General features: G+C 51.1%; 2 protein-coding genes and 1 long non-coding RNA gene across 3 annotated transcripts; all 3 read left to right on the top strand.

Moving 5' to 3' along the window:
• The first annotated feature begins 11744 nt into the window (after positions 1 to 11744).
• MUL1 (mitochondrial E3 ubiquitin protein ligase 1) lies at positions 11745 to 17735 on the top strand. The gene is made up of 4 exons (XM_090268718.1): positions 11745 to 11997; positions 13680 to 13767; positions 14144 to 14264; positions 15805 to 17735. Exons 1-4 carry the CDS (start codon positions 11878 to 11880, stop codon positions 16532 to 16534), a joined length of 1059 nt encoding a protein of 352 aa, XP_090124844.1. The 5' UTR covers positions 11745 to 11877; the 3' UTR covers positions 16535 to 17735.
• Positions 17736 to 25043: 7308 nt separating this feature from the next.
• Positions 25044 to 28022, top strand: LOC150014297 (uncharacterized). The gene is made up of 3 exons (XR_016509919.1): positions 25044 to 25098; positions 25822 to 26022; positions 27574 to 28022. It is a non-coding gene; the product is annotated as an uncharacterized LOC150014297 (long non-coding RNA).
• Positions 28023 to 28273: 251 nt separating this feature from the next.
• CAMK2N1 (calcium/calmodulin dependent protein kinase II inhibitor 1) lies at positions 28274 to 32235 on the top strand. The gene is made up of 2 exons (XM_090268717.1): positions 28274 to 29438; positions 30901 to 32235. Exons 1-2 carry the CDS (start codon positions 29273 to 29275, stop codon positions 30969 to 30971), a joined length of 237 nt encoding a protein of 78 aa, XP_090124843.1. The 5' UTR covers positions 28274 to 29272; the 3' UTR covers positions 30972 to 32235.
• The last annotated feature ends 37817 nt before the right edge of the window (positions 32236 to 70052 follow it).

Genomic DNA, 70052 nt, shown 5'->3' with positions numbered 1-70052 from the left:
GGCAGTTGGCTGAGGCCTTAGTTTCTCTTCACGGAACCGCTCGAGGGTCCTGGGGGCATGGCGGCTGGTTTGCCCCTGAGTGAACAAGCCAAGTCTCAGAGTGTTTCCCTGCCGCATTGTATTGGTCACGCAGGGCCAGCCCTGATCCGGTGTGTGTGGGAGGGTGTGCGTGCCGGTTGGTGGGGTCATTGGGAGGCTGGTTACAAGGATGGATCAGAAGAGGCTAAATGGTGGCCCTTCCATGCAGTGTTTCCTTGCAGCATTCTCAATGGAGGGCTGGCTCCGGTTGTCCCACCCCCCTTAAACTGCTGCGCCCACAGTGGGGCAGATGTCCTTGTTGCTCCCTTTCACTGCTCACAGTCAAAATCCCCTTTCCCCTCTAAATCTGCCATGTCCTGTGCCACCCACTCCTCTCTACTGCGGTCATCTTCCAGCCTCTGGGGCCCTCTTTCGAAAGACCCTAACTCCTGGCTCTGCTGTCCTGCTCCTGCTTCATTCCTGCTGATTTCAATATACACAAAAATGACCCTTCAACATTCTGATCTCCTTCTTTGTCCTCTGAGGACCCTGACCTTCCCCCCAGCTCAGCACGCATTCCCACTCTCATACCCTCGACCTCCTGTAACCGAGAACTGTGGCCCCTTTGTAATGTCAGCTTAAAGCATCCCTCAGGATAAGAATTCACCTTCTGGTGTCCCATCTCCAGCAACTCTCTGACCCCCCCGGGCCTGCAGTTCACGGGTCTGACTGCCTTTTCAGCCTTCCCAACTCAGGACTTCCTCGCATATCCCTGTTAGTTTCTTATTGCGGCCGTGACACATGGCCACAAACGTACCGGCCTAAAACAACACGCACTTATTCTCTTACAGTTCTGGGGGTCAGAGTCTGAAATGGGTCTCACCGGGCTGACAGCAAGCTGTAAGAAGGACCAAGGTCCCCTCTTGAGGCTCTAGGGGGAGTCTGTGTCCTTGCCTTTCCAGCTCCGAGAGGCCACCCCATGTTCCTTGGTTTATTGACTCTTTTCCATCTTCAAGTCAGTGATGTTAGGCTGAGTCTTTCTCATGCTGCCTCTTCTCTGCTTCTGTCTTCTTTTCTCTTCCTTTGCCACTTATAGGGACCCCTGGGATGACGTTGACCTACCTGGACATTACAGGATAATCCTCCCATTTCATGGTTAACTGATTCTATCTGCAACCCTAATTCGAATTCCTTTTTGCCATGTAATCTAATGTATGCAGAGATTCCAGAGATGAGGATGCAGATGTCTTTGGGGGGAACATTATTTGCTCCTTAATTTATTTTACTAACCTGCGCAAAATCCCAGATCTCATTTCATCCAGCTAGTTGTCCCCCCACTCTGTGTCTGCACTGTGCACTCAGCCTGGCTGCAGAAACACAGAAGCCACAGGTCACGCTCCATTCACAGCTGCTTATCTCCCGGAAACCCTTACACTGCCAGGCAAGTCCCTATAGCTCCCTCCGCAGTCCTTCAGTGTCCTCTCTCCTAGGTGATGATCTCACACCTCCTCCTCTCCCTGCAGACCACCACGCCTCCTTCCTGTTCTTATTCTCAGCTGAAGCTCTTGCTTCCTACTTCCCCAGGAAAACCGGGGCAACGGGAGGGACTTTCCCCAGCCTCAGCAGCGCAGCCACCGCTCACCTGCATCAGCGCTCATTCATACACATGGCCTCCCTGTTGCCGCGGAGGATGGACAGCCTCAGTCAGCCCCCCTACCGGAGCCGAAGCCCATCCCTGGTCGCTTCCTCAGGGTCTCACTCCAGAGAGCTCCTGCACTTTCTTCTGTGTTATCAGTTTCCCCTCCCCTCTCTTTTGGATCATCAGCATATAAACATGCTCTAATTTCTTCCATCATACAAGACCCAAACAAACAAAAACAAAATGCTCTTGCCCTGGCTGGTGTGGCTCAGTGGACTGAGTGCCGGCCTGCAAACCGAGAGGTCGATGGTTAGGTTCCTGGTCAGGCCACATGCCTGGGTTGTGAGCCAGGTCCCCAGCTGGGGGGCATGTGAGAATCAACTGATTGATGTATCTCTTGCACATGATGTTTCTCTCTGTCTCCTTCTCCCTCCATTCCCCTCTCTCTAAAAATAAATAAAAATATATAAAGAAAACCCAAAACCTCTTGATCTTACATCCTTGCTTTAGCCAATGCTTATTTCTTTGTTTTTCTTTATAGGAAACCTTGAAAAAGTGTTCTCTGCTTCTTGGGTCCAATTCTTTCTCTCTCACTCTCTTGGATCCACTCATATCAGCCCTTGGTATCCATGGTGCTTCTCAAGGTCACTGATGACTGACCTCCAAGCTGCTGCCTCCTTTGGTGGATTCACGGCACTCATCTTCCTGAGCTCCCACCAGCATTTGGTACAGCTGACCACCCCTTTCTTCTGAACACCCTTCCTTTACATCCTCACTTGGTGTCCTTCTCCCTCAATGACCACTCATCGCAGGCTTCTTTGCTGAGTGCTCCTTATCTCCTTGACCTTGAGCTGCTGGTGTGCCCCACACTCCCTTGGTGATCTCATCTAGGTTCTTAGCTTGAAATACCATCTTATAAGCTAACAACCTCCCAGTGCTATCTGCAGATGATCTTTCCTCCAAACTCTAGACTCTTCCCTACCCTGCACTTGGAGGTCAAATAAGCTTCTCAGAATGAACATCACCAAACCAGGGATGGCCTCCTGTTACTCAGGCCAAGAACTTCAGTGTTCATCCTGACTCCTCTGTTTTCCTCACGCCCTTAACCAGTCTGAAGCCATTCACGTCACTTCACCTATAAGTACATCCAGGATCTGACCCCTGCTCACCAAGTTCATGGCTCCCACCCTGGCCCAACCGCTTTCACCTGAGTCACTGCTCTCCCCACCTGTGCCCTGGGGCCTACTCAGTCTCTTCTCATCACCGGGCTCCTTTTAGAAGGTGAGTCCAATCATGTCTCTCCCCTGCTCAAAACCTTTCAGTGGCTCCGGTCTGTTCAGGCTGCTATAACAACGTTCCATAGATTGGGTGCTGAGAAATAACAGAAATTTATTTCTTACAGGTCTGGAGGCTGGGAAGTCCAAGATCAAGGTGCAGGCAGATTCAGGGTCTGGTAAGAACCTGTTTCCTTGTACATAAATGGTCATCTTCTTGCTGTGTCCTCGCATGCTGGAAGGAGCGAGGGAGCTCTCTGGGGTGTCTTTTATAAGGGCAATAATCCCATTCATGAGGGCTCACTCTCATGACCTCACCACACCCAAAGCCCCCACTCCTAGGGCCATCATATTGGGGATTAAGCTTGAACACATGACTTTTGTGGGGACACACACATTCAGTCTGTAGCATCCGCCATGGCCGACTGGGCCGCCAGTGAGCTGCTGCTCGGCCTGGGTGACCTCATCCCCCACAGTCTCCTCCCTGGTGTGATCACTCCACATCGGTGTTGCTCTAACAGGGCCAGGCCCACTCCCACCTCCGAGTGCTCGCACCGGCTCTTCCCTCAGCCGGGATGTTCTTCAGACACCACCAGGTCCCCCATCCCTTTCTTCACCTCTTGTTGAAAGATAGGCCACCCTCTCAGAGCAGCTGGCTGACCACCCCACTTAAAACTGCGACCTCCTCACCCTTGTACCAGCACCCTCTGCCCTCCTTGTCTGCTGTATTTTTCTCTGTTGACACTTGTCACCATCTGTATTGATTTCCCATCGTCACTGTAACAAATGACCCCAAACAGTGGCTTAAAACAACACAAGTTTATTAGCTTACAATTCCGGAGGTCAGAAGTCTCAACTAGGTCCACAGGGCTGCGTTCTTTCTAAAGGCTCTGGGGGAGCACCTGTTTCCTTGCCGCCCCCACCTTCTGGAGGCTGTCTGAATTCCTGGGCTCGTGGCCCCTTCCTCCGTCTTTAATGCCAACAGTGTAGCATCTTCTCTCTCTGATCTCTTGCCTCGCTCTTATAACTGCCTTTGTGATTATTACCTTGGACCTGCCTGGGTGGCCCAGGATAAGGCCCTCATCTCATCCTTAACTTAATCTCATCTTCAAAATTCCTTTTGCCATGTAAGGTGACATAATTCACAGGGATTTGGAAGTGAACTTCTACCTACCATACCTTCTGATAAACCATATTTTCCTTATTTATTTAATTATCATCTGTCTTCTTGAGGGCAGGATTTAGACTCCTCCAGGAGGATTTTTATTGGTATCCCCAGTGGCTTTAACTATCATGGCTAGTAGTAGATGCTCAATAAATACAGTGGGGGTTAGGGGTGCCAACCCCCTGTGGAGTTTTAAACCCCTGTGTAACTGACACTGGCCCTCCACACGTGTGGATTTCCAACTGCAGATGGAAAATACCGTTTTTGATTGATTGACTCCTCAGATGCGAAACCTGGGGATATGCAAAGCCAACTGAATATTGAAAAAAATCCGTGGTAAGTGGACCTGCGTGGCTCAAACTCATGCTGTTCAAGCGTCAATCGTACATTTTTGAGTGAACGGGCTGTGGCTGTTATGTGGGCCATGACCGGTGTTTGTTTTTGAGATCTGTCCACCAGCTAGTGACTGCTGTTTGAAAACACCCATGTGGCAGGCAGGGTCGACATTCGCCTGGGGTGGCTTTGAGAAGGGCATTCGGCAGCCCTCCACCCCAGGCAGGCGGATGGGAGCTGAACTCCCCTTCCATCCGCCATTTTTTGGATAGGCTGCTTCAGTGCAATTCAATTTAATTCTTTGATGTTTTTTACTGAGTCTGGAGGTGGAAGGCTTGGTCCTGCCCCCCGCCACTCCAGGAGATCTCTAGAAAGAGCCTCATCTCCCTCAGATCTGAGCCTGAGATTCATCTTCAGTCTGGCAACAAACAGTATTTTGTTACCATGGCAACTGAACTTCTGAAAAAACGAATGTCAAGGAACAGGAGGATCCTAGTGCTCATGGCAACCGCCATTGCTGCATATTTTGGGAGAAAATGTGTCTTGTCTCCTTCCTGCGTGTGAGTTGGGGAGGGTGGAGGTGAGATTAGCAGCAGCAGGTTTCCTCCCAGATTCAATGAGACACTCAGGTTTTTGACCCTAACAGAGTCAGAGGTTGGTCCCCTCCCCCCACGCAAAAGCAGCTCTTTTCTGCAAGGTCACGCAACCAGTGCCTCCTCACAACACTCGGAAGGAGGCATGTCTTCTGCCCCTCTCTTCTTTGATGCTGCTCTAATCCCTAGAGACTTGCGTGGGTTCTCCCAGGGCCATGGCCGTACATGGGAACACACACACACACACACACACACACACACACACACACACACACACACACACACACACACACACACACACACACACACACACACACACACACACACACACACACACACACACACACACACACACACACACACACACCCCCTGTGGGCTGAGCCTCTGACAGGTGTAGGCAACGCAGTCACTGCTCATTGATTCGTTCATGTGCTCCCTCAGTAAATAATTCACTAAGAGCCTTCTGTGGGGCCAGAGCCTGCGCTCTGGGGCCTCAGAGGCAAATAGGACACGATTCAGGATGTGATCCTGGGCTCTTCAACCAGACTCTTACAGGGGAGAGATGTAAACACATAAATTACACTGCAGCTTGAAAGAAAGAGACGTGCAAGAAGGCACAGGAAGGAAGGGAGTGATTAAGTCTGGCAGAGATGTAGGTGGGGGGGCGGGTAGTGGAAATCAAACAACCCAGCCTTGTTTTAGGTTCTTTTACAGAAAAGAGTGGCCAAACTATATTCATTCGAGGAAGATTTAAGAAAAGGTCTCTAACAAGTTTCTCAAAGGAATGTTGACGGCTCCATGGCCTCAACTGAAGATGCGCGTGTCTCCCATTAGAGAGTTTCTGAAATCAGGAGGTGCTTAGGATCAATGCATATATTTAATGAAGCATTTATTTTCCCACTTACAATGAAATGTATGGTGTGTCTTACAATCAAGAAACACGAGGCTCTTCTTTTTGTATTCCCAATCCTCATTAGTAACTAAGCCTCAGAGAATCCTCTTGGCTTTACACTCCTGCTCACGCTTCCTCTGTGAAGGAGTTCAGCCTTTCCCATTAGAGGCATTTTGAGGGGCTTCTCTGCATGGGGTGGCAGCTCAGTGTTTAAGAGCGTGGGTTCTGGAGACAGACTTTCTGGGTTCACACCACGTCCAGGCTCCATTGCTTCCTAGCCTTGTGGTCCTCTCTGAGCCTCAGCATCCTCATCTGTAAAATCATAATGTTACATACCTTTAGGGCTGGTTGTCCTTCAGTTCATTCACTCAGCAAATCTTTATGGAGCATCTACTATGTATCAGACACTATTCAAGGTCTGGCTATGTGGAAGTAGATGAAACAGAAGATCTCTGCCCTCCTGAGCTTACATTCTATGGCAGACCAGTGATAAACATGCAGATTGTTAAAACAAAGAGGAGAAGCAGGTAGGGACAGCTAGCACAGGAAAGTCAGGATTGTAGTTGAGATTAGCTTCCGTTGGGAATAACAGAAAAGCCAAACCAACTGCAGCTTAAAAACGACCAAAGTTAACTTCTCTATTATATATGCAGGAAGTGCAGTGTGGCTTCATAGCCCCTGGGGATCCAAGCCCTGTTTATCTTGTTGCTCTGCCATCCTCAACACCTGGCTTTGACCTCATGACCCACGATCACTGCTGGGGCTCCAGCTATCTTGACTGAATTCCAACCAACTGGAAAAAAGGAGGAAGTACAGGAAGATGTGCCCCTTTCCCTTTTAGAACATTCCTTAGAAGTTTGATATGACACTTCCTTTCCTCTCTTTTGTCCAGAACTTAGTTATGTGTTTGTATCCCTACAAGGAGAGCTTGGAAGCTAAACATGAGAAGTTTTATTACCAGGAAAGAATGGATGGAGCAAATATTGGAGTATAATTAGCTATCTCTGCTACAGGTTATCACAAGGATTAGATTAGATAAGACATATAAAGGATTTGGCATAGAATGAGGACTCAGTGAATATTAACTGCATTTTGACACAGTGTTTTCTTAATCTTTGTGTTCTTGGGAGCTCTTAGTACATGGTAAGCATTGAGCATATAGGGAAATGGGGGCCCAAGGGTCTTCAGTGACTGACCAGTGGCCACATAACTGAAAGGTAGCAGATCCTGTCTGGTGGGCATCGAGTGGGTCTGCCTGGAAAAAAGCAGGGTGTGTCAGGGATGACTGAGGAGTCCTTGAGATTCTGGGGACCACGCCGTACATGATTTGCATCTCTAGATCCAGCCAACCCCGAACTTTTCAGTTATTTGAACCAACATGTTCTATCTACATTGCTTAAGTGCGTGACAATTGGGGTTCTGCACTTGTCACTGAAAGAGCCCTCATTAATGCAGTTCAGTTTTTATGTGTATATCTATTAGGATCTCTTGGTGGTACTTACCAATGGCCAATTCACTGGGATTACACAATACGTTTTATCATCTCATTAACAAAAAGTTCACGAAAGGAGTGTCTTGCCCTGGCGAGATAGCTCTGTTGATTAAAGTGTCGTTCCAATACACCAAGGCTGCAGGTTCGATCCCCAATCAGGGCACATACAAGAATCAACCAATGAATCCACAAATAAGTGGAACAAGAGATTAATACTTCTCTTCCTCTCTTTTTTCTCTCTTCCTTCCTCTCTCTCTAACATCAATTAAAAAAAAAAAAAAAGAATGGAGCATCTTTAGGCACAATTAGATCAAAGCTCTGGCTCTACTTCTCTATGGCTTTGCCCTTTTCCACGTATTGATCTTGGTGGCAGCAATATGGTTTCAACAGTTGCGTCACCTCCAGATACATTGGTCAGAGCAGAAAAGGGACAATTTTTTCAGTTTGTGCTTCTGAAGAGGAGACTTCCCTGAAGTTCCTTAGCATACCTTTCCTTCTAGCGCATTGGCCAGAACTGGGTCACGTACTCATTCTTAAGCCAATCCCTGGTGAGGGCTTAGGCCAAGGTCCACCTCCCTGCAGCACCGGGTCCCACAGAGGATCCTACATTTATCCCTTCCTCTCCAGTATCTACTGTCTGTTTTCTCTTCAAGTTCCTTTCCATTCACATGCCTTACACATAGACAGCTTCTTCCCATCTAGAGGGAAAAATGACCTTGCACCCTTTCTAGCCATCATAATGTTTCTTCCTTCCATCAGAATTAGGCAGGCTCATGGTTCGCAGAACTCAGAGGAAGTTACTGAGAAGTGCAGAAGGGCTCCATATCCAGCTCCTTCCACAGGATCGACAAAGGCTTAGGACCTAGAACCAGGGCTGAGGCAATGAAGTGCTGGGAATACAAGATATTGACATAGACTCCTTGTGAGGCAGTGAGTTCTCCACCAAGGGAATTGTTCAGGCAAAGGCTGATGTCCCTCTCTGAGCCAATGTAGAAGGGCTTCTCCTGTTGGGAGTCAGTTTGGAACGGGGTTGTTGATTCATTCATTTATTTATTCAACAACTATTTATTGAACACCTATTATATACCAGGTACTCGGCTAAAAACTGAGAATGCAGCAGTTAACAAGACATAAAATTCCTGGGCTCATCTGGCTTAGACTTTAGCAGGGGAGATGGACCCTAAGTGAATCGTCGTCGGCAGCCGTCCGTCTCGAGAGACGATGGTGTAGCTTCTTAAGAGTCTATCTGCACCGCCAAGAATGGCTGTGCAGTCCGACTCGGGAGTGACACGGTATCTGTCTCCTCCCGTGTTGAATCGACATCTTACGATGACGCTGGAGTGTCCTCTCCAGTGAAGCTGAAGCTACAGAGCCTGGGCAGGGTGATATGGAGGGTCTGCTGTTGCCCATGCAGCAGACCCCCCCCCTCTTCACAGCTGAAGGGTCCAAGGGAAAGACGGAGTCAATACAGCTTGGCTTCAGGTGCACCGCAGGAGTTGCCGGTGTTGACTACAACGTCAAACCACCTTAGGGACTCCGGCTCCGGATTTTCTGTCGGGGTTTACTCCCTTAGCCTTTCCCCTGAAGAGGTATGCCGCAAGGCAGCGGAGGTGTTTTGGAGTCAGAGTTTTCCTTCTCTGATGTGCCCTGACTGGAAGATCGAACCAGCGACACTTAGCTCGCAGGCCGACGCTCAAGTGAATAATTATACACATAAGTATATAATTACAGATGTGGTAAGATGACCCCCAAAGGTGCTTCAAATCAAAGATTTATGATTCTGTATGTAAAATGCTTGGCTTAGTGCATGGCACATAGTAGGTGATCAGTAAATGTTACTACTATTGTTATTCCCTAGCCATAGAAGCCTATGGCAATGCTGTTTTCCTCCTCTGAACTTCTGCTCTGTATTACTCATTTGCCATTCAGCCATAGTTGGTTATTCAGCTGTTGTTTATCTTGTGACTACAATAAACAATTTTCAAAAACTACAATATTACCTACCAAATGATGCTGAACAGATTTAATTGGTTAAAAAACAATTGTTCAATTGTTCAAATTCATCCACTTCCTTGCCTGTGTTTTGCAAACCAAGAACACAAATGATAAAAGGAGAAGCATTCCTAACATGCCTATAGCAATTTCCCACACATCAGCTTATCTGGGTCAACAGCAGGCAGAGCAGAAACAGGGATATTACCCCCTTTTCCGGCTGAGAAAAGGAAGGCTCAGAACAGTGAAGTGGTTTGCCCAGTATCTGGGGAGAAGCTGTTTTAATCTCCTATTTTCAAGTCGCTGACTTGAACCCTAGCTAGAATACAGATGGGAAACTGAGGATCAAGAAGGTGCTGGCACTTGCCAGAGGTCCCGTGGCTAGTAAATGGCAGAGCTGATTAGGACTTAGGGCACCTAAATCACCCAGGGTGCAAAGTGCCTGCCACTGACCTACAGGTGCTGTTAATAACTAAAGGGGTGTATTGAGGGTGTTAGGGTTGGGGGTAGGGGTGGGAGTCAGGACCCCGCATGTCACAGGAGGTTGGGGGGATGCTGGAGGTGGCAGTCACAGGGCCTGCTGGTAAATAGCAAGCCTGAGGATTAACTGGGCCCCTAAGTACAGCCCAGCGTGGGTTCACAGTACGCTTCAGTGCTCGCCTTAAATCTCCAGACCCTCGCCATTCCTTCACTTCCCTTACTTAGGCCCCACGCCAGCCTACTCCTACCACCCACTTTTTTTTTCTTTTTCCATTTCCTTCTGTGTCCTGTGCTCCTGGCGCCTCCTTGTGTCTAATAGTATGCACTGCAGCCTTGACTGCACCTGTTCCTGGGAAAATCCCTGAGATCATAGAATGTGGAGATGGAAGGACTCTTGTAGATAATTTTACAAATAATTCCCACTATTCCTAGTGGAATTCTGGCTTCCAGAGAAGTTTCCTAAATGGAAACTCGTTGAGTAAATCTTTGAATAGGAGTGACGCGTGTGCTTCAGGGTAGGAAATGAACTCAATCGACCACTAAGTTGTTTTTAGGGCCAGCAACTTGAACGAAATAAAAGTAGGTATAGTTTGGTGCTTAAGCATATAACTCTGGAGGAAGATGAAATTGGACTAATGCTGCGACTTCACCTCACTGAGTTTCCTCGCTGTAAAATGGGGATAAAACTAGTAACCTAACTACTTTGCAGTAGATGTCATGGTGATGGCATGGAGCTCTGAATGGAAAGCTAGTGCCTGGCACACAATGTGCAGACATTAACTCAAAATGGATTATAGACTTACACGTAAGACCCGAAACGATAAAACTTTTGGGAGAAAACATAGGAGAAAATCTTTGTGATCTTAGGTTAGGCAGACTTCTTTCATGCAACGCCAAAAGCATGATCTATCAAAAAAATCGATCAGTTGGATTTCATAAAAATCAAGACCTTCTGCTCTTCAAAAGACAATTTAAAAGAATGGGAGGTCAAGCCACAGTATTGAAGAAAATATTTACAATCATGTATTTGGCAAAGGACTTGTATCTGAAGCATACGAAGAACTCTCAATAATTTAGAAAACCAAATAAAAAATGGGAACAGATTTGAGCAGATACTTCACTCATGAAGATATGTGGTGGCAAATAAGCACATAAAAAGATGTTCAATATCATTAAAGAAATGCTAATTAAAATCACAATGAGATACCATTACGCACTTATTAGAAAAGTCTTCGTAATCTGCTTTACAGCCGTGCTGTGAGGATTAGATGGTATGATGTCTGTGAAGCTCTTTGTCATAATATCTGACACATAATAGACTTTCAATAAATGTAGCTGTAATTAGCAGTTAATAAACAATATGTTGTTATATGCAGTGATGGCAGAATAAGGGGCTACTTTGGAGATATAATCTGCCTTCTTGGAGTAAGCGATCTGGAGTCCAGTAAATTCCTCTTTAGTATTCACTGGTAGTGTGAGCACATCTCCTAAACTCTTTGGTTTGGCTTCTCATCTGTAAAGTGGAAGAATAAAATCCAAGTCTCAAGGTTTGCTCTGAAGCTTAAATGCATAAATGCTTATTACACATTCTCTTCTTTCCATCCAATCGAATGGTGGAGACATCGAACAATTCATCAAACAACCCAAAAACCCGAGGAAATCAACGGGGCCGAGATTAGGGAGACCCGGGCAAGTCAATTACGGCCGGTGCGTCGTCTGTGTAAGGCGACAAGACCAAGGAGCGAAAAGAAACCGCGCGGCTCTAGCAAAACACCCCCTGCCCCGGGCTCGAATGACCCCGCCCCTGGCAACGGCGCCTTCCGCTCTTTCCCCGCCCCCACTTCCTGTTTGTCGCGCGTCTTCCACCGGAAGTGGGTTTCCGGGAAAGGCCCTGTTGGAGCTGCTGTGTCGGGTGGAGGGAGGTCGAGGGGAGCGTCGGGCTGGGGTCGCTGGGCCTGACTTCGGGGCGCTCTCTGGCACGCTGGGCTCGGCTCAGCCATGGAGAGCGGAGGGCGGCCCTCGCTGGGCCAGTTCATCCTGCTGGGCAGCAGCTCTGTCGTCACCGCCGTCCTGTACTCCGTGTACCGGCAGAAGGCCCGGGACGCCCAAGAGCTCAAGGTCAGTGCTGGAGCTCGCCTGGCCTGCGCCGGGCCGTCTCTGCCCCCGGTAACGGTGAGCCCCCAGTCTGCCGGGGGCCGCTCCACCGTCCGGAACTCTCTCAAAGCGGAAACAGGCTAAGGGTGGGGGGTCACCCGCTGGAGGAACTGGGATCTGAATTCGGGCCTCTTATGCCAAGTCCCTCTACTGATTCCGAATGAATTTTGACTTCAGTATTTGATTCGAGAAGTAGTTATTGAACACCTGCTAAACCGCAGGCCCTGGGGACGTTGCGTGGGTACAACAGCCAAGGTCCCTGCCCGTATGGAGGTTCTGTTCTACAGCCTTCCAGACAGTGAGGAAATAAATCCGGGGGTATGCCAGATGCGGACAAATACTACAGAGTCAGCAGGGAGGAGAGGAAATGTACTGCTGGAGAAAGAGAGGCTTGCTATTTTAAATACAGTGACATTTGAACAGAGCCCAGGAGGAGGTGAGGGAGACCCTTCAGATGGCCTGGGGAAGAGCAGGGCCTGTTAGGTTGTATATCTAAATGGTTACGTACTCATCAGATACATACTGAGTACTTCCTGTGTGTCAGGCACTGTTCTCAGCCCTAGGGGGACAGCTGTGACCAAGACAGACAAGGTCCTGACTTGTCTAGTGTTTAAAGGCCCAGTGGAGGGAGACAAATAATGAAAGAAGTAAATAAACTGCGTTAGTTGTTACTTTAAAAAATTATCTTAACAGTGTAGGTGGTTTATTGACCTTGTCATTTACTATGTGGCAGTAGCCTCATCTTAGATTGACCTTACTATGTACCCAGTTATCTCATCTCTTTGGGTGTTACCCTATCTGGCATTCTTAAGATTTGTTGGTGGGAATACCCTAATAGTGGGAATTGTTCATTCATTCCTGAATCCGTAGCATCCAGCACTGTGCCTGGCACATAGATGCTCAGGAAATGTTCACTCATTTTATTACTTTTCCCATGTTTTTTTGATACAGCAGTAGCAGGCTTGCTTGGTTCCTAAGCCCAGCAGATTGGAAACTCTGAACTGGAAGGGGTGGAAGAACGAGGGATTGTTAGAGGAGGCCAGCAGCAGACATCACTGTGCTCACCTGATTATGAGAGGGAAGAAAGGAAAACTGAAACTAGACAGTGTTTGCCAGCAGTTAACAGAGCCTGGCCCTATAAAGCAAAGGCGCTCCTTTATGATAGTGTGTAATGCAGAGCGTGACCTGATAAAGGCACGGTGATGATAATACCTACTGTCGCTCCAGCCCCTGCCGTGTACTAGGGACTCATTGAGGTGCTTTACCTATAAGCCCTTGGGATGCATGGTTCTGCATTGTCAAGAAGAGATTGAATTCTGTTCAGCTTATGGTATGCAAATTGATTCTTAATTTTTATTGAAAAAAATTAAGATGAAAATGAGCGTATGTTTCCATTAACTAAAGAAAGAGTGTTTGTGGCATCCCCGTTCTGTAGACGGCAAAGGGAGGCACCGCCTCGTGCCTGTTCAGGTGTTAAAACTTCGGGATGCAGCTCTGGAGTCTGAGTCTCCTGTAATCTCTTTTCCTGCCTGATTTCCTCATTCTTTTCACATGAACAAAGTGAAGAGTCTTTTCATTTTTGCACTTTGAGTTTGATTGAACATGTCAGTATTCAACAGTCAGTTTAATATGTTGTTTGCATTTAGGGAGCCAAAAGAATCCACTTGGGTGAAGACTTGAAGACTGTCCTTTCAGAAGCGCCAGGAAAATGTGTGCCTTATGCTGTCATTGAAGGTATGTTTTAATTATTGGTAAAATGAAAGGTCACTTCCTCTTCTAGAAGGGTGTTCTTGGCTGATATTCAGGGACTTTCCTATCCTTGGGGCAGTGGTCCAGGAACATGGGGTCAGAGAAACCTGGATCATTGTAGTGTGACCTTGGGGAAATTACCCAGCCTTTCTGAACCTCTGTTGCCCCGTCTCTAAAATAATGTCTACCTTACAGGGTTGTGGTAGTGCTTGGAAGAGCACCCACAAAATGTAACTTAGGGTGATTACATTTTCATCATTTTGATTAATGCAACTAATTCAAACTAAAAACCAAATTTAAACTACCTTAAAAGGAAGGGCAGAACAAGTCTTCAGAAATGAAATAATTTGTTTCCGTTTAGGAGCTGTTCGGGCTGTTAAAGAGACACTGAACAGCCAGTTCGTGGAAAATTGCAAGGGAGTGATTCAGCAGCTGACACTTCAGGAGCACAAGATGGTGTGGAACCGGACAACCCACCTTTGGTGTGTAGCCTTTCCCTGCCGGCCCAAAGCCTGACAGTCGGCCTCTCCAGCTTCTTAATGCTTATAATAGTTGGTTTAAAAAAATCGTATTGATTGATATTAGAGGAAGAGAGACATTGATTTGTTGTTCCACTTACTTGTGGATTTGTTGGTTTCCTCTTGTATGTGCCCTGACCAGGTATCAGACCTACAACCTTGGCATATCAGGATGATGCTCTAACCAACTGCGATACCCGGCCAGGGCTGATTAATATTCTTGTGTGTGATCTGAGGGCCTCTTAACTCAGAGTCACCAAGGCTTGTGCAAATGCAGATTCCTAGGCTTTATTCCAGGCCTACGAAACCAGATTTTCCAGGCTAGGGGGCCTAGAATCTGTATGGCCACAAAAGTTTCAAACTACTGATTTTTGGTATGGATTAATGATTTCAGTATTTATTAAAATAATTTTCTGGATTATTTTGCTGTTTAGTGGAGTACTATTTTTCTAAATGATCCTAGTGGGTTTTTTATTTTGTTTTATATTTTATTGTGGTAAGAACACTTAACACTAGGTCTACCCTTTTAATAAACTTTTAAGTGCAGTAACTATTGTTAATTATAGGCTCAAAGTTGTACAGCAGATCTTTAGAATTTATTCATCTTGTATAACTGAAACTTCATACTCATTCAACAGAAACTCCCATTTTCTATCCCCGCCTTCAGCCTGTGGCAACTACCATTTCACTTTCTGTTTCCATAAGTTTGACTATGTTAGATACTTCATGTAAATGGAAGTATGTCATATTTGTCCTTCTGTGAGTTGCTTAGTTTTCTTAGCATAGTGCCCTCCATGTTTATCCGCCTTGCTGCATATGGCAGGATTTTCTTCTTTTTATGCTGAATAACATCCCTCTGTGTGTGTGTGTATGTGTGTGAGAGACATTTGTTTAGCCACATGATGGACACTTAGTCTGTTTCCGTGTTTTGGCTGCTGTGATCAGTGCTGCTGTGCACGTGGGGGAACCTGATTTCAATTCAGTACCCAGAACTGAGATTGCTGGATCATATGGTAGTTATATTTTTAATATTTCAAAAATAAATTTAAAAAAAGATTTTATTCATTTCTAGAGAGAGAGAAAAGGAGGGAGAGAAAGAGGGAGAGAAACTTTCATGTGTGAGAGTAACGTCAATTGGTTGCCTCTCACACGCCCTCAGCTGGGGACCTGGCCTCCAACCCAGGCACGTGCCCTGAGTGGGAATTGAACCAGTGACCTTTCTGTTCACAGGCCAGCGCTCAACCCACTGAGCCACACCAGCCAAGGCTATTTTTAATTTTTTTTAAAGAGTTGGGTATTTATTTTAAAGTGGCAAAAAGAAATAAATGGTGGCGGTGCTCCATGCCAGTGTTGCTCACTGAATCCACCTGAGAAATGGAGGCACTTGGATAATAGCGATTTCTGTCGTACGTGCTCTTCAGTTCCTTCAGACTTCCTCCCGTCATGCCTGGGCATGGGGTGTTTGCTGCCCTTTATTTTATCTTGAATTCTCTTACTGTTTTAGGAATGACTGTTCAAAGATCATTCACCAGAGGACCAACACGGTGCCCTTTGACCTGGTACCCCACGAGGATGGCGTGGATGTGGCTGTGCGAGTGCTAAAGCCCCTGGATTCCCTGGATCTGGGCCTGGAGACCGTGTACGAGAAGTTCCACCCCTCCGTCCAGTCTTTCACCGACGTCATCGGTCACTACATCAGCGGCGAGCAGCCCAAAGGCATCCAGGAGACCGAGGAGATGCTGAAGGTGGGGGCCACCCTCACAGGGGTGGGCGAACTGGTCCTGGACAACAACTCCATCCGCCTGCAGCCCCCCAAGCAGGGCCTGCAGTACTATCTAAGCAGCCAGGACTTTGAGAGCCTGCTGCAGAGGCAGGAGTCGAGCGTCAGACTCTGGAAGGTCCTGATGCTGGTTTTTGGCTTCGCCACATGTGCGACCCTCTTCTTCATCCTCCGAAAGCAGTATCTGCAGTGGCAGGAGCGCCTGCGCCTCAAGCAGATGGAGAAGGAGTTCCGGGAGCGTGAGGCCGAGCTGCTGAGCCAGGCCAAGCCGGAGGACAGGGAGAGTCTGAAGAGCACCTGTGTCGTGTGTCTGAGCAACTTCAAGTCCTGCGTCTTTCTGGAGTGTGGACATGTGTGTTCCTGCACCGAGTGCTACCAGTCTTTGCCAGAGCCCAAGAGGTGCCCCATCTGCAGGCAGGAGATCACCCGCGTGATTCCCTTGTACAACAGCTAACAGCCTTGCAGCCCCCCAGTTACACAGGAAAGGAACCCTCCCCTTCGCGAGTTTTTTTTTTATCGCGAGGCCTTAGAAGAGCAGTGGTGGGGGTAACTGTATGATTGAGGGAGGGAGGTGGGAGCTACCCAGACCGCACACCAACAGTGGATGTTGCCTTTGCACCCTGCGGGGGAACCCTTCCCAGCCCAGCAAGAGAAACCCCAGCCCAGGAGCCCGGTAAGCGCGTGTGTGACTGAACACCTCATCACCTAAGCGCCGAAGCCAATAACCTTCAGCTCTTTTGTTCCTGTGTCTTCAGGTCCTTTCTGGTGAATTGTGGGTTCTTGTGGACTTGAACCTTGAGTGACTCAGCCAGAAGGGAGGCGAAGGTGGGTTCTGTGTGTGGCATCTGCTTCTCAGAGTTGCCTTTGCAGAGACTCTCCTAGTCTTCCCTTTGCCAGGGAAAAACTGTCAGCCTGGACACGTCACCTGTGCCCCTTTCCCTTTCCCTGCCTGCCTCCTGAATGTGTGCAAGTGTATGTCAGGACAGAAGAAGTGAAATCCGACATCTGCCTTCTACCGAAAAGGATGGAACTCTGGCCAGCAGAATGAGGAGTGGTCACCTGAAGGGACGGTTGGAATGGTGGGCGATTCAGCAGTCCCTAGCAGTGATGGGGACAGGGCACCTCGGCTGCAGCCCTCCTGGTGTCTCCACTGCCCTGAAGCGGGGGCCACCAGAGCAGGCCTCCCTCCCCGATCTGGAACTTGTGAGGCCTGAGGGGGCTGATGGGTGACTGGTTTTCCTTGCCTGAGGTTAGCCTGCAAGGGCTCACATTTTCCCCGAAGCAGTAAGGACGCTGCTTCCCGGCCTCCTGGCTGTCTCAGCTTCTGTCTAAGGCTGTCACCAAGGAAATGTCACCAGCCAGCATCTTGCGCACAGAACCTAACACCCCCCCCCCCCTTGAAAAGTCGACGTCCCACAGGGCTGATCACATTGCCCTTTGCTTCGTTACGGTTCACCTCTCCCCTGCCCCGCCTGAGTCTGTAAGTGGGACAAGGTGGGGAGTCGCGGTCACCGCCTGAGTAGTAGTATCCCTTCCCTGGCGTTGAATGTTCCTTCTCTCCTGATCCTCCTCTGTGCAGGGAGGTGGGGGTTCTCTCAGGGGGCCGACACCAGTTCTATGCAGTGGACAGCACAAAGTAAACGTGTCACAGCCAAGCCTTAGCCTGTTGCTTTGTCAGTAAGTTCCTTGGTTCGGCTGGGGCTGACCGGGTGAACTAGAGACCTCGTCTCTTCCTCGCCTGGGTTGGGGGCTCCCGCAGATCGGGTGCAGCTTGGTGATGTTGAGGCCTGGGGGTGGGGAGGGGTCTCCAGCCAGCCCCGTGCAGCCATCCTGGGGGGTCCCCCTGGCGGCTCCGCCTGGAGAAATCTGACATCCTGAGGAGGAGGGCCGTGAGGGTGGAGTGGGGTGCTGGAAGCAGCAGGGAGGAAGCTAACATTCTCCCGGTAGCATATGCTCTTTTGGACTCTGAGTTAATCCTTGAAACCCTGCTGGCTCATCTGCATTTTCCAGAGGAGGAAGTAAGCCCAGAGGGGAAGTTCATTGGGCTGAAGGCACAATGCTAGTAAGTGCTGGGTCCAATTTTAAATTCCAAGTCGTTTCCAAAGCTCCCCAACCTTCATCCTGCTCACCAGTGGTGGGGGGCTAATGCCTTCAGTGCTCACAGGAGCACCCCACAGGATACGTGTTCCCCAAGTTATAAAAAGGGCGCTGCTGTGGAAGAACAGGCAGAAGTGAGAACCCACGTTCCAGGGCTGAGTCCCGCTAGTGGGCTGTTAAGACCTTGGTTTTACTGGAGGTGCCTTGGGGGTGGGGCAGGGCGAGAGGGTGGCCATTGGAATGTCCTCTGAGCATCTTGAGAGCATCTGCCCCCTTTTCCTTGTCCTTTCTGCAGTTAACTGTAAGAGCATCCAGGTTTCAGTAGAGGACGAACGAGCCATTTGTGGGGGTCGGGGGTTGTGCGGTAATCTATCAGAGCTCAGCTCTCCGCATAGGTTTTGCCAGTAAATATGATCAAAGTGATGGAAAAGAAGGGAAGCCAGCCCGCCAAGTCAACCCTGGCTCCCAGTCACTTCAGTGCCCGGCAGGCAGCATCAGACCGGGCTCCTCTTGAATTTAATCACTCCTGGTGTTTTGAACGTCTGTGTTCAGCACTTTATATGCATTCATGCTTGGGGTGCTTGGGGTGCTACAGGGTGGACGTGGTTATCCCTCCCTTGCTTTACAAGTAAGAAAAGTGAGGCTCACGGGGTTACTTTTTCCCTACAGCCACGCATCGTGAGCCAGGCCATGTTAAATTCTTACAGGCATTGTTTCTATCAGATGGAGGGCAGCCCTGGCCGGTTGGCTCAGCTGGCGGGTCGTCCTGTGCACCGAAAGGTGACGGGTTTGACCCCTGGTCGGGGCGCATACGGGTGGCAACTGATTGTTGTTTCTCTCACATCGATGTTTCTCCGTCTCTCTCCTTCCCTCTCTCTTTAAACACTGATAAACATATCCCTGGGGAAGGGTTAAAAAAAGGCTTACGGCAAAAAATCAGGGGAGGTTGTATTACCCCCTTTTATAGGTTATGTGATTTGCTCAAGGCAAGCAAGGTCTGACGATAAAGCCTGCTTATCCCATTAAGCCTGAGAGGCTAAGGAAGAAAGTTGTTCAACAGAAAACAGTATTATAGACACTGTTACTCAAGCCGGTCAGCATGTCACCGGTCACCGGTCACACCCTGGTTTCATGGACCGCAGGCTGAAGTTCCCCAGCCTATCGTGGTGGAGCAGGAGCTGGAAGGCAGCTTTGGAACCCTGATTCATTCGGAGTTATGATGAAAAGTTCAGGAAGCAAACAACAACGTGTGGGAAAAAAAAAGCAAAGGACAGCCTGACCCCCTTTGTAGTTACAACCCCAGTCCTAGACCGTGCACACGCCAGTTGGGTGACGGGTCAGTGCTGGTGACCCCACGGCCTCGGGAACGCTCAAAGGGAGTTTCGTATCATGGATGGGCATGACTCCTCGGGCAAGCATTTGCTAAGTGTACATTCTGTGTCTGGAGATGCAGAAGCGAGTAAGACCATGTCTGTGTTCACAGGGCTCGGAGTTGTCTGAGTGCATCCTACTGTGTAGGTGTGGCGACTCCGAGTCGTTGGCAATAGTTGTGGTTCACAGGAAATGGTAGCTGGGAGGGGCTTCTGAGACTGACCTGGTTAGAGGGGAGTCCCTGACTCTTCAAAATACACCAACCAAGGGCAGTAGGGCAGTAGATCACGGCTGGAGGAGAGCCAGGCAGGGAACACATACTCCACAGAACCCAGAACGGTCTACTTAAAACACCACCCTGACCATGTCCCTGTGCTTAAAGCCCTTCCCTGGGCTCCCTGTCATTTCCAGACCCAAGTCCTGGCTCCTCCTTGGCATGTGAAGCGTGCGTGGCCTGACCTTCCCCACCTCTCCAAGTGTCCCCGCGTCCCTCTCTGTCTCACACCTGTGGCTCCAGCAGCACAGTGGTGCGGGTCCTTAAACATGCCGGGCTGGTCCTCCACCTTGCTAACATCGCCTTGCCCTTTGCTGCTCAGCTGTGTCTCCTGCAGAAAACCTTTCCTGACTTCCCCCTGCCTAGGTAGGGGCCTCCCCTCTGAGAGTCCATAACATAGTCTTCCTATTCCTGCTCTTAACCATATTGCCCACGTCTAGGGCACAAACTATCTTATTTCTTGTCCAGGACACTTTAGGGTGTCACTAGACACTAACTGGAGTTTTTTTAACTTTAGTGCTTGCTCTTTGCTAGGGACTCACTAAGTGCTATACGTGATTGATATTCTTTAATCCTAAGCCTGAGGCAGGTGTCTGTATTATTCTTACTTTAGAGAAAAAAAGATCAAGGCCCAGAGATGTCAAGTGTTGCCCAGGCACATGAGAGAGACAGGGTTTAAGCCCAAGAAGTCTGACTCCAGACCCCAAGCTCTTAACCACTGGATGTATGCGGAGTAATTGAGTAAACTAGTAAGTGAAATAGATGGGGAGAGTGGAAGGGGGATAAACAATCCTGAAAGGCTGCCTGTGGAAGTTGGTTTTTGGACCAGAGATGAGGGCCATGACTTGGTTCTAAGGAGTGAATGAAGGCCCTTCCTTAGGGCCTGAAGCCAAGATGGATGGATTGTGTAGAAAAATGTCCATGTCCAGTGACTTCACTAGAGCTTTGAGAACTCAACACAGAAAAGTCTGGACAGTATCATTGCATGGTGGTAAATGGTCTGGCCTGGGAGTCCAAAGGCTGGCTTTCTGTCTGGTCCTGGTCTACTGCTGTGTGATCTTAATGGAGTGGTTTAACCTCTCTGGGCCTCCGTTACATCTATAAAGGGAGGAATTTGAATGAGAAGATTTCCAGGGCTCCATTCAGCTGACATTTTGCATGTGTATGAGATAGTAGGTGGATGAGAGACCTGGGAGGGCAGTTTTGAGGCCCCCCTCAGAGCTGCTGGTCCCAGAGATGTGGACCCTCTTCAAGCTGGCTGCCTGCCACAGCCTCAGAACCACGTCCCCAGAAAGCCAGGAAGCTCAGCACATTCTCTCTAATTAGGTAGTGTTCGCTTATCAATTTTGAATGAGATAAGTTTCCATGTATGATGTCCTGAATTGCTCCCCAGAGTTCTCATTAGTCACTTCCCCGGCAGCTGCCTTATTGTCCAGATGCTAGCCGAGGGACCTGGCATTTCGCTTCATTGAGAATGGGGCGCAGGAGGCAGAGCCAGTGACACGGACCTGGGTCAGAGGGGCCAACTAGACCTGGGCGAGGGCCTGCCTGGTGAAATTAACAGGCCCTCAGCTCTTGCCCTTCACCCTCCGACCCTGCCAGAGCCATTGCCTCACAGGCACCTCAAATCCTGATCCCTCCCGGATTGGGCAGTGACTCTGGAGACCACAGGTGAGTGTAACAAGCATTTATTAAGCACGTAGTGTGCCAGGCACCATGGGTCTCTAACCTAAATGGGGAGAGGGGTACAAATGTGGTCATACTAATATTGATGTCCAAATTGCCAAAACTGCAGGCATTCCACCCCTCTCAGTCTTCCCTAATATTTAAGGTGTTTCATAGGGTGAGGCTTCACACATGCTTGCGGTAAATTGGTTTGGAATTTTCATTTCTTCCTATCCCCACCCAGGACTGGTGATGGAATCCCTCCTAAGGCTGCATTCTCCACTATGGCCTCGAGGTGGCGCTGCGCCCCCATGGTTGAGACGGGCTGGAGGACTGGGAGGAGAAACGGAGCTTGTGCTTCCAAAGACCCGTGCGATTTTCCTTGAGGGATGGGGAACAGGCCTCGCAGGCCTGAGAGCAGAGGCAGAGGAGGACCCTGGGTTGCCGATCCTAGGCACAGCCTGCAAAGAGGAGAAGCAGGAGGCAGGAATTTTCTCTCCGGTACTTTCCTTTCTCTGCCCAATTCACCAGGAAGCTGGGTGCAGATGTGAAAGTTTTGAGAAACCCAGAAAATTCAGGGGGAAAAAAAAATCCCACATTTCTCTCCCTGTAGTTTTTCCAGGCATTCACGTCTTTAAATATACTAACTATGATTTTCTTCAACAGAAATGAGAAATGCATAATGCATCCCATGTTCTTAAAATACCCAAATGACTTCACACTGGCAAAGGGTGCTTAAAAATCCGGTATGGCAGAGACTGGGCTTGTCTCCCCAGAAGTGTTTTCTCGGTGGAGGAATCCTGCTGCTCCTTGCCTGGCCTTGCTCTCCTCTCCTCGCTCCTGTCTTTCTTTGCCTTTGTTCTGTCTCCTGTGCATCAAGCTCCTCTGTCCCTTTCTCTGCTGCATCTGGGAGTTGACATCACTTTACCTGGCAGTTTTGCCTCTCATCTGCCCTCTTTGTCTCCTGCCTCTGAGTGTGTGAAAGAGTTTCTTCCTCTTCACGTGGCTCTGTCCTCCTCTCTGAAGCTATTCTGTCTATTTCTGTGAGTCTGTCTCTCCTCACGTCTTTCTCACCTGTGCCTGGCACCTACCCTCCCAGACCGATTCCCCCTTTCCCCATCCCATGCTCAGCCCAGGGCCTGGCAGGGCAACGGGGGGGCCTCTGTGACCATGCAGTGGCTGCTCCTCAGTCTTCCACCCTTGCTGTTACATAGGCAGTTCCTGTCCCAGGAAGAAAAGGCCCTTCTGCCTCACCCCTGCCGGCCCTGGAGGGCTTTGGGTGTTAGGACTTGCTACATGGAGCTGTCCCCTGCTTTTATCATAGTGACCCCATCAGCACCTCATCTGATCTTCACAATATTCCTTTGAGGTGGATATGGTTACCCCCCCCCCCACACACACACACAAAGAAATTCTGGCTCAGAGAGTGAAGTGCCTGCCTTCATATCACACAGGTAGGAAGGGGCGGAGCAGTAGTTAAACGGGGCGGGTCTTCTGATTTACCCTCATTTCACCTACCTCCTCCAGGGCCAGTGAGCCGAGCACGTGCTGTCTGTTGGCAGAACTGGGGTCTCGGTCCCGGCTTGTCTCCAGTTGGGCAGCTCATCTTCTTCACCAAGGGCTTGGTTTTCCCCGCTGTGAAATGGGAAAGTACCTCTTCTTTGCCCTGCCAATCTCACAGGCCTATCACAGACATCGAATGACTTCACATCCATGGATGTGAAGCACATGGAAACTGAAGGGTTCAGAGCTGTGCACAGTCCCCTTGGTGGAACCTGCCACAGCAGTTAGTGGCCACATGCCTCTGCTCAGGGCTTGACCCCAGGTTTGGGGGAGAGTCAAGGTGAGGGCCTCCTCAATTGGTTCTCCCACCTCTGGGCTTAAAGGCATTAAAAGCCTTTCTGTTGTCGGAGGACACCGGTGGGGACTGTCATTTATAGGATCCAGTCCTGTGTTCTTCATCTGGGGGATCTCCAGGCTTCAGAGAGCCACTGGAAATTGGACACGCCATTTTCTGTGTCTGGGAAGGAAAAAGATGGATTCTCATTCATCGGATTCCCAAAGGGGTCCTTGACCTGCAAGACTCTTTAATCTATTCCCCTTGGGTTCTGTGGGTAAAACGAAATACAGAGACTAGAGGGCTGTGCTTGGTTTCCTGACTCCCGGGTGTCCTCAGTGAGGCACTGTCACCCAACAGTTGAGAACTTGGCCTTGAGTCAGACTAGTTGCCTGCCTTAGGCTATGCAGCTTTGGACTTGTCACTCACCTTCACTGGCTTCAGAGCCCTTATGGATGGCATAAAACAGAAATGACGATCACAGCCACCTTCTAAGGTCATTGTGAGTGGAGATACCTATACGGCCATTGGCAGGATCCTGGGGCATGGTACGCTCCTAATAGTGATTGGCAGTAAGAGTTTGGGATCAGAGGGTGGTGGGGCCCCTTTTGAACTGTGGTGGGGGTCATCTCTTTTGTTCCCTTCAGGGGTTACGATTTGGCTCAGCTGATTGCTCTGGTGAAGTCTGGGGCTCTTTCTTTAGGGCACTTCAGGTCCCTTGGGAGCCCTGGACAGGAGAAATCAGACAGGCCCGGTGAAGTATTCAGAGGACAGGCTTTGGAGCCAGACACGATTTCCAACCTTCTGAGCTTTCAGCATTTGTCCCTGGGACTAAAGTCACACCCGCCCTTGTCTGCCCCTAGAATCACGTGGACACAGAAGAGTGCCACGGTGCCAGGCGTCTCCTGGGCTGAGAGGGGCAATTGTTCTTGAGGGTGACATGGGGCCCCAGCGCCTCCCACCTGTTCCTCCTGGGCTGGGGGCTGTAGGCAGAGCTGCTCTCTTACTCTTTCTTAAGTTTTCCTCATACTTATTTATTTTATTTTAAAGAAACACAGCAACTTCATTATTGAAAAAAGATCCCTTTTCTTTTCTGACTGTGCATTGCTGCCCCCCGTAGAATTCCAAGTGTGCAGTGTGACCCAGTGTGATCCAGACTGGAAGTGGAAGGCCTGGGTTCTAGCATGCTCCATCTGGGCCTCAGTTTCCCCGTCTGTAATAGGAGGTGGTTTCACGCTGAGCTGTGCAGCACTCTGGGCATTCTTTGGAGACCCTTTCCACAAAGGAGCATGGGGAACCCAACGGGTGGAGTCCTGAGCCCCTGTCTCCCCAGAAGCTTGCCCTTTATCTATGTTTTCTATATTGAGGTTCCTTGTAAGATTTTTGTTTAAAGAAAGGGTGTTGGTGATAAAGAAGCCAATATTCCCTGAGTTGTACTGGGGGAAGGACTGTGTCATCTTGGAAGTTCTCAACAGGTGTTTGCTGAATGAAGGAAAGAGGAGGGATTCTACTCTTGTTGTTCCTTCACTCTAGGTCTGAGTCACCTCTAGTCAGTCAACATGCTTTCTCTCACCGTGTGTTTGTGCCTGTGTGTCGTGGGTGGGGATGTGGGGGCAGAGGCCCTGCCTTTCAAGGTGGGTGGGGAACTGGCCACACCCAAGTTCCAGTCACTGATTTGAGAGGGTTGGTGGTGATGTAAGGGTTTTTACCCAGCCTGGGCTCAGAGTGGCTGTCCCCTGCTGGGAGGTCCCCTCCTGGCCTTCCCTGCTGACAGGTAGGGGTGCAGGCTGCCCAGCAAGGCTCAGGATTCCCAGGGCTCCACCTCTATGGGATCCTGCCCTGGGCTGCCGGCTGATGCTCCGTATCAGGGCTGAGGTATCCAACAGCCACATTCTTCTCCAGGACTCTGATGGTGCTGCCTGGGCCTCAGTTTCCCCATCAGGACGGGAGGGAGGGGAAGGAAACAAAGGGAACTAACGTGGGCTGAGCTCACTGTACGCTGGCACCCTGGGGCAGAACCTCCCTTTTCCTGCCCCACCTGCACTGTGCTGACAGAGCCCTGGAGGTGCTCCAGTCCTGGGATTCTCAATTCTGCAAAGCTCTAGCCGGAGGTGTGAGGCTGCCCCCTTCACCCTGGGCTCCTGCACCAGGCCGTGTACTGCCAGGCTGCCTTGCTGGGGCATGGGAAGGCAGCCTCCACTCCTACTTTACTTGGTCCATTCCTCCTTCTGGACCTGGCTTCTTCGACACAGGCCTGGTCATGCGAGCCAGCCCCCTGGGGGTGGGAAAGGCAGGAATGGAGCCCTGCTTCCAGGTCGAGGGCTCCAGGAGGAAGGGGTGCCCTGTCGAAGACTGAAAGAAATGGGGGATTGAGTGAGGCCTGTGTAATGGAGCCAACGGGAGTGGTGGCAATGAAGACGTGCCACACGGATACACACTCCTACCTTCCCTTGCAGAACTTCCATGTGACCTTGGCGATGTCACTTTCAACCTGCAGGTGCCTCATCTGTAAAAGGGGCCTGATTGACCCAGTCTTGCTGCTTGAGTGGAAGGCTCTAAGGAGGTAATAGCCATGGAAATGCTTTTCTACCCATAAAGTGTCATGTGCCTGAGACAAGTGTGTGGTTCGCTAAGCAGGTGGATACTGAGTGAGGAAGGCATGGTGCTGCCACCTTTGACCTTGTTGGAACAAGCCCAGGTAAATGTAAAAGATGGGGTGTAAAGCCCAGCTTTTGTCCTTACTCTCACTTGCTGTGTGTGCAGGGGTTTGCCTGCCCTCTCTGTGCCCTTCTGCTTACCTTCTGTACAGTGGCACTGTACAGTGATAGACGCGCAACGCATAAATTGCTTCATAACTCAGCAGCAAGGAGGGGACTAGGTGGGTACGAGTGTGGTGGCCCCTGCCCAGCACGCTGTCACCACAGGCACCCAGAATCACAGCTGGGAGAGCGGCTTCTCCAAGTCCCATCCAAGGCCTGTGACCTTGGCATGTTACTTATCCTCTTTCCGCTCCATCAGTTAAACAGGGACGCAACATCTCTTTCTACCTCAAAGGCTATTTATTTTGAGAAGCAAGGTCAATAATGGATGTGAAAATGCTTTGGGGGAAAATAGAAAGCAGGATACAAATGTACGAGCTTTTTTCTTGGAACCTTTATCATCCAGCTTGTTAGGCGTTTGTTTTCTCTTGTAGCACAATGTCCAGTGCTACCCTCACAGCAGACACTTAAAGCCTTAATGGATGGGGACAGGGGGCTGGCCGGGTGGAGCAAAGGGAGACTGGAGACCTGCTGCTTCTGCCACTGACAAGCTGTGGGGTCTGGGGCGAGTCCCTTCGCCCTCTCTGGGCTTCAGTCTCGCCACTTGAAAATGAGATTTTGGGCTGGGCCATCTCTCAGGGTCTGCCTAGCTCTGATGACTCTGAAATGGGAATGAAGGAAGTGCCACTGTTCTTTCTCACTAATTTCCAAGCCATTTGTTAAACGCTTAGTACATATCCACTCTTAGTCAGGCTCCAAGGGCCTGACGCTTTGTTTTCATAACAGTCCTCTGAGGTACACAGGCAGATCACTTGTCACAAACACTTTACAGCTGAAATTATGGAAAGTTCAGAGAGGGGACAGGACTTGCTCAGTCACACAGCTAGCAAATGACTGGGCTGGCACTCAAACCCAGGCCTGAATCCAAAGGTCACCCTCATCCCATCTGCCACATTGCCTCTGTGTCCCATTTTTCAGCCCCTTTCACCCCCCTGTCCCCCAAGGTGTCTGGTCTCTGGAGGCCAGGAGACCTTTTTAATCAGTTTGGGGAGGAGGCTGGGCAGGCTCCTTTCAGGCAGCCTCTCTGCCAGATGTTATATCACTAACACCCCCTTTCCCTCCAGCACCCCACCTACCCAGAGTTCTAGAATGAAGGGGAGAGTGAACCTGAGGATGCTCCTTCACTATGGGACCTCTTGCAAGGCCCCAGGTTGAGCCAGTGGAGACCTCACTAGGGCGACCTAGATGTTTTTCCTAACCTTGCCGTGGGCAGGTAGTGTGACCCCAAGGGATGGCAGTATGCTGAGCGAATGCTGTCGCCAGGGGGAGAGCAGGTGCTGCAGGCTCTGGGCGAGGATAACAAGCGCTCTCCCTCGGAGTTACTGTCTGCTCGGCAGATGCGCCTCCCGGGCCCCTGGGGCTGCCCCGGTTTTTCCCTCCTGGCATCAGGGACCCCGCTTCTCCGCTCAGAAACCAGAGTCTCTCCCCAGGGCTCATGGCTGATGCTGGAAGGGAGGTCCCCAAGGGCAGAGGATTGCAGGCCCCAGACGTCACGGGCTGAAGCAGCCGACGGTGAGAGCCGGGCATCCCGGGCGAGCCCGGCTTAACGAGGCGCTCCCCTCTCCTCCCAGAGGCGGGGCCGCCCCTTTCCTCCCCCCACCCCACCGTCTCCACCCCGAGGCCCCGTGGGAGCCAGAGAGCCGGGCCTTCCAGGGCGAAGAGAGTGGGGGAGGGGGAGTGCGACGCCCAAGGGGCCAGGCCCTGAAATTCCGAAATGGGGCGCAAGGGTAAGGGGGGTTAAAGGCTCCCCGGTTTGCGACTGGCAGGGGAGGCCATATCTGCGGGTCACCTTGGTGCCCTCCGACCTTTTGCTCCAGCATCTGGCCTCTAGGGAGAGAACAGCATCCACCTGTCCTTCCCGAAGTGTGCGTCGTCTGCCCGCACCCCTCCCCGCTCCCCGAAGTCCCACTCCCCCCAGCTCCCCGGGGGGGGGGGGGCGGAACAGGCGGGTCCCACGCGGAGCCGCAGCTCACTGGCTTGGGGCCGGGTAAACACCCGGCGGGAGGGGCACGAGGTGGGGGAGGAGGCTCTCTGAGGCCGCCAGGCCGGGGCGGGGCTAGCTGGGGGGGCCCTCGGAGCGGGCGGGACGCAGGGTGCTGGGGGCGGGGGCAGGAAGCGAGCCGCGGCCTGGGACGGCCCGCGCGGCCCCGTGACGTCGCGCGGCTTCCAGGGATCTCTCCCCGAGGCCCGGGTCCCCTCCTCCCCGCCCTCCTCTGCTCTCCTCCCGTGCCTCTCCTCCGCGCCGCCGCCGGCATTTCTGGCTTGCAGCTTGCTGGCCGGCCGGCTCCTGAGTCCCAGCCTCCTCCCCTCTCCCACTCGCTCTCCTCCTTCCCTCCCCGCCTCTCTCTCTCCCCCTCTCTCTCTCTCTCCTGTTTTCTTTCCCTTTCCATCTTCTCTCTTGCCTGTGCCTCTCGGATCCTGATCTAGTCGTTCCCTCCTCCCTTTCTTCTTCTCCCCCTTTCCTTCCTCTCTTTCTCTCTTTTCGGTCTCTTTTTTTGTCCATTTCCCTGCCTTCCTCCCTCTCTCGGTCTGTTTTTCTCCCTGTCTCCCTCTCGGTGGCTCCCCCCTCCTCCTCTCCCCCCCGGGTACCCACCCACCTCCTGCCTTCCCTCCTCCCTCGCTTCCCTCCCCCTCCGCCCCTCGCCTCCCCGCGGCTCTCAGCTCCCCAGTCAGCCTCTCCGAACCTGCGCCGCAGCCGCCCGCACTCGCCGCAGGACCGGCCCGCCGGCTCCCCGGAGTGAGCCCTCCTCGGCCCCGCGCCCTCAGGGCTCGCCGGGACACCCTTCCTCCTCCTGGCTCTCGCACCGCCCGGCCCGGCTCCCGCCCAGCGCCCGAGCGCGCCGAGGATGTGAGTCCTGCTTGCCTCTGCCAGAGCAGCAGCCCTTCGCGCGCGGAACCGGAGCGCAGCGCAGCGCAGCGGCGGGCGCTTGCCGGGTCGCTCAGGCGGACTACGCGCTCCTGCCCTAGCGGTGTCCCCCCGCCTCTCGCCGGCGTCCCCGCCGCCGCCGCCGCCGCAGCCCGCGGGCCGTCCCCGGCCGGCCGCTCCCGGCCCGAGCGCCGCTGACCCTGTCCGCCGCGGGCGGGGACGCGGGCGGAGGAGGCCCCGCCGCGGAGCCCCCGGACGCGACCATGTCGGAGGTGCTGCCTTACGGCGACGAGAAACTGAGCCCCTACAGCGACGGCGGCGACGTGGGCCAGATCTTCTCCTGCCGCCTGCAGGACACCAACAACTTCTTCGGCGCCGGGCAGAACAAGCGGCCGCCCAAGCTGGGCCAGATCGGCCGGAGCAAGCGGGGTGAGTTCGCGGCTTCCTCTCCAGACACCCCCTTTTTAGGGCTCTGAGGCCTGTCAGAGGTTTGCGGGGATCCCCCGCACCCGGGAGCCCGTTCCGACCCAAAGGAATCCCATTGAGCAGAATTGGGGGATCCCGCACTGCAGGTCCGGCTCTGGGCAGTGGGAATCCCTCTCTCAGCCAGGTCCCTGGTGGGGTTACCCAGGGGGCGTGGCGGCTTCTAGCCGCAGCGGGGGCTGAAAGGTTATATTGGGACCCCACCCGCGCCAAAGTTTGCTTTTTGATTTCTAACCCACCCCCCTTTTGCGCAGTGTTGTTGCAGCTGCACTCACTCTATAACTGGGGGTGGGGGTGGAGTCCCAGGACTCCCTAAGGGACTGCGTGTGGAACTGTGGAAAGAGGACCCTATTTCTGCGGGGAAGTCGAGGGGCTCTTGGAGTTTTCATTGTGACTTGGCGAGGGCAGAGGGTTTGCCGAACCTGGGCGCTCGGCGCGAGAGCCGGAAAAACCCGGGAGAGACTGGAACGCAGAGCGGGTCGGAGAGGGGCTCCAGAGGCGCGAGGACAAGAGGACAATGAGGGAGACTGAGAGCAGCCGGGAGAGACCGAGGCGCATGGAGGGAGCCTGTTGGGGGTGGGGACGGGGATGGGCAGAGACCCAGACAAAGCTCGGGAGTGGGAGCTGGAGCGGGAGAGACTGCGAGCGGGGACGCAAGTCAGGGGAGGGTAGAGAAGCAGCTGAAACAATGGAGGCGACCAACACCCCAGACCCGGAGGGACACCCAGAGACCTCGGCAGGTGACCGTCGCGCCGAGAGACTGGGGGAGGACTTGAGGAAGGCGAGGCTAGGTCGCAACGGCAAGAGGGGTGGCAGACGCAGCCAGAAGCAGGCTCGGAGAGGCGGGCGGAGAGGGGAGGCTCTGACCTCTGCAGCGGCGGGGAGAGCGGGGAGGACGAGTCCACGCTGGAGCGGGTTGCCAAGCCCAAGCGAGGCCAGACCCCTCCATCGGCTGCGCGCCGTGGGAACCGGCCCCGGGCGTCGCTCTCCCTCCCCGCAGCGCCTCACCCAGTCCTGGCTGCCCGTGCGGCTCTCGAAGCACCCACCCTCAAGGGTCCCAGACACCGAGACCTTGGCGAAGAGGCAGGCTCTTCGGCCCTGGAGCCTTCTTTCTAAATAAATGCGCCTCGGGTGTGGGGTGCGTGGGGTGGGAGCGGTCTGGGCTGCTAGGTTTGCGCCCTCTCTGTCTCCTTTTCTTAGAACTGAGCGGGGACACAGCCAGGGGGTGTGGGGAGTGGTTCAGATGAAGAGACCTGGGGCAGAGGCTGGAGGGGATGGGGCTGCATCTGCGCCCAAGGAGCCCTGGTTCCTAGCCCTTCCCCAGTCTCTCCCCTGCTCCCGGGCTTAACCGAGACCCCTGGCGAGGCCCGGCGCGCTCACTTTTCCTTTTTCCCCCTCTTTTTTGCAGTTGTTATTGAAGATGATAGAATTGATGACGTGCTGAAAAATATGACAGACAAGGCACCTCCTGGTGTCTAACTCCCCCAAAGACAATGAGTTAAGGGAGATAATAAGAATAAGAACGGCGGTAATAGTTATTGGCAAAAAGAGCATGAAAAGAGAAAGCACTTTGAAATTTATTACTAGCTTGTGACCTGCGATGAAACCAACAACCTGTATCTCGTGTCAGGCCGGGAGACAGATGAGGTGTGAGGAGGAGGAGGAGAAGGCTCTGGGCTCCTCTGCAAAAATAAAAAAATTAAAAAAAATTAAAAATAACAATCACTATATACACACATATAAAGAAATAAAGTCTCAGTTGCAGCTACTTGTCGAAATTAATATCTATTTCTTTTTATATACAGTTAATATTGTGCAATTACAGATCTGGGTTTTGAACCACTTAAATAATGAAGTGGCCACACCGGTGGTCTGAGGTGTTGCCATTCTTTGCTGATTTGGCTGTTTCCAATGTTTACATTATTTAATCCTGCAAAAATTATTCTGTGCACTTGGATGTGAAATGCTGTTAAGCTGTTTTTTTTAAATGTTGCTCTCCTTGGACGTACAAAAAACAAACAAAAAAAGCCCAGAAAATGATCTGTATAGATAATATTCTGTTTTATTTTGGTCATCTTTCAAAGTTATCAGGAATGTGTTTAAAATAATATGAGAACTTTTCTAAGGAATGTTACATAGAAAGAATCCTTGTTTTATTTTAAAATGAATTGTAAAGCTTGTGTTTCTTTGTTGCTGCAAGCTATTTGCCCAAGTTAATGCAAATGGACATATTTTATATGTCAGGAAAGAAAAACCGTAAAAAAAAACACAAAGAAAAAAATGCTTGAGCTTTTTCTAACCTCTCTCTGCAGTCTGTTGTGTGAGCAGCCTGTTTTTTCCTCTAATATTGTGTCAGTTTATTCTCTTTAATGGACTGTAAAAAAAAAAAATGTAATCACAAGAGTGCCAAATATCTTGAAATGCCAAAAGGCATTTTGGTTTCTTTTCTTTTTCCCTGTGCTCTGAGTCCACGTAAAGGAATGCTTGGAGTGTCTTTTCTGTTATTTATAGGGGTTCTCTTAAGGCACACCAGCTGCCTGTTTTGCATGATATTTGCAAAAATGCCTCTTGCGTGAGGAAATCTTTTACCATTTTTTTGTTTGCAACTTCGAACCTCGAGAGGTTTCTTCCCTTCCCTTCCCTGGTCCTCTTTTCTTCATTCGAAATTCTGTATGTTGCACCTTTAACCAGCACACAGGGCTATTTCTCCGATGTACAGTACAATAAAAGAACTGTTCCTGTGTCTCATGCCTCTTTTTTCTCAGCTTTGGTTCAGGACGACTTGCTCTCTTTGCCTGTTGGTTGCAGACAGGAAGGAGCGAGGGGTAGCTCCGGTCTGTGAAGCAAAAAGGCAAAGGGGAGGGCACTGTGGCAGAGCTCAGATGGTAGGGAAGACAAGCTAGAGTGGCAAGGCCACCCCCAGGGGCAAGTCTGTTCAATGTGGATTATCACTGGGCTCTTCCTGCTTCCCTGAGATTGGTGTGTTGGGAAGTGGTCAGTCAGTCTTGTTCAGAGCAATGTGTGGAGGCCGACTGACTTGGATTCAAATCCCAGCTCCCTCACTTCTTTAAGCCTGTTCCCAAATCTGAGTGAGGATAATGCAGCTCCCACCTACAGAGTTGTGGGGAGGATTAACAACACCCAGTACATCTAGCGCTCAGGATCATATGTTCATATAATCCTTTACTGAGGGTCACCTGTCTGCTGAGGCACGGCAGGGGAAGAGCTAGACCCCACCCCCTGCCCCACCTCCCACCCCCGTTCCCCTTCCTGAATTCACAGGTCCGTGCTTTAGGGATGGGCCTGGTTCTCTGGGGCCCATTGCCTGGGATGTCTCAGGCTTCCTCATTCAGCAGCTTTCCTGCAATCACGGCTCAAAAAGTCTCCTTATTAAAAAAAAAAAAAAAAAAAAAATCTCAGCCCCTACTTGTGTTTAGGGCAGTTAATGGTGGTGGAGCAGTCCCCTGCGGGAGGAGTTGGGAGAAGGATTTTGGCTGAAGAAAGGCCGGGAGAGTGTTTTCTCCGGGACTGTTCCATATCCAGGAGCCCCACTGCCAGGAGCTTTTAATGTGTTTGTTGTAAAACTGTCAGCCTGGGAGTCACAACACAGCTCACAGTGACAAGAGCCTGCCTGTGACTCAGACATCAGGTAAGACAGGCCCTGGGGTGGGGGTGGGGGGGAGAGGAAGAGGGGCTCCAGAAGGCCTGTGGGGGGGGGGGGGTGATGTCTCATCTTCCTTCCCAGGCAATGGAGGCCCACGGTTCTGGAGGACCCAGCAGAGAGCTCCTCATCCCATCAGTCACCATTAGGAATGGTGAGCAAGCTGGCACTAGCAGTGCCGACAGGATGATTTGGGAATGCCAGCTTGATTTTCCCAGGCGAATGACCCTGTCCCGGAACCTGGCTCTGCTCCCTGCTGACCCTAGGGAATCCCAGCATTTCAGAGCTAATGGGCCTTTAGCCTCACGGAGCCCAGCTTTTCCCATGAGAAGGCCGAGGGCTGCCTCGCAGAGAGTTAGGGGCTGAGCCCACCTTCTATGTGCCACCGATCTGCCAAGATGGGTAAGGAGCCTTATGGAAAGCTTCTTTCAGAAGACACAGATGTATTCACACCCCGGGGGTGATGACTGCTTACCTAATCAAAGCACTGCACAGTTTCAAAGTGCTTTCCCTTTGGTCTCACATGATTAGCCCAGCAACCCTGGAAACCCACCACCCTGAGCTCCATTTAGTGTGAGGAAATTGACACCCTAGAAGGGCTAAAAGGACGCCACCACATCCACATTAATTAAGCCTTTACTGTTTGCCCCACTCATAGCAGCCCTATGAAGTAGGCATTGTTAAGCTGGATCGTGCAGAAGCCAGGTCTCAGAGACATTAAGTAACTTGTATGAGGTCACTCAGCTACTAAGTTGCTGGAACAGAACTCAAACCCAGAGCCCAAGCTGCAGGATCGGGATGCTGAGCCATCTCATCCCAGCTGCAGCCACTGTCCTTTGGCCTTAAAGATTCTTTTGTCGGTTTGTTGTTTTGAGGCTGGGCTCTCCTGCTATTCTGCACAGCAGACAACTGCGTAAGGGGTCAGAGGGAGGCAGGGCTTGGATGTGGTCAGCTAAGGCCCAGAGCTGCCCTCTGCTGGGAAGGGGGGAGCGTGGGAGCCCTTGGCCAAGGCTCCAGGTCCATTTTAATAAGTGATGTATTAAAATGTTCCTGCTGGAGGCCACCCTGTCAGCCAAGGCTGGTTTCTCTGCCCAGGAAGACAGAGCCTGCCTTTCCTGAGGACTCCACTCAGCAAAAGGAATATAAATCTTATAAATCCACTCTAACATTGGGGTAAACATTTGTTGAGAAGGCACTTTGGGGACTGGGCAGTTATCAAATTATACCAAGTGCAGGATATCTGGTTAGGTAGCAATAAATATGAAAAAGGCCATTAATAGTCAGAGGTGGGGGAGGCTGTCTCAGTCTCCATGCACGGATGGAGCACCCGGGGCTGCATTATTCAAACTCCACTAATTGAATGCTTGTAATAAGCATCCATCTCTTTGGATTCTGCTTCTGTGGCCTGTCCAGGCTGACAGCCTGAAGGAATATCAAAAAGCACCTCCAAGGGGGAAATTGGCAAATTAAGTTTTAAAAGAAAAAGACTAGAAAATTACTGCTGTCTGGAGGCCACAGATTGGAGGAGTGAGCTTGGGGTGCCTCTGCAGACAGCAGGCAGTGAATTCTGGGGCCCCAAGGGCCCGGCAGAAAGGGGCAGACATTCGGGTGGCTGGTGCAAGAGTAAAGGGCACGAATTTAGGACTTAGGCGACTTGGATTGGAAACTTCTCTGCAATGCTTTCTAGTTATGACTTGGGGCCAGTTTCTCAAGCTCTGTGGGCCTCTGTAAAACAGGGATGACAAAATGTCTACCACACAATGAAACAGGACCCCCTTCCTCCTCCCCAGCATAGGGTCTGGTGCATAATAAATGGTAGCCATCAATACGAACAAAGGTGAAGTGCCCACTGTGTGCCAGGTGATGGACTTTCAAGACCTAGCAAACAGTTCTGGATGCACAAAGCTTCTTCGCAGATGGTCTGTGGCAGCCTGAGGGTACTAAGGGCAGTGGAGGCATCGTCGTGGGGGGCGGGGGTGGGGAATGGAGGAGTCAGCTTGCTTCTCATTATTTCCATCAGCCCCCCAAAGCCCCCAGCAAGTCCAATCCTAGGTAAATCTGTGTGCTTTGTCTCCAAAGCAGCGTCAGGACAAGTCTCCCTTCCCTTTTAACCAGATTGTCTGAAGTCTTCCCTCTTTTGGATGGAGACTGGCAGGTATGACTTTGTGCCCTAGGAAGAGAGGAGATTGGCCTTCTGCTTGGATCCCCTCCTTTTACAGAAGAGCCTGTTCCAGGCTCACTGGGTACGCAATGGTGAGGAAACAAGAGTTTTCTCTGGTTTGAAAATGATGATAGTTCCCCTTGAAATGAGTTTGGGAGCTTGGGGTTTGGATCCTCCCAAAGTTAGCAGCTCAGATCCTTAATGTAGCAAAAACAGAAAACCAAAGTGATCTGGGTCTTGGGATTGCCTGAAATACAAACACAAGAGCCACTTTAAAAAAATAACCTTTTACTTTAGAATAGTGTTAGATTTACAGAAAAGTTGTGAGGGTAGCACATCTACCCTTGACCCAGTTTCTCCTATTCACATCTGATATCACTATGGTCCATTGTTCACAACAAAGGCACATTACTATGAACTGAACTCCACGTTTCATTTAGATTTCACTCGTTTTTTATCTGCTGTCCTTTTCCTGTTCCAGGATTCCACCCAGAATACATGACTTTTCGTCACTGTGTTTCCTTAGGCACACCTTGACTGAGATAGTCTCTCAGACTCTTCTTGCTTTTGGTGGAATACTGGTCAGGTGTTTTCCCCTACACTGCGGTTTGTCTGGGGTTTTTCTCATGGTTTGACTGGAGTTATGGGTTTTGGGAGGAAGATCATGGAGGTAAAGGGTCATTCTTGTCACATCGTGTCAAGGATACAGGCTATCAACATGATTTATCGCTGTTGATGTTGACCTTGATCGCCCATCCGGCTGAGGGAGTCAGTCACGTTTCTTCACTGCAAAGTCACTCTCCCTCACCCCTTTCCACACTGTCTTCTCTGGAAGGGAATTATTATGTTCAGCCCACTTAAAGAGGGGGGAGTTAGGCTCCCTCTCTTTGAGGGGGGCGGGACTCTCTATAAATTACTTGGAAATCTTCTGCCCAAGTGATGGGAGTGACCCACTTTTTGGCAGTTCAACTTTGCCTCTGCGTTGGGCAAGCCACTGTGGTTTAGATGTAATCGCGAGTTCCAGGCCAACGGGGGGGAAACAAAAATGCCCACAAAGCCCAAGTGACTGCCTGATGATGACCCATAGATGGAACCTTACGAAAGAGAGAGGCGGGGGGAGGGGATTAAAAAAAAAAAAAACCTTAATAAAAGCAACTTCCTGTAGACGGGAGCTGTCACTCTGCTTAGAAACTGTGCAGAATTTTCTCTTGGAAACCTTCAGGCAGCTGCTCTGGTTTATAAAATCTGCCTATTGGAGGGAAGGAGAGGGGAAAAAGGGTTGTCGTTATTCCAACAACAGAGATTCTCCCAAACCATGTGCAAAAATAAATCCTTGGAGACAGAGCTGTATCCAGGGAAACCTGGCAGCTGGGCTGGAGCTTGTGGGGTGGCCCCCTGGGATAGAGGGCCAGTGTCCTCCAGCCCCAGCTACCTCTCCAGTGGTACCAAGAGCCCAGGAAACCCCACCTTGCCCACACTGGTCCCCCACCCTGCCCCTCTTTCTGGGATGAAGGTTTGGTTTATCTTGTTACCTCTCACATGGGAGGGTTTGTTCTTAACCCGGGGCAGTGCACACCCATGGGCTTCAGGAAGGTCCTTGACCTAGAAACAGCTGTTTTGAAGACAAAAGGTCACTAAAGGGGAAGGGAGGTCAGGAAGGGCAGGCTGAAGGGAAGAACAAACCGGGAAAAGTGCCATGAGAAATCCTAACGGTGGTGATGGGGGCGGTTGGGGTGGGGGGCAGACAGGACAGGAAATTGTCAGAGAAAGGGGTGTCCTGTAAGGCACAGAGTGGGTGGCTCAGGGCTTACAGAGTTTGGCTTGGGTGTTGAACTAATTAATTAATAAAATCCATATTCATTCAAGGACTCATCTGTCAGGTGTGGGATGGGGTGGACACTCAGGGGACAGGCCTTTTCTGACTTTCAGGGACCTCACGGCCTGGTCATCGACCATTCAATGACAGTGAAGTTTCCAGTGGCCAGGAAAGGGGAAACCCTGATAGAAGCCACCAGCCTTCACGGTGAGTGTATCAGAATGGATTCCACTCCCACGTGTGCCCTAGCACCCTGTGTGAATGTCACCGCGGCAGGTATTTTGCCTCTCTGGGGCCCTATTTTCCAATATGGAAAATAATATTGATCAGGTGCTTGCTATAAGCTAGTAACTGTTCTACACTCTTTGCATTCATTTCATTTTCACAAGAACCCTATGAGGAGGTTACCAGCATTATTATCACCCTCATTTTACAGATACGGGACACTGAGGCACAGAGCAGTGCAGTCACCTGCCTCTGGTCGCGCAGCTATAAAGTGGAGCTGGGACTGAAACCCAGGGATGCCGACCCGACAGTCCCATGCTTCAACGGCTTCCATGCAGGGAAGGAAGGGGTCTGGGACTCGCCCGCTTCCTACTGCTTCTGGCAGCTCTGAGAGCGCAGGGTTCTGAGCCTAAACCGCCCTTTCTCCCGGGGGGGGGGGGGGGGGGGGGGAGGGGGAGGGGAGGCTGAGGATCCGGTTGGCCGTGAACCCTGGACCGGGCCAGCAGTTGCCATGGGGACGGCTGGGCGGAGGCGGCGGGCCGGGGCGGTTGCCCCGCGGGGCAGTTCCGGGGAGCTCCCGCCAATGACAGGGAGTGGCCGCAGCCGGCGGCACCTGGGGCCGCGTTTTCCTGGCAGACGGAGCCGCACGAAAGCTCCCCTCGCAGACAGGGGAGGCCGCCAGTCCCCTGCAGCCGTCGGAGCCTCCTCGGACCTGAACCCAATCCCCGGCGAAGCCGCGCGTATCTCCAGTTCATCTGCGTGAATTATTTACTGTGTCTGGCGGCCTCCCCAGCGGTCTCCCCGCCTGCCTCCGCCCTCCCTGTCCCCCGCGGCGTGCATATCCTGGTTTGCCGCAGCCCCTCGGTCCAAGATGTTCCCTTGTCAGGCCCCAGGGGAACTCGGGCAGGGGCGTCCTGCAACCAGAGGGAGCACTGCATGAGGGGCCAGGATCGCTTGTTCGTTCTCACAGCGCTCTTGCCGATCAAGGACACTCTATTGTCCCTATAAAGAAACTGAGGCCGACAGGGTTTAAAATAACCTGTCCTTGGTCCAGAAGAAGCCAGAAGGGGAAACAGCCCAAGTCTGGCTCACACTCTTCACCGGTTCTAACCCCATCCCTTGTTGCCATCCCGAGGGCCTTTTACGGGCTCCTCAAGAGGCTGCTTGGGCGCCAGTCACGTCTCTGACATGCCATATGCACAGAGCAATGAGCCAGCCCTGTGTGCCTGGCCCTGTGCTAGGTGCTGGGGACGCACGGGTGAGTTCGCACAGCCCCTGCCCTCAAGTCGCTTCGGTCTGGAATCGGGGTGGAGGGGGACAGGGAACAGCCAAGGACAGAGACGTTTCTGACTAATGATGATGCAGGATGGAGGGCTGGGCACAAGATCGTGAGTTCTGGGGCAGAGACCGTTCTGTAAGCAGGTGGGACTTCAGCTGGGCCTTGGAATTGGTTCGTGGAGTGGGAGGGACAGTCTTGGTGTAGGGAAGATGGTGGACAGAGGCTAGCAATTTAGGGCTTTGCTTGAGAAAGGTTAGGTCCTCAGGTTGTGGCTGGAAGGTGTTTCTGGGGCTGCCACGCTTGGAGGGGAGGGCGCTTCAGGTCAGATCCTGGAAGTTCTTGAAATACAAGCTCAAGGGTCAGTTTAGAGCAGTGCTTTTCAACTTTTGCCCTCCAGGGGACATGTCTGGAGACATTCCTGGTTGTCACATTGTGGGGAGGAGGGTAGAGTTATTGGCATCTGGTGGGCAGAATTCAGAGATGCTGCTGAACCTCCAATGGTGTACAGGGCGGGCCCCCCCGGGCCACCCCCCACCCCCCACGGAACGATCCAGCCCCACATGTGCCAAGGTTGAGAACTCTTGGTTAGCGTGTGTTCAAGAGCCTTTACCATGAACCAAAGGGAGATTTGGGGCAAGTCACTTTCATGCCTTGATTCCCTCTTCCCTGAAATGGGCTGACTCTATTGGCTAACCTTTGAGGAAATAGCTGTCATTTTTTTCATGCTTACTGGAGGCTGGTCACACCCTCACTACTTTACATGTGTGATCCACCCAATCCTTATAACACAGTGAAGAGTAATACTACTCCTGATAACCATAAAGTTTGTGGGGCCATTTCTTAGGTGCCCGGCCCCATACTAAGTTCTTTACAGATATTAATTTACTTAATTCTTACAATTTCACAAAGCAAGACTATAATAACCTCCACTTAACAAATGGGGAAACAGAGTCACAAGAAGATGGAAGCTTCCCCAGAGCATGGTCTTGTTTTTTGCTCTCTCTCCAGCACCTGGAACAGTGTCTAAATAAATTCAGCATGGGGCAAACATAGGTTTACAGTGCTGAGTATGTGAAACAGAGTTTATTCTTGTATTATTATTTATTAATCATTATATTGTTTTCCAGATGAACAAATGACTATAAACCTATGTTTGCCCCACCCTGCATTTGTTGGGGAAATACATACCCCCCTCTCCCATGGACTTCAGTGGGCCCACGAAACTCCTGCCATTGTGAAGAGACTGGGACACAGCAATGCTGAGGGCCTTGTTTGGAGGCACAGCAGGACTCGCATCCCTTTGCTTTCTGGCCACGGCCTCTGGAAAGTCCCTCCGTGGTTTCTCTGGGCCACTGCAGCCTCACTCTGTGCCCACCACTGGCAGAAAGGGACCTCATGTGGGGCATTTTTAAGAAATCCTCACCGGAGGATATATTTTTTCATTGCTTTTAGAGAGGGAGGAAGTGAGAGAGAGAAACGTTGATGGTGTGAGAGAGAAGCATCAGCTGGTGCCTCCCGTACATGTCCGACTGTGGATCAAACCCACAACCTAGACATGTGCCCTGACTGGGAATCAAACCTGCAACCTTTTGGCAACAGGATGACACTCCAACCAACAGAGCCACGCTGGCCAAGGCTGTAGGTCTCCCTGGAGTTGGAAGGACTGTCATCTTGGACTCTGAGCAAATGCAGTCAACACAAGAATGTGTCTTTGATTGGACTTGTGAATGCAGAGAGAGTTCCCATTAAAAAAAAAAAAAAAGAATTTATTTATTTATTTTTAGAAAGAAAGAAAGGGAGAGAAACCTTGATACACAAGAGATACATCAATCGATTGCCTCCACATGCCCCCCAGCTGGGGACCTTGCCCTCAACTCAGGCATGTGCCCTGACTGGGAATCAAACTGGTGACCTTTTGGTTCACAGGTCAGCACTCAATCCACTGAGCCACACTAGTAGGGCAGAGAGAGTTCGTATTTAATCCAACTTTAGTCCAGATCTTAGGAAAGTGGGTCCTTGCAGGGCACGTGGGGAGAGTCAGGCACAGTGCTAGATAATCACTGAGCTGCTGTGCAGTCTACACACTGCATGCTTTAGGCACACATCTCAGCCAGGCCCCTTGGTCACCACACAGGGAGAGGCATTATTGTCACCCCATGGACAGGTGTGAAGAGGAGGTCCCAAGAAGTGGTCATTTGTCACCAATGGAGAGGCTGCAAGCCCGGCCTCTCTGACGCTCACGTTAACCTGAACCCAAGGCACACATTCCATGAGTGACCAGGGGCCCATTCATTATTTCATTTTTCCGACCCTCATCTGTGAAATGGAACCATGAACTCAGGCCTCGGAAAATTGCTGGAAGGATTTAAAGGCAGTAACGATGATAGGATACTGCTTTCCCTGAGCTTCTTGGAGATTCATCAACTTTGAGCTTGGGGTAGTCCATCCGGCTGGGGTGCAATGGAGCCAGATTCGAGGAACGGGGGGGTCAGGGGGTGGGCAGAGGCTTGGGGGGAGGCCTCTAAAGACTGCCCTGTACTGTTCTAGGAAGCACAGCCCCACCCACCCATCTCTGTGGGTCCTTTAGACTGTAAAGTGGGCGATGCTGCTCCACGAATGTGCCTGGTGAAGTTGCCTTCCTGGGAAAGAGTTGTGCGCCCCACTCCCGTTTGCTAAACAGGTGCTGGATCGGTGGCAGTAATAGAGCAGATGCGGGTGTGGTCTACACTGCGAGTCTCTTCTGTTTCCAATTCTCTATCAACCTGCTCTGCCCTGGCCATGCTGTTCCTTCCAGGATGTTGCTCTTTTTATGCTTCCGCACTCTTGTGTGTGCTGTTCTCTCAGCCTCTCACCCCTTTCCATCTAGCCAAATCCTCCTTCTCCTCCAGATTTCAGCTGACCTGTCACTTCCTCCAGGAAGCCTTCACTGAGTCTCCTCCACCTGAGCGAGGCCCCTCACTTAGGCCCCCATAGCCCTGATGCTGCCCTCTGTCCCAGCGCTCATCCTACACGGGCCATTGCTGGTCTGTCCTCCTTCATCAGATTGTGTTTGTTTCTTGGGCAGCATTGGAGCTCCTTGCTGGTCCCCATGTCCCCCAGTTGTCACACCGATGCTCATCATGCCGCAGCTCCTCAGGGGATGCTGTGGAATTAATATAATAATTATAACAATCTCTCGCATATGTAGAGCTCTTTTCCAGTTTCCAAAGCCTTTTTATGACAATTACGTCATTGGATCCTAACAGAGAACTTTCCATTTGAGGTGGGCAGGGTTGGCATTGGTGTTTCCATTTTACAAGGAAGAAAACGAGGCTGGGAGAGATTAGGTGTGAGGCCCAGGTGGCCATGGGGACAGGTGCCCTGTTCCCAAGTCTCGACTGAGGCAGGCCTCCTCGGAGTCCTGATTCCAGGCTTTCTGTCTTGGTGGGGAGGAGGATGTGTCACATGGAGAGTTGGGGGCTAGGAGTCATTGCTTTCTAGTCCTAGCTTTGTGTGGCAGTGACGGGGTGGGTGAGGGTAAACCTAGTCTCTGGAAGGAAAACAGCCCGAGGCAGGGGCTTTCTTTCATGAAGGGTTGTTCACCACTGTGCTGGTGATGGTACAGAACACTGAAAATTTGGGAAAAAGATATGCAAAATAGGGGAATGACTAAGTAAACTGTAGTGCACCTGCATAGAATATTTAGCAACTATTCAAAATAAGGCTTCTGCAGTTGGTGCACTGATGTGGGAAAGTGCATTTCTCATACGCTCAAGGCAAACAAGGGGATATTAGTTGGGCCTATGGTAGGAGAACAGAGCTGGGGAACTGTCTGAGTCCTGGCTCTGCTGCTTAGTGGCTGTGAACCTAGGCAAGCCAACCTCTCTGTGCCTCCGTTTTCTCAATTGTAAAACAGGCATAATCATAGGGAAGGTTAAATGAATGAATACACATAAAGCACTTAGAACAATGGCTAGTATGTATGTGTTAAGGTTTAGTTATTCTTACCCTGGCTGGTGTGGATCAGTGGATTGAGTGCCAGCCTGTGAACCAAAAAGTCACTCACTCGATTCTGGTCAGGGCACATGCCTGGGTTGTGGGCCAGGATGGCGGTGTGTGAGAGGCAACCATGTTTCTCCCCGCCTCCCCATCTCTATGAAAATAAATAAATAAAATCTTTAAGAAAAAGATTTAGTTATTATTAAGTATTATTGTCTCAGCTCTTGCAAATATATATGAAAAAATAAGAGGATGGAAGAGAGGACTTCCGGCCAAGATGGAGGCGTAGACAGACATGCTGCATCTCCCTCCACAACTAAGAAGGAATACAACTACCTCAAAACTAGAGACAACCAGAAGTTCCAGAAAATCAAGCTGCATGGAAGTCCAACAAACAAAGATGTAAAGAAGAAATACTCACCCAGACAGGTAGGAGGGGCGGAGCTGGGGCGGAGAGGACGCGGTGTGGTGGTGGCAGCGGCGGCGGCAGCAGCAGCAGTGCTGGCAGTGGCAGGCTGGCAGAAAGCGCAGTCAAACATTTTAAAAAGTCGAGAGGGACACCTGGGGAGCGCTCCCAGACCGCACAGCTCATGGTTCCAGTACCAGGGACAATAAAGCCTCATTGCTTCTAACTGTGCAAACCAGTGGGGGTTGGGGCAGAGGCAGAAACTGCCGGTCTCTCAGCAGAGTCTGCTTGTTTAAAGGACCCCCACAGTCCTAGAACATCCGCAGACCCATCTACTCTGGGAACGATGGACAGGGCAGCAGCTAGAGGGGCGCCAGTCCCATATGAAAGTACGAGAAATGCCTGGAAAAGGGGCGAGTGCTGGGCAAGCGGCATTGTTCCCTCTCAGACCCCCCCCCCCACAGCACCACAACGTGGGGAAATGGGTCACCCTGTACTGACAAATACCTAAGGCTCCACCACTCATGACATAATGTAACAGGTGCAACAGCTCTACCTAAGACAGAGAGGCAAACAAACACAGGAGCCTCTCAAGATGAGGAGACGGAGAAGTATGGCCCAAAAGAGGGAATGAATCAAGGTTCTAATGGGAAAACTAAGCGATGATGAGATAGCCAACCTAACAGATGAAGAGTTCAAAACACTGGTGATAAAGATGCTCACAGGCTTGACAGGTATGCTTAAGTATGGCAAATGCATAATGGAAGAAGTGAAAGCTATGCTGAATGAAATGAAGGAAAATCCACACAAAACCAATGGTAAAGGGAAGGAAATCGGGGTTCAAGTCAATGGTTTGAAACATAAGGAAGAAAAAAAGTCAAGTAATGCAGAATGAGGAAACAAGAATTGAAAAAAATGAGGAGAGGCTTAGGAACCTCTGAGACAACTTTAAACGTGCCAACATCCGAATCATAGGGGTGCCAGAAGGAGAAGAGGAAGAGCAAGAAATTGAAAGCTTATGTGAAAAAATAATGAAGGAAAACTTCCCCAATTTGGCAAAGGAAATAGACATACAAGTCCAGGAAGCACAGAGTCCCAAACAAGCTAGATTCAAAGAGGGCCACACCAGGGCACATCACAATTAAAATGCCAAAGGTTAAAGAGGAAGAGAGAATCTTAAAAGCAGCAAGAGAAAAGCAGAGAGTTACCTACAAAGAGGTGCCTATAAGACTATCAGCTGACTTCTCATAAGAAACTTTGCAGGCAAGAAGGGGCTAATAAGAAGTATTCAAGGTGATGAAAAGCAAGGACCTACAACCAAGACTACTCTATCCAGAAAAGCTATCATTTAGAATGGAAGGGCAGATTAAGTGCTTCCCAGACAAGTAAAGCTAAAGGAGTTCATCATTAGCAAGCCATTATTATATGAAACGTTAAAGGGACTCATTTAAGAAAAAGAAGATCAAAACTATGCACATTAAAATGACAACAAACTCACAACTATCAACAACTGAATCTAAAAAATAAAAACAAAAACAAACTAAGCAAACAACCAGAACAAGAACAGAATCATAGGTATGGGCATCATTTGGAGGGTTATCAGCTGGGAGGGGGAAGAGGGAGAAATGGGGAAATGGTGCAGGGATTAAGAAACATAATTGGTTGGTACAAAATAGTCAGGGGGAAGTTAAGAATAATATAGGAAAGGGTGAAGCCAAAAAATTTATATGCATGACCCATGGACATGAACTAAGGGGGGTGGGATTGTTGGAGGGAAGGGGGCTGCTGGGCGGAGGGAAGCAAAGGAAATAAAAATTGGGACTACTGTAACAACATAATCAATAACATATACTTAAAAAAAGATGGAAGGAAAGATCAATGATGTTTTCTTTGGGATAAGGATTAACAGATGATTCTTTTTTTTTCTACTTCCCTGAATTCTCTAAATATTTATAATAGAGATGTATTATTTTTATGATGATGAGAGAATAAACTATTTTCCCAAACCATAATAGTAGGGGACACACTCAGCAAGACTGTCCTTTTGGACTCAAGAGGAGTGACCATAGGGAGTTGGCTGCATCATCAATGCCTGGGACACCCTGAGAACACACCCATGTCAATGTTTTTCTTTGGCCTGGGCCAGCATCTCCCAAGTAATCTTTTCCCAAACAGATCAGGCTGTCCCTTTCGCCTCTCATCTGCTTGTTTATCACTTTATATGATGCCTATCGAAACATATAGCTGAGCTGTTTAAATACCCACAACCATAAACTGTCACCACCTGATGACAAGGAGAATTCCCCAGGCAGGGCACATCAGAGATAAAACCAAATCATTCTGACCATCCCTGTCATCATCATACTCTCCTTCTATCCAGGGAGACAAGGGCATTTACAGGAAAGGAAACGCCAGCTGCTGTGTAAGCTGATAGGGGTTCTGTCAGTCGGCTGGCCAGCCGGCAGCCTGCCAGGGGGAGCCAGCCAGCCGGCCAGCTGGTCAGCAAACCACTGTGCTGGGCACAGAGTAGGTGCTCAATAATTATTCCTTGTCAAGTTCAATTAAAAATTTTTTAGATCCTGCCTATATGCATGACTCTATCCTGGGGACTGTCATGTGTCCTGGTGAGAAGATGGGGCGCTGAAGGATGGCCTTCACCTTTAGGCAGTAAAGGCCCATAGGTGCTGAGAATGTGTGATCTGGGCTTTTGGGATGGTGGTCCCTGATCTGGGGTGGGGTCTATGCTAGACTTTGATCTCCTAATCCTGGAATATGGGTTTAAATGACCACAGTAACCATCATTGCAACATCTTATCACCTTTCGCCTCCCCATCCTCCTATTTTCCCATCCATCCATCCATCCATCCATCCAATCCTTGGGTCAGACTGCCTGGTTTGAAATCATTTTGTGACCTGGGAGGCAGACACTGAGGTGGCAGGGCAATTTCAGGGTTCTGTGGGTACAGAGAGGAGGGGTCTGACACCCAACTAGAGCCTCAGAGGAGGCTGTGCATTGGGAACCATTATCACCATCACCATCACCATCATGGCTGGGATTCCTTTGACCAGTAGTGGGGCCTCAGCCAAACAGAGCCATTGGCAAAGCCGGCCTGTAAACCCTGGCCTGGTCCCTGGCTTGCCTTCTCATCCCCGGCACCCTGACCCTCCCACCCCTGGCTCGTATTCTCCACTCTGCTGCCTTTCCTGGCCCAGTTCTCCACTCTCCGATGACTCCTCCATACCTACCCACTACCTGTCAAGTGTACCTGTCCCCAGAGCCCTGCTTCTTGTTAGATGACAACTAATTGGGTTGCTAATCCACCTATGTGTTAACATGTTCCTTTGACACCCTCCCTGGTAACATTTGTCATCATCATCACGCGTCTGGTAGGTACATTTACTGTGCACTTTGAAACAGCCTATTGTGAACATTGACTGTGTCTTATTCAGCGCCAGTTGTGTGCAATTATGTATTTTGAACAGCAAATATGTGCATGGACTGCATTATCAAACATCTCATGTGTACCTTTTCCTGTGAATCTCAACTGGGTCTGGATTTCAGCCTTCTTCGTAAGACATCTTATTGGAGCGGGGATGCTAAGGTCCCAGTCAGAGGGGCCTGGGTTCACATCTCACCACACACCTCTTGCTGGGTCATTTGACATCTCCGAGCCTCAGTGTCCTTATCGTTAAATGGAGACAGTAATACCTCCCTGGATGATGGGCAAAGTGTCAAGCACCATGTTAGTGCAAGAGTTATTCCAAGAGCTTTTAGCCACAGATGTTCCCCCTGCAGATGCAGAGGCCTGGGAGGCTGGAGATGCAGGGAGAATTTGGAGTGAGCTGGGGTCCCTGGGTGGCAGCTCTGGGCTGGCTGTGATGTGGTGTCCCAGGAGGTGTCAATAAGATGGCTAAGACTGGCTAGCATTTGATTGCCCTTCCCTGGGTCTAATTATACAGGGCTTTACGGGAAGTCCTACAAGCTGAAGACGAAGATTTCACCCACATCCATGTCCTGCAGGGTCTCAGTCACCATGGCTGGGAGCCCTGCCTTACTTTCTCCCTTGCAAATTCATCTCCTCCACCCTTGGATCTCTGTGTCCCTTGCCTGAAGGAGGGCTCTGGACTCCCACTAAGTATTCCAACACCGCTCCCTGGTGTTCGCTCACCACTTACCGCCACCCCCTACCCCCCAGCTGGAGGCACTAATCCTTATTCATTTCAACACAGGTTTATTAAAAGTCCTATCACGTGCTGAGCTCGGCATGTGAAAAGGGGTGTCATGGATGACTGGCACTGAGCTTGGATGTATCTAATGAGTGAATTGAGGCACTTCTCTCCCCTTTCCAAGGGTCTGTTCACAAGACGCAGTGGACTTAGGGTCAGAGATGTGGGTGGGGAATGATATTTGATAATAAAAAGCATAAACTTACCATGGAACACACCCACTTTTAATGCTTCTGGTTCCAAGTACTGTGTCAAAATGTCACAACTCCTGTAGACCATTGGAAATGGAAGACTCAGAAGGGTTGTTTAAACTGGGAGAGATAGATTTGAGATTATGATCTTGAAGACAATGGGTGAAATGATGGGGGTGGGTGCTCTTGCCTGGGCTGGGGTCTAGGAGCTGAGGGATATAGAGAGAGAAGAAAACAGAGAAGGGGTCGGAGGAGAGAACCCTGAGGACAGTCCATTGAAAGACTGGGAGGCCACTGGGAGGCCAGAGGAGGCATGGTCTGAGAAATGGGAACAGAACCAGATGGGATGAGAAGTTGAAGAGAGGGTGGTTGTTAATAGTGTTGAGGAGATCCAGGGCCTGGGCATTGGTGACCTTGGGTATGGCCATCTCTGTGACCAGGAGGCAAGAACCAGGACGTAGGGAGTTGTGAACCTTGGCCTTTCTTATGAGAGGTGGGCAGTGAGAGGGAGCGGTGCTCTTTGGGTGGGGGACAACTTTGGTTAGGATATAGTTTGAAGAAGAAGAGAAGGGTCTCCTTGGTGCTGTGCACATCCTAGGTGTGTACATGGAGGTTGCTGGCCAGTCATCTTTTCATGTATATAGTGTGTTCTTATTCACCAAGTCCTTCCACTGCTCAGTAACTACTAAGCACCTACTATGTGCCGAGTCTGTTCTCTGTGCTGGGGATACAGCTGTGAAAAGGTGAGCAGGATCGTTGCCCTCAAGGATGTTCCCATCTGGTGTGGTGAGAAAGTCAATGAGCGCATTATAACTAAACTCACTTCTAAGGGCTAAAATAGAGACAATATCCACCAGGCTTAAATCAGAGAAGCAGCCTCACTGGGAATGGGACAGAATAAGGCTTTATTACAGGGGTTAGTCCGAATTCCAGCGCGGGAACCCTGGAGCAGTCTGTGCAGGCAGCTGCCTCTGCACTGGGGTTAGGCCTGAGCTGCTGTAAGTCGGCCAGGAGGTCAGGCAGGAAAGGGAGGTGTGGGCGAGAGCAAGAGCCGTGGAGCGCACATCTGTCTCTCCCCACCTCTGACCTCCACACTGTGAGTGCCCTGCTGGGCAAGCTGGCGCCCTTCACCATAGACCTGCACGCACACTTGGCCCAGGGCACGGAGAAGTTGAAGGGGAGGTCAGGTGGAGCTGGAGGAGCTGCAGGTCCATGTGCCGTCTCTTGGCAACGAGGGGGGCAGCAGATAGGAGACCAGGGTGTACCCTCCTCCAACCTTCAGAGCATGACACACACACGCAGCTGCTGCTGCTCCGCTCTCACCTTCTGGACCTCATGTAGGATGTCTCTGGCTCCCCACGCCACCCCGGCACCACCCAGGGGAGGGAATTTTGGGAGAGGCCATTTCGTCTCAGTTAATGCCATCATGTTAGCGGCACCGACACCATGCCAAGTTCTGCCAGAGATGAAGTGGGATAATGTGGTAGAGAGTCAGGGGTGGGGTGCTGCCTAGTGGCACTTGTGGCAATACCTGGGGGAGAGCTTGGCATGTTCCAGGGACAGGGACAAGGGTAGGTGGCTGAGGCCTGGAGATGCGGGGAGAGGCCAAGAAGAATCTGAGAGGGCACAGGAGCCAGAGCCGGTAGAGAGCCTCGCAAGCCATGGATGGATTTGATTCTGGCCTCAGCAGGGCGGGGCCATGGCATGATTTAAGCTTTCAAGAGCTCAGTTGTGCTGCTGGTTGGATGAGGGTCTATGCAGGGTCGGGGGGCCCACTTGCAGATGGGGGGCTCTTACAGTAAGTGGCCTAAAGAGATGATGGCAGCCAGAAGGGGGGTGCTAGCTGTGAGAAGAGACAGATGTTTGGATTCTGGGTCTGTTCTGTGGATATGAATTGGATCGGGGTGGGTTTGTGATGAATGATAGGGATTAAGGTGCTCAAGAATAACAGTTATTATCCTGACCTCCTTTGGCCCTTGCTTCTGGAAAGGCTATCCTTTCGCTAGTGGCTTCCTTGCTAGTGGCCTCTGTCCTCAGTGGCTATGACAACCTTTCCCCTGCATCCTCTCCTGTCTCCTTCCATCCAAAATACCCCTCCCACCTCCCACCTAGCATCCTTTAAGATGGTGAGAGAAGGCCCAGATGAAATCTATCTCCTTAAAGTCCTACCCTAATGAGAGGCAGAGAAAGAAGATAATCAAAGCAGGAACCAGCCTGGGGGAAAAAAAAGGAAAAGATTTTTATCCTCCCAACCCTGTAAGTTCCCCTCTGGCACTGAGAAGCCTCAGAAGATTTCTCTCTGAACATATGAGTAATACCCGGAAAAAACGCTGTCCTCTGAGCAGAGGGAGACGATGGAATGAATCTGTGTTTGATTAGAATTTATTTCCAACCTGCAGCCTCCCTGGTGCCAACCTCCCACGCTTGCTCATGGCCCCTGCAGAGCTTGGCGGCCAGAGAAGCAAGGTGAGGCCAGAGGAGGAAGGGTGGAGAAGGGAGTGGGGGGAGAAGAGGGGCCGAGGGATCGGCAGACTCCAGAGCACTTCCAAGTGTCCGAGTGATGGCCGGGACAGGGAGGAGAGCTGTGCTGCCCTCTCACTATCTCCAGCGAGAGGGGGAAAACGGAGTGGCCGGTCTAGCAAGACTGCGAAAAAGAGCTGGTTGGATTTGCTGGGGTCGGGGGAGGGCTCGACTACTAGCTTGCTGTGTAGTTCATGTACCCTCCCTGGGTCTCAGTTTCCTCATCTGGTTTCAACAAACCTTTAAAGATGTTAGGGGTCACGATTTTAGACAATTTCCATATGCCTGTCTGGGAGCTGGTTTGGTTCTCACCATGTTGGGTTGGGTGAGGTTCCCCATATGTCCAATTGGGGCAGTGGTATGGGGCAGAGGGGAGGGGCCAGGACCACATTGGAGAATTAAGACTTTGGGGCAAAGGCTCTCCTTTTTGGGGGGCCATTTCTATAGGACTGGGGTAAATCACACCGAGTGTGTCTTCTTTTATTCCATCACTTCATTCATTCATTTACTCATTCATTCATTTATGATTCATCAGAGGCTGCCTGCCTGATGTTGTATTGGGTTTAATGAACAAGACCCAGTCTGGTCCCTGGCCTCACCCAGCTCAATGGGGTGGGGGAAGAGCAAGTCCAGGGTGCTGGGGGCACTGAGGAAAGGGCCCTGACCTGTGCTTTGGAGGTCCGAGAAGGCTTCCTAGGGAAGCTGCCATCTAAGCTGGGACCCAAAAGGCGAAGAGAGGGAAGCCGGGAGAGGAGACCTGAAGGGGAGCACCAGGAAGAGGGAGGGGTGTCTGAAGGTGTAGGGTGAGAACAAGCAGGGTATGTGGGGAGACTGAACACACCAGTGCTATGGAAGGAATGGAAGCCCTGCGGGGGGAGGGGGCAGGGGGGACGAGGATGGGTCAGATTCCCTCCTGGGGCCACAGGGGCCATGGAAGGCTTGCAGCAGCATCTCTCCAGGAAGGCATCTGGCCAAGAGCATCTCAGGACTGTGGGTGTCTCTATGAGACTCAGGACTTTTAAAACCCTACCCCTGGTATTCTCTTCTTCTCTCACCCTGGAGGGGACAGTTATGGTTGAAGCATGTGTGAGGGGAACTACAGTTCTTTAGCATGGATCTAGGGCTTCAGTGGGTAAGAGATGTGGAGAGGCAGACTTTGGCTCCATCATGGAGTCTCATGCTGGATCTGGCTGCCCTAGTGAGAGAGAACTTCCATTCATGGCCATCTGTCCAGCTCTGGAAGGAAGAGTGATTGGAATGAATGAACTGTCACCTTGGAGTGAAAAGTCATGAGCTCTGGAATGAGCACAGACACCCCTGGTTTCCCAATATTGGCTCTGTCATGCACTAGCTGTGCATCATTGGGTAAGTCAGTGAACCTCTCTGAGCTTCAGCTTTCTTATTGATAAAATGAACACTTCCCAGAGCAGTTATGAGGTTTAAAGAAGGTGAAGATGATGGTGGCAGTATTGATGATATTGATGGGGATAATGGTAATGGTGATGATGATGATGGTAGTGATGATGGTGATGATAATGATATTAACAGCTAATATGTACTGAGTCCTAAACCTTTTTAGTGTGCTGCTGAGGTCCCCCCTTCAGGACTGAGGCAGTCATCTGCCAGCCAGGAGTGCTATCTGCCAAGAGCTCACTGTTGAGTGCTCCCTCGGAATTGGAATTGTCCAGGTCACACACCTTTGGGGTGCCGTCTCCTGGCCTCAGTGTGGGAGAACTTGAAGGGTGATCCTGCCCCAGAGCTCCAGATGTGGCAACTTTAGAGCAGGTCAGCTTCTCCTTTTGTCCAGTCCTGCTGCCTGCACCCCTCACAGGTGCTTTCCCAAGAGCCCTCGATGAACCCCCTGGGTCCAAATCTTTATCTTAGAAGCTGTTTATCAGAAATCTATCTGAGGACAACCCTGTGCCCACACTATCTCATGTAGTCCTCCCAACAGCCCTTTAAAGGAGACACCATGATTAAACAATTTTTACACATAAGGGAACTGGAATAAAGAGATTAGCTCTCTGCTTGCAGCCACACAGGGTAGTAAACGGCAGATCTTGGACTTGAACACATGGTACCTGACTCCACAACCCAGCCTATAACCCCCTTTGGCAACCTGGCTCATCCCAGGCAGTCAGCAAAGGGCAGTAAGTAGTTAACACCCATTGCTGCCCCTAGAGTTGAGCTCAGGATGACTCTGGACCATTGCCATTTTCTCTCAGACCCCCATCTCCCCTTCCCCTCCCCCCATCTGACCTGCAGCCCCATAGCAGCAGCAGCAGCAGCAGCTGCGGCGGCGGCAGAGGCAGCCGTCTTCACAAGCCTCCCCTGCGTGCCAGCATCGAGCAGGAGAGGACAACACCTCTCTCGGCCACCTGCTCTCCAGCTGCCCAAATCACACCATTGTTACTGCCACCAGGGTGGGAGTCTTTGCCTGTGTGCCCCCTCACATGTGGTCAGTGCTGCTGGGGGGACTGCTGGCAGAAGAGATTTGAAATCAGATTTCACCTAACCTGAGATCTGAGACCCTGGAGGACCGAGGCTCTGGCCAGGCCCGGACCTGTGATGAGCAGTCTGAGCAGTGTCCTGGCTGTGAGGAGGCCCGGCTCTAGTTCCATCTCTGGGCTCCTCTGGGTCTTGGTTCCCCCTCCAGAGATGGGCAGTGGACTTCTAGTGTGATGTAGCTCACATCATGTGGAGGTCCCACACCCTCTGAATGTCTCCTTATTCAGTGGTGTAGAGCTTCACAATCTGTCAACATCTTCACAGACATGGTCACACGTGAGCCCCTCAGCACCGCTGTGAGGCTGGATGATCAATCACCTTCCCATGTCAGAAGGTGAATAGAGGCTCAGAGGCCGCAAGCAGCGTTGCCTCAGGCCATTTGATCTTTGAAAACTCTTGAAATCCCTTCATTTTAAAACTACAAGTAAAAATATGTTTGTTGCTAAATATGAGAATTGGCCAGGGCCAAGCCCGGGGCTCATTCATCTGCTAATTTTTATTTTTATTTTTCAGATTTCATGCTGTGAATTATTTCCCACTTAGGACTAAAACCTAATCCCCTAACGGGAAGGCCAATGCCACACAAGCTGGTGGACACTTGGTCCCTGTTTCTGATTGCCTGTTTGGGGACATGATTGGACCTGTTTCGCCTTGTGACACACAGCTGTGGGCATGCACGGTGGCGGTGGCTTCGTGTGTCTGTTTTTCTGTCACAGTTGCACAGGCAGCCTGTGGGGGAGGTGAGGCTGGCTGCTGGGACAGAGAAACGTGTGTGTTCTGGCAAATTTGGGAAATTACCTCTGAGGCTGTTTCGAGGAGAAAAGGATGTTTTGAATCAGGAGTTATTATACATCCCAGCTCACGGCCTCTTAAAGAACACCTTGTTTACTTAAGTGTTCTGTTTACAGATTTATTTATACCTGGTTCAGTTTCAGAAAGACTCTGAAGAGGCCAGTTATTTAATTAGATTATGCGCTCCTTGAGAACTGGAACTACTTTCATCATCTCTCCTCTTTGGACAGGCTAACTAACCCCTGCGCGTCCCTGCCCCCTGTGTTTCCCTTGCTGGATTCCATACCTCTCTGTTGTCGTAATCTGTTTCTACGTCTTTGTTTGTCGCTGAATTGTGAGTTCAGTGAGGACAGGGATGATGCATTACACATCTCAGTAGCTCATCCAGCCACCTATCCATCTATCCAACAACCAAATAACCATCTAACCACCCACAATCCCTCTGTCCATCCATCACCCATGTACTCACACAGCCATCCGTCCTTTCTTTCAAAGTCGAGAAAGATAAACAAATGAAGCCAAACGAGCTGAACGACAGGTAGTGATCCCTTACCCACTGCTCGCTTTGTGTCAAGCATGGTGCTAGAGTGTAGCGCGTACATTAGCTCATTGAGGAAATGACATTAAAAGCTACCAAAGACTCTAGGAGGCAGGCTTAGTAGCACCACATTTCAGATGAGGAAACTAAGATGGAGAGAGCTTTGGAAACTTGCCCCAAGTTGCGTGGTTGGTAAATGGCAGAACCAAGCTGTGAAGCTGGGCAGCCGATTCCAGAGCCCACGATCTTTCGCGTTGCCAACGAGGGCAACGCTTCTGGGGGAACGATTTAAGCTGGCTTGTACACTCTCCCCACAACAACCCAATCTTTCTCACCTTCTCAAGCTCTGACCGTCTCATCACCCTGCCTCCCATTCTCTCGTAATAAGGACCATGGTTCCTGATCTTAACCTCTGGGGTGGAGGGAGAGAAAAGGCTTTCAAGGAGGGGGCATTCCCTCCGGGCAGGTCTGAGGTCAGGAGGAAGACAGAATTCTCCACAAGACGCCCAAAGCCCTCACCACCCACCCCCTCCTCTGGGCAGGACCAGAACAGCATGAGGGGTGACGCTGTGAGTGGGCTGTGATGACACCAGGAGGACCTGGAGGCCCAGTTGGTGCTGAAGCATCAGGCCCCAGAAGCCCCTGGGGCTTTAGGGAAAGGAAGCTTTATTCTTCAAGTTCACAAGAAGCCAAGTGGAGTTCACAGAGAGAACTCCTCCTGAGTGTGTGGGGCTTCCCCACCCAATGCCCTCTGGCACCTTCAGGAGGAAATTCCCTTCCTTTCTGCTCCACCTCCTCCACCTGCTCTTCCCCTGTCCTTCTCTGTCCCTGGAAATGACACTGCCAGCCATCCCTTTGCCTGTCTCTTTCACGTTTCTTCGGGTAACAACACTTCTTTTCTTGGCATAATTGTTCCTCTTCCAGTCTCGGTCTAATGGGACCAGCCCGTCAGCTTTCTCTGCCCTGTCCGTGGCACAGGTGGAGTGGGAAACATCCAAATTAGGCCAATCGTTGTTCCCCAGGCCTCAGGCCTGGTGCCAGGCGCAGAGAGGGACACCTGACCAAGCCTGGCCAATCAGAGCTCTTCCTTGGGATTTTTTTAAAAACTGGAACTGATAGGAAAAATGTCTTTTCCTAATGGTTACAGGGCCCTAATGATAAGAGCCCTGAGCTCTTTGCTGTTGGATAAAGAATGACCCACAGATCTCAATGGGAACAGGGAATTCTGAAGGTGCCTGAGGCCCAGGTTCAAGTTGTTCCTGAAGCTGGTTCCACCTCCTGACTTCCTTCAGTTTGTTTCCAGTGTAGGAGTGAGTGGGTGGGGAGTACATCTGCCCTTTTTCCTTTCTGGTTTGATTGTGTTTCTGTCACTTGCCATGAAAGAATTCAGGTGAGCATATTGCTCGATCCAGTGACTCCAGTATCTTCCTTGGTCCAGCCCTCCCCTTTACCTCCTCGTCCAATCAAAAGTGAATTCCGTAAACTCTGCCCTCTGATGAGTTCTCAACACAGCTCCCTTCTCTCCATCCCCACAGTCCATTGGATTTTTGGGGATTGTCCCTCTGGGTCCAGGCATACCCACCCTAATCTCTCACTTTAGCCAGAGAAATCTTTGCAGAGATTTGACCTGCTTATCCCTGGCTATGAACACTCCAGCGGCTTTCCCTTTACTCTGAAGATAGAGTCCTAGCCTTAAATTTTTGTTTTGAAGTTTGAAATAATTTTACATTCATAGAAGAGTTGTAAAGATACTACAGAGGGTTCCCGTCTATCTGTTACCTCACTTCCCCTAAGGGGAACATCTTACATAACCATATGTTTGGTAAGACCAAGAAATTAGCATTAGTTCAACACGATTAACAAAATGACAGATCTCATCAGTTTTTTCAGTATTGTCCCTCTTCCAGGCTCTGATCCAGGATACCGGGTTGCACTTAGAAGTGCTAGCTTTTCAACAAGGCATTGAGCGCCTTTTGTGATCTGGCCTCTGCTTACCTCTCAGCCCACCTCTAGTCCCTGGCCACGCCCCTCGCTGCTCTGGCCACGCCCCCTGCCGCTCTGGCCACTCTGAATTATCTGCGGTTCCTCAGAGCAGTCAGGCCTTTTCTTACCTCTCTGTCTGAGGGGCCCTATTCCCATGCTTGGGCCAACTAATATTTATTCATCTTTTAAGACTCTGTTCAGTTGGCTCTCCTTGGAAACCTTCTTGACTGAACCTAGCTGACCCCTGGGCTTCTCTAGCTCCCGTGCTCTCTCCATTTCTGCACTCTTCATCTCAGATTTTGGCAATCTGTTTCCTGTCCTTCCTGTTGGGCTGGAGCTCCCTGGGGCCAGCAGTCTGCTTAATTTATCTCTGTGGGTACTTACTGAATGCTTGCAAAATGGATGAAGTTAGGGAAAAGTCAATACCTACACAAACACCGGCAATAGCTCAGAGGGAGAAATCAGCTGGCTAGGGGAAGCTTCTTGACTTGAATCTTGGAGGATGGAGTAATAAACTAACATTTATTGAGTGGACTATGTGCCAGCCACAATTCTGAGCACTTTATGCATAGTAATTGAATTCTCACAAAAACTTTATAAGGCAGGCGCTATTATTCTCTCTATTTTACTGATAGAGGTGAAGGAGCTTACCAGGTGCACAATTATTAGAGGTAGAACTGGGGTATATCCTGAACTGCTTCTGCTTTTCTAGACTTGTGTGTGCATGTATGTACACATGTATGTGTGTGCATGTGTGTGTGGCCTATGGAGGGGGTAGGATGTAGTCCAGGCCAGGGCAACTGCTTCTGCTTTGCTAGACTTGTGCGTGTGTGTGTGTGTGTCCATGTGCATGTGCATGTGTGTGTGTGTGTGTGTGTGTGTGTGTGTGTCTGGCCTATGGAGAGGGGTAGCATGTATTCCAAGCCAGGGCAACTGGTAAACCTAAAACATTTTTGAAGGTAAGCACAGGCGAGCCAGTTTCTTGAAGAGTTTCTGGGGAGGATGTGTTGTTGGTTGCCCCTGAGGGTGACAGGTGTGGGGACAGCTGTTTGGAGATGTGAACTTGGAGAACCGCATGCTGGAGTTAGAGCCAACTGATGCTCTCTGGTGTGTAAGTTGGCCAGAGGCTAATTAAAAAGCTCTGAGAGCTGGGAGCAACCCAAGCAACCCAAGAAGAGAATGTTTCAAGGAAGGAAGAACAGACACCTGGAGAAAGCAGGGGCACCTGGGCCAGGGCGGGCACGGAGTCAGGGAGAGCCTGCCAGACTGAGCTCATCGTACCACATTCCTGTAAGATGGGCGATGTGGTTCAGCTGGGCATCTGTACACTACGCCCGAATTGATCACTTATAGCCTGTGATTTCCTCCTGGTTGCATAGCTTTGTGCCCTGCATGGAGGAGCAAGTCCTCACATTAGTGATAACTACTGTTTGTGCAGTGTTGATGAGGAGGCCTTCTGTATTCTATTGTTTCTAATTCAGCCTTCCGATGCCCAGCCAAGGCAGGCAGGCATTGTATCCACCTCTTGTTGATGGATTTGAAAGTGGAGACTTAGGATAAGGACTTGCCTGAGGTCACACAGCTAGAAAGGGACACAATAAACATTGAATGAATGAATGAATAAATAAGCACTTAAGCCAGGACTGTTCGAGTCTGGTTTATTTTCCTTTTCTACAACCTCCGAAAAAGGGCCATTGGTGCCCCAAACTGGAGCATCTGGCACACAATGGGGAGTCAATAAATAGTGGGTGAGAGAATGGATGCAAGTGGCACCAGAAAGACGCAGGAGAGAAAGGCCCTAATTACAAACCCAGCACAGGGAACGCTCCGTTTACGTCTGCGGTGATACACACAGTGCGCCATTCAACCAGTCCTCACAACGTAGTTGACAAGATTATCACTCTCCCCACTTCACACGGTAGGGAAGGAGACTTGAGGAGTCAGGCAACTTGCTGGGGGGTCCCACAGCCAGTGAGCTATACAGACAGGACTAGAGCCAGGCCTGACATGGAGCATTTGCAACAGCCACACACCAGATACACACAAGGACACATACACACACATACCCACAGACATGCTCATAAACACACAGATATGTACTCAGACACACGCACACACAGACCCCCACACACAGACACACAGATACAGAGACACACACAAAGACACACAGAGATATGCACACAGACTCACCACACACACACAAATGCACACAGACACACACCCATGGTTGTAGAGATTGGAGCAGGTTTTCTGATGCTTTGGCTAGTGTCGCCACATGAGGAAATGCCAGGGAACCTTCCTGGTGGGTGTCTCCTGGCTGGTTCCAATCCACTATCTCCAAACAATTCAAAGACCTAAGCTTTCTGGAGAGGAACATCTCCTTTCCCCCCTCCCTTTTAGCTTTCCTGAGCGGATGATGGCGATCCACCTGGGAAAGCACAGGATGAAGGCACAAGTGATGGATTCATGGGAGGCTGTTCCCATTAGAATCAATGGCTTTGCACAGTTTTTACTTCTTCCTAGGGCAGACAGGTGACGCACTGCTTACCTGGCTGGGCGGGCCAGGGGACAATCAGCTGCTTTTCCTGTGGAACATCAATCACCAGCTTCCAACTTGCACTTGCACCGTGGGAAGAGGTACAGCCCAGTTCTCTGTGGAAGTGGAAAGACCCCTGGGTTTGGAGTCAGGCCTAGTTTCAAACTGAGCTCAAACCCTTTCTGCCTTTGTAAACTTGTGCAACTCACTTTGCCTCGTTCTCTCATCTGTAAAATGGGATCGTGGTACCTCCCTCGTAAGTTATGGGGAGGGTTAATCAAGGTAATTTCTATAAAGTGCCCAGTACTGAGCCTGGTACAGAGCAGACACTCAATCAGTGCTGCTCCCTTTCTCTGCTCCCATCAGGCACTCTTTCCTTACCCTTTTGGTATAGCTTGTTTCTTCGCAGTCACGTTGGGGTCACGGTCACATCCACAGCTCCTGGCCTAGGCCCTAGAGCATAGTGGATGATCATAGTGGATGTGTATTACATGAATCTGGCCAAAACTCAGGTCTGGTCTTGACCCTCCTGTATCCCCAACCGTGTCGACAGATGTTTGTGTCCTCAGAAGGGCAGGCTAAGCTCTTTAGCCTGGCATTTGAAACCTCTCATGAGCTGACCCCAGAGTTACCACATCTCACTACAACCTTCAGTCCTTAGACCTGGGGAACTGTGGCCGCTGCCCTGCCCTTGTGCTTTTGAAGGGCCTGATCTGCCTTTCCTCTGGCCCGGCCCATCCCCACAGGACAATGAGTCTGCAAGGCCACGGGGACATGTCCACCCAGAAGCCACGTGTCCCCTTCTAGATTATACTTTGGGACCTAGGTCAAGTTTGCTTCCAGGGCCTCCATGGGCCTCTTCCCTGGCTCATCCGCATGCAGTTGGACTACACTTCTGGTGTGAGTGTCCCTACGTCTAAGGGATGACCAAAGAGCGGCCCCACCTGTGCCCATGAGCCCCCTTGCAGAGTGGGACAGAATCGGCATTGGGGAGAGAAGGAGTGGGGGACACTCCTGACATGCATCTCCATTTGTATGCTTGCTCTCGGCTCAGCGGACATTAAGGGTGCGCCCGGTACCTCCATCCTTCTCACCACCCTGCGGGAAGGAGGGCGTGCAGGTGTGGGGGAAGGGCAGTGGGAATGTGAGTTTGGAGGCCGCTGTGTTGGGGGCTCTCCTGTTCTCTGGGCCCGGAACTGTTCCACTAGTTGGTGCCACCTTGGGGAGGGATTGGCTGTTTTGTCCATGGGGAGGGAGCGTTCTGACTAAGGGACGGGGTGGTCACGAGTGACGTCAGGCAGTCCTGAGGAGGCTTTCCTGGCCCTGGGGTGGGATCGTAGTGCTGCCTGTGGCTCTGGCCCAGTTTGTGGCGCTGCCCAGGATCAGGTGAGATGGGACCACTACAGAAAAAGGACAGGGAGAGCAGAGACAGCGGGAGACCCAGGCCCCACCCAGCGCCAGGGCCTGTTGTGTGGGTGTTGGGTGGGCACCAGGAACAGCCCTTGTAGGGGGCTTGGCCAGGTGGCAACTTCTCCCAGCTGGGCTTTAGTCACCAGGTGGGTGAGAACCTGGTGTCCAGGAGGCCCAGACTTAGCCCCAGGTAGACTCAGAGCAAGGGGATGCCTTGCCCCAGGGAAAGAATGGCAAAGCTGGCCCACAAATTGATGAACTGTGACAGATGTATACAGTTGTGTTACCATGAGCATGGTCATGATATAGGATGTTTTCGTCACCCTCATGCCCCTCCCATCCTCCCCTGGCCCAGGTAACCACTGATCAGTCTTCTGTCACCGCAGTTCTGCTCTTTGTAGAATTTTACATAGATGGCAGCATATGGTATGGGTCTTCTGTGTCTGGCTTCTTCCATTCGGCACAGTTATTTTGGGACTCACCCATGTTATTGCTTGGGTCAGCAGTTCACTTCTTCGCGTTGCTGACGAGTATTCTATGCTATAGAGGTATCACATTTTGTCCATTCATCAGTCGATGGGCATTTGGGTTGTTTCCAGGTTTTGGCTATTATAAATAAAGCAGCTCAGAACAATTGCATGCAGGTCTTTCTTTGTGTGGGCACAGGTTTTCATTGCTCTTGAGTGAAATCGCTGGGTCATGTGATAAGTGGATGTCAAGTGGTTGCAGAGTGGCTCAAATGTTTGTATTTTCATCAGCAGTGTGCGAGAGTTCTAGTTTCTCCACATCCTTGCCAACACTTCGACCCAGGATTCGAGGCCCCCAAACCCAGGCAGCAGTGAGACCTTGAATCCAAGAGGGCAGGTGGGTGGGTGGGGGAGGTAGGGCTTGGTTAGGCTGCTTAGCTCTGTGAAGAGCTCAGGCTATCAGAGTAACAAAAACCTTTAGGGATATTAAGCTCTGGGTTGTCATTTTACAAATGGAAAAAAACAGAGGCCCAGAAGGAAGGGACCTATACTCCCCCTGCATGGATTTGGTGCTGGTAGAGCTGGCAGAGGACGGTAGAGGGCAGTGGAATTAGGTGCAGGGATTTTTGGAGTTGGATGAGCCCTAGAGTCTAACCTTGGCTTAACTAATTACTCACCTGTCTGAGCCTCCACCCTTCCTTCTGTAAAATGGAGACAGAAACAACCTCATGGGATAGATCGGGAGGATTAAGTGCCTGGAGAATGATGAACTCAAGGAACATTTGTTTAGTGCCTACTATGTGCTAGGCGCTGTTCTTGGTGCAGGGGCCATAGCATAGAATGAAGAAAACAAACAGTTTGTGTGTCTTGGGAGCTTACAGACAGTTAGGGGAGACATTATAAACAAAATCAATAGTTATAAACTGTGATAAGTGATCTTTGAAGAAGCCAGTTCTCATCTACTTAGGACAGGGTCATCAGGGAGTCTGTCCAAAGAGACGGTATTTAAGGTGGGACCTGAATGATGGGGAGGCGGAGGTGACGTTCTGGGGAGTGGGAACGGTGTATGCCAAGCTGCAGAGTCTGGAAAGGGCTGACCGTGGTTCGGGCTCAGAAAGGGCAGTGCAGCCCTGGTACAGAGATTCGGGCCAGAGCGCCACGGAGGCAGCAGAGAGCTGCCCGGGGGTTGGTTGTGCTGGGCCTTGCAGGAGTTTGGATTTTACATGAAGAGCAGATTTATTTTAGACACAGTGAGTGCTGGCTGTTATTTATTCTTCCTCTTACTTTGAACATCACGCAGAAGTCTCGATTCCCAGTTCAAACCTCTTTCCAAAAACCCAAAGTAGGCAGGTGCAAGGCTGGGGTCTGTAGTCAGCTGAGCCTGGGCCCCCACCCCGAACTCACCAGCAGGCCTGGCAGGCTGGGTGGCACCAGCTGGTGGGGTGGGGGCGGGGGGAGACCATCTGCTGTTCCCTATTGTCCATCAGCCCATTGTCTGGTCCACGCCCTCTGCTCTGAGGACAGCGGTGACAATGGGGGAATGTGATCTTCGGGCTCCTGTTTCCTGGCCTGGCCCCTCGCCCCCACGATGACACCAGGAGAAAGCCCCCCTGGGGCGGGGGCAGGGGCTCTGCCAAGCGGGAGGCAGCACAGCATGCATCCTTCATCATCTCCTTGGCAACCGCAGCTGCCAACTTGTCAGTTGGAGGGTTTTTTTTAGCACCCTGGGTGGGGGTTTTCTTCTTGCATCCCCCTGAGGAATGGGGTGCTCTTGGCAAAGGATCTGCTTATCATTCCCTGAGGACCCCCTGCTTCTGGTCTGGAGTCCATGGGGGACCAGTGCAGGAACAAGCCAAGTCAGACCAAGCACGTGCTTAAGAGGCCAGCAGGACAGAGCACCAGAATAAACTCAAATGATACTTGAGGGAAAGCATCATCGTCATCATTTAAAAATCAGAACGTTGTTAAACTTCTTGGTGCTCATTTTATGTTTCTGGGTTATTTTTATTTGGACTTAACATGGTGTGGGGGAGCAGGGCTCCATGTTCTTCCCATCACTTTGAGTCTTGAAAAGTCTGGGCCCAGCTGGGAGGGGGCAAGAAGTGGGAGGGCGTGCAGGGCCCTGGACAGCTACTCTCTCATCCCTCTGGTGGACAGATTCAAGCCCTGCAGGGCAGCTCTGAGAGGTGACTTCTTAGCAGCCAGTGAGGTCGGCTCTCTGGTGGTCCAGAAGCCAAAAGGGCCAGAGAGGGACAATAATGGCCAATGCTTAGTGAGCGTTTCCTATGTGCCAGCGTTTGCCTTGTATATGTTACCTCATTCAATCTTCACAACAAATCCAGGAAGTGAATACTGTTATCATTGCCCCCATTTTATAGATTGGAACAGTGGGGTGCAGAGAGGTTCAATATATTTCCCAAAGTCACACAACGCAGCTATCGGGTGACCAAACCAGGATTTGAAGCTGGGAAGCTGAACTCCATGCTCTTATGCTCTTATTTTCAATCTCTCCCCCCATCCCGCGCCCCCCCTCCCCCCATAGCACTCTGATTCCTGGTGGGGCTCATGCTCAGCTCCTCTTTCAGGAGGTGAGCCCCACCCCCAGCCTCACACCAGGCCAGAACTCAGGGGAGATAAAACTAAAGATCCCAGGCCTCTCTCCAGGCCACCTCACTGACTTGGCACAGCCTGCAGCTGGCAGCTAGACTGACCGACCTGGGTGTGTGCCCCTGCTCGGATACTTCCTAGCTCTGTGGCCTTGGGTAAAGCACTTCACCTCTCTGAACCACACTCTCCCCTTTTGTAACTTGGGAAGACAATCGCACCTTCTGCTCTGGGTTGCTGTGAGTGTTACATGAGTTCATATACGTCAAGCACCTGGAACAATGCATACCCCTTGCAATGTGCTCAGTAAATGCTAAGGGTAGTTGTTATGACTGCTTGTGCCATCCTGTTAAGGTGACGTGGGGATTGAATAATGGCGTGAAGGCATTTTGTACATGGAAGACAATGACACAAAGGCCAGGGCTTGGTGTGACTCATACATACGAAGTGTTCAGCCTGGGTAGTGGGAGGGGGCGAGGGCTGAGAGGAGATCCATCTTCCCTGGGTGCTAAGTGCCAAGTGCCAGCTCAGTGGGATGGTAGTGGGGGCAGCGGCTGCTAAGAGGCAAGGGAAGGCCGTCAGTCTGCACTGCTGCCTGAGCCAAAGGGAAGAGCCTCGGGCCGGGACCCGCCGCATGTGCCTTTCCTTCCCTGGGCCTCAGGCTCCCCATCTGTAGGAGGGGTGATTGGAGACCAGCTGCTTTTTAAGCATCCCCATCCCAGCTTTGATTTTCTATGACTCTGATAGAATAAGAGGATGTGTAAAAATGAAAGTGGGAAACAGACGCATGCTGTGGTTGATCGATTGCAAAAATGTCCCCAGTTCTTCCCTTTTCTCCGTAATCACACCATTGACAAAATGACTTTGCAGCTTCTTCCTTCAACGGGTGGGGACCCTATTTCTCCAGCCCATGAGTCTGGATGTCCTGGTGGTTTGCTTTGACTAAAGCAAAGTGGAGGAGGTGGCAGACTGCCAGTTCCAAGTTTAGCCCTCAAGGGGGCTGCAGCTTCCCCTCTTGGCTCTCCCTCTCTCGGTCTCTCTGTCTCTCTGTCTCTCTCCTCCTTCCCCCCCCTTCCCCCACATTCTCTCCCTCACTCTGACCCTTGTGGCTGCCACGTCTGCAGTTCAGCTAGTCTGCTGGAGGGTGAGAGACCTATGACCTAGTCACTTCCGTCACTCCAGCTGACAGCTAGCTAATTGTCAGACAGGTGAGAGTGAGGCCACCGTACACTAGCCAGCCCCCAGCCCACCTGCCAGTTGTCAGCAGACAGGTAACAGGGTAGATTGAGGTCGGCTGAGCCCGGTCCAGAGGATCAGAACTACCCTCCTGACCAGGCTCATGGGCTGGTGGGAGAAAACAAATGTTTATTCTTGTGTGTCCTTGAGGTTTTGTGGTTGTTACACACCGCTACTGAGTCAGTAGATAACTAATACACGTGGTTGGTGGGAAACAGTATGGCTTTGATCCTCTGGATGACCTCTGCTGGAGACTGTTGCTGCCCTCGGGGGCCGGGCAGGGTGGGTTTAGTGTAATGGTTGAAAGCTTAAGCTCTGGATAAAGACTGCCTTGCTTCAGAACACAGTTTTTCCACTTTGTAGCTGTGTGACTTTGGGGCAACTTAGTTAACAGAGAGGCCCTGGTTTTCTCTAAAGTCTAGATAATCATAGAATCCACCTCTAGGGTTGTTATGTGGATCAAGTGAGTTAATACATGGAAAGCACTCAGAAAAACCGTGCCCAGGATGTGGTTTTCATGAATTTAAGGTCAAGAGTCAGATACATGTGAGCTGGAGACCTGGTTCTACCATTTACTGGGGTTGTGACCTTGAGTTCCCTTCCTTCCTTCCTTCCTTCCTTCCTTCCTTCCTCCTCACCTGAGGACATATTTTTCCTTGCTTAGAGAGAGAGAGAGAGAGAGAGAGAGAGAGAGAGAGAGAGAGAGAGACTGATGTGAGAGAGAAACATTGATTGGTTGCCTCGAATACACGTCCAGACCTGAGATCAAACCCACCACCTGGGTATGTGCGCTAACCAGGAATCGAACCTGCAACCCTCTGGGCTATGAGACAATTCTCCAACTAACTGAGCCACACCAGCCCGGGCACCTAAGGTCCTTTCTAAGCTGTCTTGTCCTGACTTGTAAATTGTGGATCCTATTTGCATTTTCCTCATAAATGAGATTATATGTATAAAGGGCTTGGCCCAGTGCCTGAGCCAGACAGTGCTTGAGAAATCTGTTTGGGGAGGGGCCTCCCCAAGCAGATTTCCCCTTTCCCTTTGCCTCCTTCACCGCCAGCTGCTTCTGGTGACATGGAATCAACCTCAGAACTGGATGTCCCTTGGAGACCAGTTCTAGTCCAGCTTCCTTGGATTAAAGATGGGGAAACTAAGGCCCAGAGTGGGATCTGCCTGAGACTACATAGGGTCAATGACTGGAACCTACACATTCTGACCTCTAGCCTGGTGCTTCTGCCATGATGCTGGTTTGCTCATGGCCCTAAGAGGTATGATGGCTCAAAAGAGCAGACCAAGCTAGACCCTGTACCCTGTCTGGCAGAGTGTCGCAGGGTGGTGAAGCCTCTTATTGATTTTTCCCATGGGGCCATGCAGTGCTGCTAACTGGAGAGGTCTCAGAGAGATGGGACCCTAACCATGGAGCCCACCACCTAGTGGGGTCAGGTGTCACATGACTAGTGACCCATGTGACACAGGCCTCAATGTAAACATAGAAGGCAGCAGGGCCAAGATTATTTCCCTGGGTATCCATAGGGAAACTGAGGCTCAGGATGTCCACTTAGGTAGAGGCAGAGCCAGCCTAGAACCCAGGCCTCCTGACCCCCAACTTGAGGCTTTCTACTCAGCTCCTTCCCCCACCACCTGGACTCCTGTGGACGCAAATGAGAGAGAAGACAGGAGTCAGGCAGGGTGGAGCCTGCCTCACACCAGGCATCAGCCTGGTCCAGGGAGCCTCTCTGGGGCTGTCCTCCAGCCCCATCCTTCTCCCTGGTGATTACAGGGCTGTTGCGCCTGCCTGCAGCCCAGACAGTCCCTCCCAGGTCTGCTGAGGGGAAAGGGTCCCTGACCTCCTAGTCTGTAGGGGCTGGCATAGGTCCTGAGTAAGGAATTCCCCAGGCCCCAACCTGCCTCTGTGGACAATCCTCCATGTCTTAGCTTGTCTCCGGGGGGGAGGCGAGAGGTTCCCTGCTTCTTTGCGTCCCTTCCATGGGCCGGCCCCACAGGACTGAGAGTGCTGTGTGTGCATGCCACTGTGTGTGTGCGCATGCGTTATTTGCATGCATGCCGTGTTCATTCTGTATGCTCACTGGAGGTAGGTGTGTGGGCATGTTCATGTAAGTTCTCACTGGACCCTCTTCTGCCCCGCATGTGGGCCTCCTCTGTGTGAGCTGTGTGCCTAAGTCGTACACAGTGTGTGTGCACGCACTGGGGGACAAGGAAACCCTAGGGGCGGGTACACGATGTACCCACACCCTGAGCGCCTGCTGTATACGTTGTGTGTCCTGCATGTGAACTCTGAGTGTGTGCATGTCGTGTGGGTGCAAGCTGTATATGTGCAGCTGTAATCACACCACTTACCATGCACGCTGTGAACGCACGTGGTGGTCACCACTCTGAGGACCAGGGTTGGCTCTGAGTGGACTGGGCCAGGGCTTCAAGGCTCAGCGCTGCGTGCACCTCCTGCCCGATCCTGCCATCTTGGCTCAAATCCTGCTTCTGTGGTGCCTGCTCCCGCCACTCAGGCAGCCCCAGGGAGCGGGGGTGCTGTAGGGAGCTGGAGGCCTGTGGATCACCTTGGGCTGGGTCCTGAATGGGATGCTGGTGCTGACCAGAAACCTTGGCACCCACGTCTCTTACTGGTAGAGATGGGGGTGGGGGGGCAGGTCCTGGAGGCTTCTTTTGGCCAATCTACCCTTTGATCTTTGATCCCTAGATCTTTTGCCTCTGGGACTCCTCCTGTCTGTGAGGGCCTACACATAATAGATCCTTGAGCCTCCAAACGGGGTTGTGGGTTCCTGGAAGCCCCTTGGATGCACCTGACTTCACAGATGGCTTTGCTCCAGCCAGAGAGAGGAGCTGGCTGGCCCGAAGCCCAAGTCTGTTGGCATTCAGGTCCTGGGCCCTGATCACTGCCCGCCCCCGCCCCCCCCACTCCCCGCCGGGGTACCTCCGGAGACAACTGTGGCCACCCGATGGGATTGGGGGGAGGGAATAATAGCATCTGAGACTTTTGCATTTATCCGTCTGTGTGCCCTCTGGTGATCCAGGCATGAGACACGATGCAGTCTCCTCACCCCAGTTTCAGGGCTGCTATGGCAACACAGAAGTTGGCTTTCCATCTGCTGCCTATAGGGACCTCAGTCAGGCCTTTATCATGCTAGGAATTAGTGTGCGGAGGCACCTGGCGTGTTCTGGGACAGCCATTGGCCACATCTGGCACCTCTTAGCCCTGGAGTGTTTAGAGATGATGCAGCATGGAGTCCCGCCAGCTACTGGAGAGGAGTGGACATTGAGAGAGGCCAGGGTTCTCTCTGGGACTGACAGGCTACTAACAGCCTCTGCCAGGGAAGGGTCAGAGACTTATTCACACTAGCGTGTACATGACTAACCTCTTCTGGGAGGGCAGTGGGTTTGAGGGGTTGTAGAAACTTGGACTTTTAATCAAAATTAAAAGCTTAAAGGGTCAACTTATCAACAGGGAAGGTTTTAGGCAAGGGAGGGACGTGTAGGGCTATTAAGCAATGTGAAGTTTAGTTGCTAAGGTGGCTGGGGGTGCAGGTGGACTACTGCAAATCTAACTTGTCCTTGGGTGTTGATGGGAGAGGGGGAGGATCTATGCCTCGTCTGGCCTCCATCTCAGAGGCCTTTGCCACTGTTGGGAGCTGAGTTTTTCCTACCGGGCTCAGAGATTCCCCTACCCCTATTTCTGGCTCCTGTACATTTGTTTTTGGAAAAATTTTCTCTCTTGGATGCTCTGTGCTTAGTGTGAAAAGAACAGTGGGGAGGAGGAGAGTGAGGATTCCACTAGAGGAGTGGAGTGGGGGGAGGGGGGGCATGGACTGAGGGGCTGGGCTTGGGCGAAGAGGAGGGAGAGGGAGAAAGAGAAGGAAGGTCTGAAGAAAGCTATAAATGAGACAGGTCGCAGGGTCTGCTTCAATTAGAGGGTGCGTGAGTGTGGGTGAGTGACTTGCTCTCCCTGTGACTCAGTTTCCTGATCTGTAAAATGGGTGCAATAATTTCCCACAGTGGCTGTGAGGTGTATGTGAGGCCTGGTGTGGGGAGAGCACGCAGCAGCTGCTCAGGGAACACCACTCCTCCATCTTCCCCTCCCTCGACCCCTCCCTCTTCCCCACTGCCACGTGTCAGAGAGGGAGGCTTCTAGACTGGACCCGGCCCTCACTTAGACTCATTTCTTGTTGTTTGGGTCCCTCAGTCTGCCTGAGCGAGGAGCCACATCCCTGTAGGCCCTGGGCAAGTCCCACAGACCTTCTGCTCACCAGGCGACAGGTGCACAGGCTGGGAGTAACCCACATAAATTTAGGTCACTGCACTGTGTGGAGCCGGGATGCCAGAGTCCTCTGCCTCTGGGACCCCACACCCAATCCCCGGCCCAGGAACTGGGACAAACCGGGAGATAACAGGGGAGTGATTCGCAAGGGCAGAGCCCACCTCCTCACCAAACCCGGCCTTGGGCCCAGTGAGGCCCCAGTAGCACCCAGCTGGACTCAGCAGGGAAGAGAAAGTGTACAGACAGGAGGGGGGAGGGGCGGGGGATAGGGCAGGATAGCAAGCCCTCTCCACCAACGAGCTCCTTTCTGTGAATTTCTAGCATCTGCAAATTTATTTCTGCCAGCAATTTACCTTTTCTGCAAGCAAGAGAAATCTGTTCTTGTTTATGAGTCACTGCTTTTTCGGAAAGATTAGAAAAAGAAGCATCTGCAGTTGGGAGTACCACAGGGGGGTGAAGTTCAATGGCAGGGCCAGTAAAAATGATCCTTGGCATAAAGTCTAATGTGGTCTCACTCCCAGTTACCCAGAGGTGATTATTTTGTTGGCTGGGGGTACACAGTATCCTTTTTGATAAAGCAAACATTTTATAAGTCAATAAGCTTTGAAGCTTAAAAGTGAAAGCTGTACTTGACATGATGTAGTAACAATAGAAACCTATTAAAAAATGTTAAGCCCACTTAGAGTGGCCTGGGTAAGGGTTTGGCATTAGACCCACAGTTGAGGGTCAGAGAAGCGGGGCTGGATTGCCTCGGAGAAGTGAGGCTGGGCCACCATCCTGTCCTCTGTGGGGAACACTGCCACTAGGAGACTCCCTAGTGGTCTTTCCAGGGGCTGCCCTCCTCCACTCTGGGTGCCTCTGTCCAGCATCTGTGGCCACAGTACCTGGTGTTGTAGAGTCTGTCAAGTTATTGTGTTCACAGCCCTCCAGCTAAGACTACACTTGCCAGCCTCCTTTGCAGCTAATCTGACCATGTGACTGGGATCAGCCACAATAGCATTGTGGTTCAAAGCCTGTTAGACCTGCCTTGAAATCCCTGCCCTCTCACCTGGTAGCCATGTGACATTGGACAAACTGCTTACTCTCACCACACGGAGTGATTTCAGTAAGAAGTGCCTTTCACTTGGTGACTCTGAGTCCACATGCATATGTCACTGAAACAAAAGTTTCACAGAATGAAACAGCCTTATTACCTGTAGTACACACTCTGACGGTTTCTATTCCAGTGGTTCTCAAAGCGTGGCACCTGGGCCAGCAGCATCAGTATCACCCGAGAACTTGTTAGCAATGCAATTTCTTGGGCCCCATCCCAACCCGGCTGAGTCAGAGACTTAACAGATGTCTTTTTATTGTCCTGCCAGCACAGCATTCATTTCTTTTCTTTTCCTCCTCCTCCTCCTCCTCCTTCCCAAATTTTCAATAGAAGAACTACTTCTAGTCTATGGCTCCAGGGACAGGTCAGGACCCAGGCTTAGCCAACGGAAGCAGTGGTTGGTTCAGGGATGAGCACGTGATCCTTGTCATCCAATGAAATGCAGCCCTGAGACTTTGCTGGGAAACAGCTGAGCAGTAGGAAGAGGGCCGGGGGCTGCCCTTGCTGCTGGAAGAGCATGGAAGAGGCTGCGTGATGCTGCAGGCATCTCAGAGGAGGGGAGCTGAGGGCTGGAGGAGACAGCATCCCGATGCTTTCGGCATCCTGCATCACCTCGTGCCTGATCTTAGGCCCAGCTGCCA

This window comes from Furipterus horrens, unplaced genomic scaffold, assembly GCF_987537825.1.
Source record: "Furipterus horrens unplaced genomic scaffold, mFurHor1.1.pri manual_scaffold_3, whole genome shotgun sequence".
Classification (NCBI taxonomy): Eukaryota; Metazoa; Chordata; class Mammalia; order Chiroptera; family Furipteridae; genus Furipterus; species Furipterus horrens.
This window is presented reverse-complemented; position numbering and strand designations above follow the sequence as displayed.

What these genes read in the sequence shown, in the direction of transcription:
- MUL1 (XM_090268718.1), top strand. Translation starts at nt 11,878, where the DNA reads ATGGAGAGCGGAGGGCGGCCCTCGCTGGGCCAGTTCATCCTGCTGGGC. An exon ending in GGGACGCCCAAGAGCTCAAG is followed by an intron (nt 11,998 to 13,679) that starts GTCAGTGCTGGA and finishes GTTTGCATTTAG; the next exon opens with GGAGCCAAAAGAATCCACTT. An exon ending in AACCGGACAACCCACCTTTG is followed by an intron (nt 14,265 to 15,804) that starts GTGTGTAGCCTT and finishes TTACTGTTTTAG; the next exon opens with GAATGACTGTTCAAAGATCA.
- CAMK2N1 (XM_090268717.1), top strand. Translation starts at nt 29,273, where the DNA reads ATGTCGGAGGTGCTGCCTTACGGCGACGAGAAACTGAGCCCCTACAGC. An exon ending in GATCGGCCGGAGCAAGCGGG is followed by an intron (nt 29,439 to 30,900) that starts GTGAGTTCGCGG and finishes TCTTTTTTGCAG; the next exon opens with TTGTTATTGAAGATGATAGA.